The sequence below is a fragment of the Saimiri boliviensis genome, chromosome 8 (genome assembly GCF_048565385.1).
Source record: "Saimiri boliviensis isolate mSaiBol1 chromosome 8, mSaiBol1.pri, whole genome shotgun sequence".
NCBI classification, from domain to species: Eukaryota; Metazoa; Chordata; class Mammalia; order Primates; family Cebidae; genus Saimiri; species Saimiri boliviensis.
This window is the reverse complement of record NC_133456.1, coordinates 104,153,355-104,225,443: the sequence shown is the minus strand read 5'-3', so window position 1 is coordinate 104,225,443 and position 72,089 is coordinate 104,153,355. Positions and strand designations below refer to the sequence as shown.

The window sequence follows — 72,089 nt, the reverse complement described above, 5'->3', positions numbered from 1 at the left end:
TGTATTGGAAATTTTATCCCCAGTGCAACAGAATTCAGAACTGGGGCCTCGTGGGAGATATTTAGATCATGAGGCTTCCATCCTGACAAACGACTTAATACTGCCATTAAATGGGCTTGCTGGAGTAGGTTCTCTTTTCCTCACCCTTTCACCTTCCACCCTGAACAAATGGCACAAGGTACTTGTGCTTTCACCTTGAACTTCCCAGCCTATGGAACTGTGAAAACAAATTTCTGTTCTTTATAAATTACCCAATCTGTGGTATTCTGTTATAGCAGCACGAATGGACTAAGACAGTGTAATTCACCACATTAGCAGAATAAAGGAGCAAAACATTCAATGAATACCTGAAATACAGCTCTTGATGAAAGTGAATACTGGGACAGCATGGTGGCTCACGCCTGTAATCCCAACATTTTAGGAGGCTGAGGCAGCCAGATTACTTGAGCTCAGGAATTCAAGACTAGCCTGGCCAACATGGTGAAACCCCGTCTCTACTAAAATACAAAAACTTAATGGGCATGGTGTCGCGCATCTGTAGTCCAAGCTACTCAGGAGGCTAAGGAGGCGGAGGTTGCAGTGAGCCAAGATCATACCACTGCACCCCAGCCTGGGCAACAGAGCGAGACTCCATCTCATAAAAAATTTACAAAAGGTTCTTTCTGCAAATAATGTCAATTACAGTCATTCGCATGGACACTCAGCCATTTCGCTAATCACCGTGAAGCATATTAATAATAGTCCACATCACATATGTGTCACAGTAAGTGCTTTTAATTGGACAGTGAGTACTTTGTCTTTCTCTATTACAGTTCATAACTCATGTAGCCTAACTAGCCTATCTGCCCAGAGGTTGAAAAAAATCTAATGGAACATTAGTCCCATGAATCCCCCCGCCCCAGTAAAAATCTGAATGCTGGGAAGCTCTAAGCTTTCCACAGTTGGGAACAAAATCTCGTTATCTCCTTTTGTTTACAAGTCTCTCTCCATGATCATTCATGGTCACCGCTACTGTGCCTCCATCTGTTAGTATTCAGGCTAACGTTGAGAGGCAAGATGGAAAATTCCAGTGCTTCAACAAGCAATTATTTGGAATTGTTTCTTGATCATGAATCAAGAAGGCAGCCACATGAAGTTCCACTTTCTGAAGTGCCTACAGTGTTATCCACCAATTAAGGGGATTATAAATTATCCCTCACTGAGTCAGATGTCTGACAACCATAGGTTCCAGATTTCCCAAAGTTCTGATTTCAAATATTCTGTCTCCCAATGTTTCACTCAGAAAATAGGGTTTCTGACCTCAGGGTTTGTGAGTGCCCAGCTGCGTATTACCCAAGTATTGAGTCCTGAGACAATGAAGTTGTGTGCAGTGGTGGACAAAGTGCCCTGTAGTACTGTTAAATGTTAAGCTTTCTTTGAAGAGGAGAACAAGATGGTAGTGTCCATAGGCATGGCCCCGGACCACCCTGATGGCCGACATCATGGAAGTTGGTCACGCTCTGCAGTCAGGAGCCAAACCTTCACACACAGACTTGGCTAAATGGATTCAATTGCTGTTTCAGGATGTTTGCTCTTTCCAAACAAAGAAATGATTGGGAAATTATAGTTCCTTATGAGAATAATAGACAACCATTTTTTTTTAAGAGACAGGGTCTTGCTCTGTTGCCCAGGCTAGAGTGCAGTGGTACAATCACAGTTTACTGTAACCTGAGACTCCTGGGCTCAAGCAAACCTCCCACATAGCTGGGAGTACAGGTACACACAAATGCCTGGCTAATTTATTTTTATTTTGTGTAGAGACGGGGTCTTGGTATGTTGCACAGCTAGTCTTGGACACCCAGCCTCGATGGATCTTCCCGCCATTGTCTCGCAAACCACTGGGATTATAGGAGTAAGCCACCACACCCAACCAACAGGCAACTATCTATTTGTCTGTCTGTCTGTCTGTCTATTTATCTGTTTGAGACAGAGTTTTGCTATTGCCCAGGCTGGAGTGCAGTGGTGAGATCTTAGCTCACTGCAACCTCCGCCTCCTGGGCTCAACTGATTCTCCTGCCTCAGCCTCCCAAGCAGCTGGGATTACAGACGCCCACAACCACACCCAGATAATTTTTGTATATTTAGTAGAGATGGGGTTTCACCATGTTGAGCAAGCTGGTCTCAAATCCGCCCACCTCAGCCTCCCAAAGTGCTGGGACTAGAGGCAAGGCAACAACTTAAAATGATTTTATTAGTTTTCTATTGATGCTTTGACAAATTACCACAAATTTATGGTTTAAAACAATGCAAATGTATTATCTTCGATTCAGGAGGTCAGAAGTCCAAAAGAGATCTGTAGGGCTATATTCCTCCTGGAAACTCTAAAGAGACAGTCCGTCTCCTTGCGTTTCCAGTATTCACACGCAGCCCCAATTCCTCAGCCCTTGGTCTCTGCCTCACTCTGAGCTCGGCTTCCACGATCACATCTTGTCAGGTTCTCCCACCTCCCGTCAGGTTCTCCCACCTTCTTTTTTCTCTCAAAGAACCATTTTAATTAATTAATTGTGCTCTCAGATGATCCAAGGTAATCTTTGCATCTCAAGTGCTCCATTTAACCACATTTCAAAGTCTCTTTTGCTACGAGATGACATTCCTGGAGGTAAAAGGAAGTAGTTGATTATTCTGCTTACCTCAATGATCCTGACACTATGCGATCACACAGAAGAGCATTCCGGATGGGATATTAATTGAAGGAAAATACACAATTGAAATTATTACGTGGCATATAAAATGTACACATGGAACAGAAAATCATGGTGGCTGGTGGCTCATAGCTATAATCCCAGCATTTTGGGAGGCCGAGGTGGGCAGATCACCTGAGGTCAGGAATTTGAGACCAGCCTGGGCAACATGGCGAAACCCCGACTCTACTAAAAATACAAAAATTAGTTGGGCATGGTGGGCACCTGTAATGCCAGCTACTCAGAAAGGTGAGGCACAAGAATCGCTTGAACCCACTACCTAGAGGTTGCAGTGAGCCAAGATTGGGCCACTGTACTCCAGCTTAGGCAACAGAGCTAGACTCTGTCTCAAAAAAAAAAAAAAAAGTGAAATAAGTTCTGTAAAAATAGCAAGAACAGATGCATTTCTTTCCCCTATCCCTCCTCCTCTGGAGAAGATACCAATTTTTAATGGTATATTTTGGAGAAAAACAAGATTTGACGTTTATCATAACACACAAAGACAGTAATTAAAAATGGAAAAATGGTGCATGTTTTCTTTATCTCAAGAAATAATTAAAAGTCTTATTTCCCTTCCTAATTTGTAATGAAATGGGAAATAAACGAATAAAATCAAAGTCAAGATTGGTTCAGTCAAATGATAGAATAGCTATCACTTCAATTTTACCTTCACGATTCAATCAAAAATAAAGATAGCGTAGTTACAATATTAAAAGAGAAAGAAAAGGTAAAATATAAAGCTAGAAACCTGACTCTGTGCTGATTCTTTAGAAATTCAGTGTTTATAATCTAAATTTGTTATCAATTCTTATAACAGTTTTCTTGAACTATAATTCACATACCATAAAATTCAAGTTTATAAAAGTGTGCAAGCTGGGCGTTGCAGCTCATGCGTGTAATCCCAGCACTTTGAGAGGTCAAGATGGCCACCCATCTCACCTGAGGTCAGGAGTTCGAGAACAGCTTGGGCAACAGGTTGAAACCCCATCTCTACTAAAAATATAAAAATTAGCTCGGTGTGGTGGTGCATGCCTGTAATCCTGGCTACTAGGGAGGCTGAGTCAAGAGAATCATTTGAACCCAGGAGGTAGAAGTTGCAGTGAGCTGTACTCTACCACTACACTCCAGCCTGGGCAACAAAGCAAGACTCCATCTCAAAAAAGTATGCCATTCCTGATTCTGAGTAAACTTATAGGGTTGTTTAAGCACCACCACTGTCTAATTTTATGACGTTCCATCATCCCCCAAAAGACAATACCTATTAGCAGTTCCCCCCTCATTTTCTCCTTCCACCAAACCGCTGGCAACTACAAATCTTTCTGTTTCTATGAATTTATATATTCTGGACATTTTACATAAATGGAATCATACCATATGTGATCTTTTTCATTGGCTTAGCATATTTTCATGCTGCATTCATGTTGAGGCATGAATCTGTTTTATTTTTTAGGGCCTTGTAATATTCTAGTGTGTGCATATGTCTCCTTGTACTTATTCATTCACTTATTGATGGACATTTGGGGTATGTCTACTTTTTGGCTATTACGCATGATGCTGCTGTGAACATTTGTATCCAAGTTTCTGGGTGACATAGTTTACATTTCTGTAGGGTATATACCTAGAGATGGAATTGCAAGGTCATGTGGGAACTGTATGATTAACATTTTGAGTTGTTACGGCCATCACACTGGTTTTGGCCATCATACAGCCTTGTGTTCCAAACTGCTGCACCGTTTTACCACTCCACCACTGATAAACTGTAGGTATTTGTCCTTGCCAAATCGCATGTTGAATTGTAATACGCGATACTGGAGGTGGGGCCTGGTGGGAGGTGTTTGGGTCACGGGGGCAGATCCTTCCTGGCTTGGTGCTATCTTTGTGATAGTAAGTTATCGTGAGATATGGTCATTTAAAAGTATGTGGCGCCTCCCCACTCTTTTGCTCTTGCTTTTGCCAAGTGACATGCCTGGTCCCCTTTTCATTTTACGCCATAATTTTAAGCTTCCTGAGGCCTCCCCAGCAGCTGAGCAGATGCTAGCACCACGATTCCTGTAAAGCCTGTAGAACTGAGCCAATTAAACCTCTCTTTTCTTTATAAGCTACCGAGTCTAGTATATTTCTTTATAGCAAACCAGGAACGGCCTAATACAACAATCACTGTTTGAGGGCCCCAGTTTTTAGACACCCAACCTTGTCAACACTTGTTATTGTCCAGTTTTTAAAATTAGCCACCCTAGTGTGTACAAAATGGTGTCTCATGGCTTTGATTTGCATTCCTGTAATCATAATGAGGTTGAAATAGCTTTTCTGGAGATACCTCTATTCAACTATTTTCTAGTTATTTTTCTTTTTATTGTTGAGTTATAAGACTTCTTTATATATTTTGAATATAAGCCCTTTTTCAGCTCTATGATTTACACATATTTTTTCACTCTTTGCGTATGTTAATAATTGTTTAAAACCAAACACACTTTATATTTGCTTATTTGCGATTGCAACAATACCAGAGAAAGTTCCTCTGGGTGTAATTCCTTTCACACTAGTATTTTTCTCTCCATTTCTTTCCTTCTGTTTTAAAGTTCAGTGTTACCATTCTAAAATTGTTTAACCTGTGATTGTCAAAAAAAAATACTACGTTGACATTTAATGTATAGTCCATTTCTCTATAAACCACTTGTTCTTTTTTATCTTGCACTGCAGTTGTCATTGCCTTTTATCTATGAATAACCCAAAATAAAGGGTTTTCCAGTAAGTGCTCTCATCTCTAGTGTCTTACTCATAAAATCAAGGCTCATATTCCATCTTGTACCTCCAGGTAATCCCCACAGACTGCTTCTGTTAAAAATTAGAATAACTAGAGATGAACTTCCTATTCTATTTAAAAGCTGCTTTTTTTTTCTTTCCTGCTGTCAGGACTGGCTGCTGTGCTTTTCAAACATGACAGTCTTTTTAGGAGCCATAATCCTTAACTGTGTAAGTGATAATCTCCATTTAGGCTGTCTCAGAATTTTAATAACCCAGAAGTTTATATAAAAGGGAACATCAACCTAAGTAATTGTCCTGGAATAAAATAGACATAACTCTTCTGTGGTTCTGATTATCTTTCCTTTTAGAGGGTACTACCTTTGCTTTCTTTCTTTTCCTTCTTTTTCTGGCTGTGTTCATTCTTCTCTCCATCTTAAGAAAGCCATTGACGTGGCATCAACTCACACCGCCTTTCTTTTATCTTCTTCCTCATAGCTTTTTCTGTGAGAAGATAACCTTAACCTGACCTTAGTTTTTCATTCTCCTTTTAATATAATTTTCACTCTTTGGTCTTTCTTAAAACCTAAACTCTTAGCATTTAAGAGTTTACAGGCATGCAACACCATGCCAAGCTAATTTTTGTATTTTTAGTAGAGATGGGGTTTCGCCAAGTTGGCTAGGCTGGTCTTGAACTCCTGTCCTCAAGTGATCCACCCACCTCAGCCTCCCAACTGCTGGAATTACAGGCATGAGCCACCGCACCTGGCCTAAAAGTGAGTCTTAGAATTGATGAAATCTGTATTTTCAGAACACTTGGAAATTACTGACAAGCAAGAAGAACAATGTGCACTCCTACCTAACTTAGTACTTTGGTGTATTTCCTTTCAGTATTAAAACCATTTTTATTTGTATACTTATATCTTTTTCCAACACTCTTAGAAGGCATTTTGATAAAATGTTTTTCAGGGCAAAATACAGTCTTACTCTGAAATGGGAGTTCCATGTATCTTTTGGTGATCGAGGCAGCAATGGGATAGTATTATTTTATAAGGCCAGGAAAGAGTGTTTGTGCTGCAAAATCTGTGAATAGCTTAGGTTAATATCTCACCTTTTTTTTTTTTGAGATAAGTTCTCACTCTGTCACCCAGGCTGGCATGCAGTGGCATGATCACAGCTCACTGCAGCCTTGACCACTTCCTGGGCTCAAGCCATCCTACCACCTTAGCCGCCCAAGTAGCTGGGACAGTGAGTGTGCACCATCACACCAGCTAATTTTTCAATAATTTTTTGTAGAGACGGGGGCCTCACTATGTTGCCCAGGCTAGTCTCGAACTCCGGGGCTCAAGTATCCTCCCACCTCAGCCTCCCAAAGTGCTGTGGTTACAGGCATAAGCCAATGTGCCAGCCTCAAACTGTTATTAAAGATTTTGAGGACTATTTTTAGGGGGGGAAAAAAGCCTTGAAAGCTTATATAGTTGATTTCATTTTCCTTACTGTCTGCCTGAGTCTCATTCATTTAAAATTGTCTGGAAATTCAATTGTGGCTTATGAATTTGATTAGCTAAATGATCCATTAGATAATAAAGCAGATTATTGGACATCCACATAATGGAATACTGCATGTCTAGTAAATAGAACAGTATGAAATATGCTCATGTTAAGAAAGAAAGCAGGATACACAATTATAGGTTTGGTGTGATTTTAACTATATAAATAAAAATGTTTTTGATACTGAAAGAAATACAACAAAGTACTAATTTAGGTAAGAGTATACATTGTTCTCTCTGCATGTCCGTAATTTCCAAGAGTTCTGCAAATACAGATTTCATCGATTCTAACATGAACTTTTAGGCCAGGTGCCATAGTTCATGCCTGTAATCCCAGTACTTTGGGAGGCCAAGGCGAATTTATCACTTGAGAACAGGAGTTCCAGACCAGCTGGCCAACATGGTGAAGCACCGCCTCTACTAAAAATATGAAAATTAGCTGGGCATGGTGGCACATGCCTGTAATTCCAGCTACTTGGGAGGCTGAGACAGGAGAATTGCTTGAACCTGGGAGGTGGAGGCTGCAGTGAGCCGAGATTGTACACTGCACTCCAGCCTGGGCAACAAAGTGAGACTCTGACTCAGAATAAATAAATAAGTAAATAAGATGCATTTTTGCATATTTCAGTATCTCTGTGATTGAGATGTACCTTGCAGTTGTTCTCATTCATACAGCAACTGCAACACAGTTATCATTGTGTGTGGATGAACGTCAAAACTGCCAGACTCTGCATCTGTGCCAGCCACTTGGGAGGCTGTCCCAGAGTCAAGAATGGAGCACTCGTTTGAGAAATGCTGCATCAACAGCACCCTTATTGGCACAGAGGGCAAGATCTTTTGCAAAACACAAATCTTGATGATTTCATGTGGAAACTTATTTAGAGGAATTTGACTCCAATCAGAAGTTTTAGTAATACCATAACCAATTTGTTTTGCCTCTATTTCTTTGAGCATCTGTATGCTTCATGTATGCAAAGGAGTGATGTATAATTAATTTCTTTCACATCAGCAGAAATAAGCTTAAAAGAGGTTTTTTTGTCATTTAAAATGTCCTTGAAAAAAACTTTTTTTTTTTTTTTTTTTTGAGACAGAGTCTAGCAGCTCCGTCGCCCAGATTGGAGAGTGCAGTGGCACTATCTCGGCTCACTGCAATCTCTGCCTCCCGGGTTCAAGTGATTTTCCTGCCTCAGCCTCCCAAGTAGCTGGGATTACAGGTGCCTGTCACCACGCCCAACTAATTTTTGTATTTTTAGTAGAGATGGAGTTTCACTGTGTTGGCCAGGCTGGTCTCCAACTCCTGACCTCATGATCTGCCCACCTCAGCCTCCCAAAGTGCTGGGATTACAGGCATGAGCCACCATGCCCAGCTGAAAACTATTAAGTGATAACAAAGCATAGGGAAGTTATATACATATATATGTGTGCATATATACATACACGTGTGTGTGCACGCACGCGCACACATATATATGTAAAGAATATATATACATACATATGTATGTATGTATATTCTTTTGAGACAGGGTTTAACTCCCATCACTCAGGCTGGAGTGTAGTGATACAATCACAGCCCACTACAATCTCTGCCTCCTTAGCTCAAGCAATCCTCCCGCCTCAGCATTCCAAGAAGCTGGGACCACAGGTGTGCATGCCATGTGCCTGGCTAATTTTTGTATTTTTTGTAGACACAGGTTTTTTCCATGTTGCCCAGGCTGGTCTCAAACTCTGGGACTCAAGCAATCCTCCTGCCTCAGCCTTCCAAAGTGCTAACATTTACAGGCATAAGCCACCACCCCTGGCCATAGAAAAGTAATATATTTTGAAAACACATTTTCTTCCTTAGTCTTATGTAAACTAATAGTGCATACAATCTATGGCATCTTAGATTTGGCTGCATGTAACACACTTGGTTCCTGATCATGATCACTATATAAATATCAAATGTTGGCTGGGAACAGTGGCACATGCCTGTATACCTAGCACTTTGGGCAGCTGAGACAGATGAATCACTTGAGCCCAGGAGTTCGAACGAGCCTGGGCAACATGGCAAAACCCCATCCCTACAAAAAATTCAAAAAATAGCCAGGTGTGGTGGTGTGTGCCTGTAGTCCCAGGTACTTGGGAGGATCACTTGACCTCAGGAGGCTGAGGGTACAGTGAGTCGTGATTGTGCCACTGCACTCCAGCCTGGGCAACAGAGTGAAATTCTCTATGTGTATGTGTATGTATAATACATATAAATATGTATATATGTATACATGTATATAATTTATAAATATATAAATGTAATATATACACATATTTTGTATATACATAGTCTTATATATGTATATATGTGTATATAATGTAGTATCTACATGTAATTCTCTGTCTCAAAAGTTTTTTTTTTTTTTTTTTTGAGACAGTTTCGCTCTTGTTACCCAGGCTGGAGTGCAATGGCGCGATCTCGGCTCACCGCAACCTCCGCCTCCTGGGTTCAGGCAATTCTCCTGCCTCAGCCTCCTGAGTAGCTGGGATTACAGGCATGTGCCACCATGCCCAGCTAATTTTTTGTATTTTTTAGTAGAGGTGGGGTTTCACCATGTTGACCAGGATGGTCTCAATCTCTTGACCTCGTGATCCACCCGCCTCGGCCTCCCAAAGTGCTGGGATTACAGGCTTGAGCCACCGCGCCCGGCCTCAAAAATTCTTAATAGCCTTATTTATTCTTCAGCCTAGATCCAAGTCTCTTCAGAGTTGAGCCCTGTAAATTATTCAGCAGTGTCTGCCTACACTATGGGGACAGATCTGCATCTCAGCTAACACCCTCTCCAACCCCATCGCCCTCTTGCTGTTCCTCACCCTCCCTCTCCCGAGACAGTCCCATAGCCACACTCCTGCTCATGCCATTTCAATCTGGATTTTCATCCCATTGCGTTCCTATGCTTTTTTTTTTTTTTTCCAGGACAAAAATCAAAAGAAATGTTTTCTTAACTTTTTTTGCCCATCATTAGCATGTCGTTCCCCAAATGATTATCTGTTTCACACACTTGTGTCAGAAAACAAGGTTTAATTGGCTGCGAGCTCAGTAAGAAGACGCAGCTGATACATGTAACAAAATAAAAAGTGAGTTAGTTGCTACTCTTACAGCCCTCAGTTATAGAATAGTGCGGGCATCTCGGTGAAGAATGACATTATTACATTTTCCCAAGCGGCATTTCAGTAGGGGTCTGGTTCTTGGTATGAGATTGTCTGTCTGTGTCCTTAGCTATGTTGATGATCTTTACTAACAAGAGCTATAAGATGAATGGGACAGAAAAAGACCAGGGCTTATTTTGATAGAATGCAGTCTTCTCGTTTGTATAACCACGGGTACAACCCTCAAAAGAGTTAAATTTATAGTTATATGGGCCAGGTGCTGTGGCTCATGCTTGTAATCCTAGCACTTGAAGAGACTTAGGTGGGAGGACTGCATGAAGTTGGGAGTTCAAGACCAGCCTGGGCAACATAGCAAGACTATATCTCTACAAAAAATAATTGTTAATATTTTAAAAAGATCTGTAAGTATGTGGTTAAGAGGAGGAATTGGCATTTCACTCACTGGGCCACATAAGTACTGCTAGAGTAGAGAAAAAAGCCTGGTATGGCCAGGTAGAGAATAAATAAAGACTGAGAATCCACCATACCTACCATCACCACCACCACCGCCATCTCCATCTCGTCCTCCATCTCTGACTCACATTGACTTCCCCAGAGTTACAGATCCAGGGCTAAAAGAATTAAATGATGAAAATGGAGATTGCATGCTTTCTGGTGATACTTTCATTAAAGGACAGAGAAGAATGTGCATCAGAGAAATTCAGTCTAATGCCACCAGCTGCAGGCTGGCCAGAAATACAGGCAAAGCGCCAATGAGGTGACCGACAACTAAGAGATACTGGGAAGGAAGATTGAGCTCTTCAGTGGTGAGAGTTCCAAGCTGAGTCTGTAGGCAGTTAATGAGATCAGTGGGTATGACCAACAGAAGAGAGAAACCTCGCCACTGCGAAAGAAGGGTTTCTTATATAAGGGAATGACAAAGGGGACAGCCAGCTAGCTCCCTATTGGCAGTTACACAAGGACGTGTCTTTTATCCTTGTGATGGTTAATACTGAGAGTCAACTTGATTGGCTTGAACAGTACAAAGTATTGATCCTGGCTGAGTCTCATCTGTTGATGAGAGGCTTCTTTCTGGTGGGAACCCTGCAGAGTCCCAAGGGGGCACAGGGTATCACATGGCCAGGAGACTGAGCATGCTAACATGCTAGCTCTGGTCTTTTCTCCCTCTTTTTGTAAAGCCACCACCTCCCCTCCCATGATAATCCATTCATCTATGATGGATTAATCCCTTCATGAGGGCAGAGCCCTCATGATTAAAACAACCCTCAAAGGCCCTACCTTTCAATGATGCCTCATTGGGAATTAAATTTCAACATGAGGCCAGGCGCAGTGGCTCACACCTATAATCCCAACACTTTGGGAGGCCTAGGCGGGTGCATCACCTGAGGTCAGGAGTTTCAGACCAGCCTGGCCAACATGGTAAAATCCCGTCTCTACTAAAAATACAAAAATTGGCTGGGCATGGTGGTATGCGCCTGTAGTCCTAGCTACTTGGGAGGCTGCGGCAGGAGAATTGCTTGAACCTGGGAGGGGGGCGGGGATTGCAGTGAGCTGAGATGGTGCCACTGCACTCCAGTCTGGATGACGGAACCAGACTCCATCTCAACACACACAAAGAATAAATTTCAACACGAGTTTTGGAAAAGACAAATATTCAGTATTCAAGCCACAGCAACCTTTAGTCAAGAACCACACCAAATAAGGCAAATCCTTTTTTCAAATAACAGCTTTTCCACTCTTTGAAGAAAGTTGAAATAGGAATGCCAAGTCCTTTTTTCCTTTGTTCTTTGCACCATTCCTCAACTTGACTTATTGCCTTTACTGCAGAATTACAGAATAAATGCCAACTCATACTTAATGATTCACAAATTCTGCAGCATGGGGCCCTGTAGTCCATTTCAACAAGCCTTCTGAGTGATTCTGATACATACTATGACCTGCTGCTGTTTACAGAGTCCTGTATAGAAGCAAAAGTTTTCTGCACTTGTTCTTAATGGCTAGCATGGTATAAATGCAGTGTTGCTATTTGATAGCAAATATTACCTCCCTTTATTATGACATCAACGTTTTTTAAGGAAACTTAATTGTCAGCCATGTGGTTAGGGTGACATAAATGCCATCTCTAGCCTCAGAAATGGACCCTGATGAACAATCAAATTATTTCACCCACTCATCCACAGTAATTGGCTCAAGAGCAGATACACAAACTCATTGAATCCTGTGATGTTTGAGGGTTTCTGAAGACAGATGTTTTTTCCACTTCCACTGGTTTTAATGGAGGGGGGACATGTTTGAAATTTGACTTCTTTTAATTAAACTGAGGAGCCTGAAACCATTGCTGGTCCCTTTTTTAGGCCTATAAACAGCCCACCCTGCAGTAGACCAAAGAGGTGAGATGCAGATGACATTATTTGAGCACTGATGCAAGCCCCTCCTGAACCCTGCTCTACCTATAGAATGTACATGTGCAAGAGGGGCAACCAATTATCCTGGCTTGCCTGGGACTGAGGAGTTTCCAGTAAGATGAACTTTCACTGCTAAAACTTGCGAAGTCCCAGCCAAACTTGGATATACTGGTCCCCTTTGCTGCAAGAGATATATTTTGTATCTCTTTTTTTTTTATCTTTTAATTGCTATATCTTTATAGTTTATCATTGGGAATAAGATGTGAAATGCCACTTCGAGAAAAGAGCAGAGACTTTGTGATGTAGTTTTTCTCACTAGATTTTTGTCTCATTTTGTTTCATACAAGCCTTTAAGAAGGTGATGCAAACCTGGGCAACATAGAGAGACCCCAATTAAAAAGGAAAAAAAAGCCAGGTGTTGTGGTACAGGTCCTTATCCTAGCTACTCAGGAGGCTGAGGTGGGAGGATCACTTGAGCCTGAGAGTTGGAGGCTGCAGTGAGCTGTGATCACTACATTACACCCCAACCTGGGCAACACAGCAGGACTCTGTAACAGTTTCCACTTTCTGCTGCGAATTTGCTACATGGCTTTTAAACAGACAAAACCATCTGTTAATCCAAATTCATTTGTCAAAATAAGGAATGAGTAGGAAGACATTTAAATTTAAAGCACATCATTAACGAAACAGTTTCCTGGAAAAGTATTGGGCAAGTTCAGGTCCCTAGGAATTAACAAACTAAGAATGAACAAATTTAATAGTAATACTTTTGATTTGCATAATGTCTTTTTTTTTTTTTTTTTTTTTTTTTTTGAGACAGAGTCTCACTCTCTCACCCAGGCTGGAGTGCAGTGGCACAGTCTTGGCTCACTGCAACCTTTGCTTCCTGGGTTCAAGCAATTCTCCAGCCTCAGCTTCCCAAGTAGCTGAGATTACAGGCATGTGCAACCACACCGGCTAACTTTTGTGTGTGTGTGTATTTTTAGTAGAAACGGAGTTTCACCATGTTGGTCAGGCTGGTCTCTAACTCCTGGCCTCAAGTGATCTACCTCCCTCAGTCACCCAAAGTGCTGGGATTACAGGCATGAACCACCACACCTGGCCTTAATTTGCATAATGTCTGTAAAACTCATGAAGAAATGTTTGTGACGCCCATAGAAGTAGTAGAAGAGGTACCACTTGTAAAATTAAAGTTTAAGGATGATAGTTCTAATTTTTATTCTGTTCATCCATGCGACTTAACCTTTATCCACATTTGTAACCTTAGATGTTAAATAGAAATAATGTTCACGACCTATTGCATTCGGTCACAATGAAGCAAAAACTATGTATTGTAAATCACAAAATGAATACAAATTACTCTCTGCAGTCAGCCAGTCTGCATTACCTATCCTCACACCTGAGGTTTATTAACATTACCTTGGAGGAGTCTTTTGGTACCTTAAAAAAATGACAATATAACTCAAAAGTGTGAAGTTGCAAAACTCATTATTTTAAGAGCATGATACTAATATAGTAGCACAAAATAAACCCTTACCTTTCCTTTTCTGTGACACAGCTGTCATCTGGGCTTTGACCATGGCTGTTAATTTAGTCTATGACTACTTAAATTCCAGCTGAGCCAAAGAAACTGTAGTTCATTAAAGTCCATTTCTCAATTCAAACAACTGCCAACCACACAAGCTGTCCCTGCAATTAAGGAAATGTAAAGTGATCCCCCACGGAGAGGAATGAAATCAAGTCAGAAGTTAGACCAGCAAATCATTTCCTCCTTACAGCTTCCCAGAAAAGCTTTGGCAGGGGACATGACCAGACCATGAACTATGATAAATAGATGAAGGCTTGTTTGTATCATGCCTCTATATATTCAGCACCCGAAAGGACATTTTCCCTCAACTCTGCTAGGTTCTGGATTCCATCCAGATTTCATACACTGCCAATACCTCCGCTGCAAGTTTTACATGATCAAGAAACCTGAAGAGTTTTAGGAAGGGTCACAACATTGGGAATGTCAAGTCTACACTGCTTTACTTATGAATTTCCTTCATTATAAATTCAAATACACTTCAGGCAGCTATAATTCCACTTTTCAATGCATACTCATAACTGAGGTATAAATTTATTTGCACTCAAAGTAATTCCTTTTTTTGTCTTTCAGCTTAAAAAAATATGAATGCTATACACAATTATTGTAGTGTTTATTCAAAAAGTCATTTATCCTATGTCTTCCTAAGAAGCAAAATTATTGTATTAAACACCACACTGCTACCTTCCTGACAGCATTTTTACGTGCACTTAATTTTAATACCTCTCTAGGTTGTTTGCTTGACTCGTTTTAGGGAAAATCTGAGAAACTGAATTTAGTTCACTGCCATTGATGACTCATTTTGCAACCTTGTTTAAATTAGATACTAACACTCAAATACAACATTATGCTCCAACAAGTTTAACAATTCGGAAGCTGTTTGGAATTTGTGAAATCAGTACACAGATACAGAATCATTATTGCATTGCCATATGAAATTTAATAGGAGGGCGTTGTTTTGGACTGAGCTCCTGCACTAAGCCCCAGCAAAACAGAGCAAACCAGAATGGAGTCAGTCGTGCTAAGTACCACATGGTCTAATTGAACTTTAAAATGGGCTGTTTTTCCTGTTTCCGCAGAACAGGAAAACTCACAGCAGACAGTCAAAAGGAGCATCCAGAATAGACATGATGAGAAAGTTCTCTCTGTCTGAACCCTAGCAGGAGAGTAACTTGGAAATGACCAGTCTGCTTACTGTTCCCTGTTTCTGCTTTTTCAGTTCTGTTATGCCTATAAAGCCTACCTCCTTTGCTCAGCCCAGTGGAGGGTCTTTTCTATTTCATAGATGAGACGCTACCTAATTCATGAATTGATTGTTAATAAAAACCGATTTGATATTTTAACAAAATGTGTTGAAATGTTGTTCTTCAACAACGTGAATCCCAAACAGTTTACCAGCTCACAGAATTACTAGCTCTGTCTCAATCCCCCACAATCTCTCTGTTTCCATTTGTCCGTCCTCACCTCCTCATCTTCCTGCCACAGTCACACAGACACACATGCTCAGCTACTATTTGAGAGACTGAAATCAACTGAATAAGGAAATTGAATGCAAACTTAACTGGTTGATTCTGTTTTTCCTCATACACATTGTTCCCTCATCTCTGTAATACCTTTCAGGTTCCTACTGGGCAGAATTGATGCAAAAAATAAACATGTAGATCAATGGCATAAAATACAGAGCCCCATATACATCCCTCTGTATCTGGATTTCTGTGGTTTCAAATTATAAAGAGACCTCACAAAGCAAAATATAATCAGCTTGCATATGCCAAAGCATGTGTGTCCACTGCAGAGCGAGTGTGGGAAGCTCGTAACTATAAGGAACAAGAGAGGAAGAAAATTTGCAGGAGAAACAGTAGACAAAAGATAAATGTCCCTATCAGATAAACAGCTCTTTGAAATTTAAAGCATCAAGAATTCCATAGATGCAAACACTGTGGGGGTGGCGGGGGGCACGATCATCTTAATAATCACTGTCAGTGCAATTCCTTTTTTTTTTTTTTCTTTGAGACAGAGTCTTATTCTGTCACCCAGGCTGGAGTGCAATAGTGCAATCTTAGCTCACTGCAACCTGCCGCTCCCAGGCTCAAGCAATTCTCCTGCCTCAGCCTCCTGAGTAGCTGGGATTAGAGGTGCTGACCACATGTCCAGCAAATTTTTGTGTTTTTAGTAGAGATAGGGTTTCACCATATTTGCCAGGCTGGTCTCAAACTCCTGACCTCAAGTGACCAACCTGCCTCAGCCTCCCAAAGTCCTGGGATTACAGGTGTGAGCCACCGCGTCTGGCCATGTTAATGCAATTCTAAAGGTCCATTCTGTACCTTCCTGGGCACCAGCATTCTGTACAATTTGTTTTGGCTGTGCAGCTACATTTTTGCCAGTGGAACATCCATGAATACCACTTTCACATTTAGCCTATAAAAACTGCCTGCATGCAAATCTGTGTGTCTCTTCTGCTGTGCTAGGGTGATAAAGACAGGCATGTCGACCTTGAAAGGCATATGTTAAAGACAGCGTAGCCGTAAGATAGAAGGATCCTAGGTCCCTAGATCCCCTGCATGGAGGTGGGTTATGCACCCTCTTGACTTTATGTTAACCTGCTGAAACTTCTGGATACATTGGTTAAAGCAGGTAGCTTTACTACCCACTTTTAGTTTGAGGATTTCCTTTTTGTTTTTGTTTTTGTTTTAGATGGAGACTCGCTCTGTTGGCCAGGCTGGAGTGCAGTGGCAAGATCTCCGCTCACTGCATCACTGCTACCTCTGCCTCCCAGCTTCAGGCGATTCTCCTGCCTCAGCCTCCCCAGTAGCTGAGATTACGGGCACCCGCCACCACACCCAGCTAATTTTTGTATTTTTAGTAGAGACTGGATTTCACCATGTAAGCCAGGCTGGTCTCAAATTCCTGACTTCAAGTGATCCACCCACCTCAGCCTCCCAAAGTGCTGGGATTACAGGCATGAGCCACCACACCTGCCCTACTTTTGAGGATTTCAAATTAGTTTTAGCAAGAAATTACTAGGAAACAAGTTGGAATTCAACAGGAAAAAAAATTCAAGTTAAAATGTTGTAGCCCCTATACAGAGAACCCTGATTCCATTCTTTCTCTCTCAATATAAACTCTTCTGTTCTCTTACCTGTCATGTCCCTTTTTTCCGATTGGACTTAATTTTTTCATCTAAGAAAAAAACTTCATAGTTTTGGTTTGAAATTACCATATCAATAAACACTGAAAATACCTACCCAATATCATAAAGAAAAATATTATTGATTGACTACTGTATACAGCCAATAACAGCAGGTTTGTGTTATAGAACCCTAGGATCTATACAGTGGGACCCACAAACTATATCGATAAGTGTTGTGTCAGCTGTTATTTAAAAATAAACTTGGAGTTAGGGGATATAGAATGCAGTGGAAGGAACAGGGTTGCTTCCTCACAGGGTAGTCAGGGAAGGCCTCTGTGACAAAGTGACACTGAGCAGAAACTCACAGGGAAGCAGTGCCAAGTGCATTGGCCTTGAGGCAGGTGCATGGTTGGCATTTTCTAGGGACAGCAAGGTGTCAAATGTGGCTGGAGTAAAATAGCAAAGGACAATAAGGTAGAAGGTGATTGTGACAGCAGAGGAGAAGAAGCAGGTTACGGAGGGCTTAGTAGGCTGCATAGTTAGGATGCTGACTTACTCTGATAGTAAAAGTAGAAGTGGGGAATTCGTGGAAAGTTTTGAGAAAAGGAGTGACATGATTCCACTTTATTTATTTTTATTTTTTTTGAGGCGGAGTTTCGCTCTTGTTAACCCAGGCTGGAGTGCAATGGCGCAATCTCGGCTCACTGCAACCTCCGCCTCCTGGGTTCAGGCAATTCTCCTGCCTCAGCCTCCTGAGTAGCTGGGATTACAGGCACGCACCACCATGCTCAGCTAATTTTTTGTATTTTTAGTAGAGACGGGGTTTCACCATGTTGACCAGGATGGTCTCGATCTCTTGACCTTGTGATCCACCGCCTCGGCCTCCCAAAGTGCTGGGATTACAGGCGTGAGCCACCGTGCCCGGCCCACTTTATTTATTTTTTATTAATTTATTTACTTTGAGATAGAGTTTTGGTCTGTTGCCCAGGCTGGAGTGCAATGACGCGATCTTGGCTCACTGCAGCCTCACAGCCCAAGATCACACCGAAGAAAAGAAAGTCTGAGTTTATGGCCATAGGATGTATTCATATGCCAAACTTTAGGTTTTTTGTTTTTGATTTTTTTTTGAGACAGAGTCTCCCTCTGTCACCAGGCTGGAGTGTAGTGGTGCGATCTAGGCTCACTGAAACCTCCACTTCCCAAGTTGAAGCAGTTCTCCTGCCTCAGCCTTCCAAGTTGCTGGGATTATAGGCATGTGCCTCCATTACCATCTAATTTTTATATTTTTAATGTTCACCGTGTGGCGAGGCTGGTCTCGAACTCCCAACCTCAAGTGATCCGCTTACCTCGGCTCCCAAAGTGCTAGATGCACTTTCTTGATGGATCTTTACAAGGGCAAAAAGGAGACAGACTCACTCCTTCAAGCCCTTTTATAAGGACACCAATCCTATCCAAACACCTTCCAAAGGCCCTACCTCTTGATACTATCACCTTGGGCTTTATGTTCCAACACAGGAGTTTTGAAGGGACTCATACATGCAAACCACAGCATTTTCCCCATCAAACTCCTTCTGAACCCTATGCCTTTGGTCAGGCTGCAGTTGCCTCTTCCCAGGACAGAAAAAAAGATAAAAACTTATTTAAAAACTATTTATCTTTTATGTAAGTAAAATCTACATAATCCCTCAAGACTCAGCTCCAGCCTGCCCTCCTTTGCAAAGTCTCTCTCGAGTTAATTGGCTCTTTTCTGTACTTCAGTAGCATATTCACAAACCACTTGACATGTACATTTTTAATTGCAAGTTGATTTGTCCTTTAAAAAAAAAAAAAGACTCTAAGCCTCTTGAGAGCAGGAACAACCTCTCATGTCTTCATCCCCAGAGCAGTGCTGGCATGTGGATACTTCCTTAATGAAGTTGTTACATGGCTGAGTGAATTCTGTAGCTTAAAAGCCCTTTTGAAAAATGATGCCAGAATCACTCTTTCACCAAACCCCACATCTCAGAAGGTTTTGTTTTGCTAGAAAGTAGTTGAGTAGCACGGAACTAAGATATTGTAGAGATTAGATTTGTTTAGGTACTTTTTTTGTGTGCCAGTTACAATTTATAAATAGTTTATCAGAAATTCTCATTGGGTGCTATGTTACAAACAAGTGTTAACAATGGAAGCTTCTAGTACATACTTGTGGAATTCAGCCTTCTGTTGACAGGATTCATTCATTCATTCATTTAATAAATATCTCAGTATCTTGGGAGGCTGTGGGCCGATCACTTGAGGTCAGAAGTTTGAGACCAGCCCGGCCAACATGATGAAACCCTGTCTCTACTAAAAATAAAAAACTTAGCTGGGCATGGTGGCAGGCGTCTATAATACCAGCTACCGGGAGGCTGAGGCAGGAGAATCGCTTTAACCTGGGAGGCAAAGCTTGCAGTGAGCTGAGATGGTGCCACCACTCCAGCCTGGGTGACTGTGGCTCAAAAAAAAAAAAAAAAAAAATTCAGTACCTATTCTGTGCCAAGCTGCTTTCAGCATTAGTGATGAAACAATGAAAGAAAGAGAGAAGAAAGACCGATAGGCCTGCCCTCACTGAGTTTATGATCTATACAGGGGGACCCACAAATTTATATGGATATGTGTTGTGTCAACTGTTATTTAAAAATAAACTTGGAGTTAGCGGATATAGAATGCAGTGGAAGGAACAGGGTTGCTTCCTCACAGGGTAGTCAGGGAAGGCCTCTGTGACAAAGTGACACTGAGCAGAAACTCACCGGGAAGCAGTGCCAAGTGTATTGGCCTTGAGGCAGGTGCATGGTTGGCATTTTCTAGGGGCAGCAAGATGTCAAATGTGGCTGGAGTAAAATAGCAAAGGACAATAAGGTAGAAGGTGATTGTGACAGCAGAGGAGAAGAAGCAGGTTACGGAGGGCTTAGTAGGCTGCATAGTTAGGATGCTGACTTATTCTGATAGTAAAAGTAGAAGTAGGGAATTAGTGGAAAGTTTTGAGAAAAGGAATAACATGATTTCACCTTATTTATTTATTTTTAGTTATTTATTTTGAGGCGGAGTTTTGCTCTGTTGCCCAGGCTGGAGTGCAGTGTTACAATCTTGGCTCCCTGCAACCTCCGCCTCCCTGGTTCAAGCGATTCTCCTGCCTCAGCTTCCCAAGTAGCTGGGATTACAAGCACCAATTTCACTTTAGTTTCATAAAATAACTGCTATGTTAAGAGTCGTCTATAGGGACCCAGGGATTAATTGAGGAAAGCAGTTAGGAGGCAACTTCAATGATACAGGCAAAAGAAAATGATGGCCGAGCCCAGGACAGTGTTAGCCGTGGAAGGGTGAAATGTCTGCATCTGGGTATACTTTGGTTTTTGTTTTATTTTGTTTTTTAAACTGAGTGTTGCTCTATCACCCAGGCTGGAGTGCAGTGGCTCAATCTTGGCTCACTGCAATCTCTTGAACCCTTTGCCTCCTGGGTTCAAGAGATTCTTCTGCCCCAGTCTTTTAAGTAGCTGGAACTACAAGCGTGTGCCGCCATGCCTGGCTAATAGTTGCATTTTCAGTAAAGACGCGGTTTCACCATGTTGACTAGGCTGGTCTCAAAACTCCTGACCTCAAGTGATCCACCCGCCTCGGCCTCCGAAAGTGCTGGGATTACAGGCCTGAGCCACACGCCTGGTCATGCATCTGGATATGTTTTGAAGGTCAAACCAGCAAACAGAAATATGAGAGAAAATACCACATCAACAATGACCGCAAGGTCAGGGGAACAACAAAATAGATTTGCCGATTACTGATATGTGGGAGTTTATTAACGTGTATCTTTGGGGGAAATGCGATGCTTTATTTTTGTTTAGTGTTAGGTTATGAAATTATAGCTATAACTTATATGCTTAAGAATTCTGAGGACTATTTTAGGGTGCTCCTTTTCTTCTTCCAATTCCTCCCAGTAACCAGACTCTGAAGCTTATTTTTCAAGAATGTCTCAAACAGCTCATCCACCTTTGTCTTTTTAGTCATGCTCCTTCTGTTTAGGCTCTCAGGACTTCTTGCCTGGAGTCAGGCACCAGCCTCCTAAACTGGTTTCCAGGCTTCAGTCTTTGACCCTTCCTGTCTTTCCCACACTTGACTAAAGGACAGACAGGATTGTCACTACCATGTTAAAAAAATCTTTGCTGGCCTTTTCCTGCCTGCTAAACAAAGACCATGCCTCTCCGAGAGACAAGAATCCACATGGCCCCACATGTGCCCCTTGTTTTTTGTTTGTTTGTTTTGTTTTTGTTTTTATTTTTGAGACAGGGTCTTACTCCATCACACAGGCTGGAATGCAGTGGCACGATCTCGGCTCACTGCAACCTCCACCTCCCAGGTTCAAGCAACTCTCCTGCCTCAGCCTCTTGTGTAGCTGGGATTACAGGTATGCACCACCATGCCCAGCTAGTTTTTGCATTTTTAGTAGGGACAGGGTTTCTCCATGTTGGCCAGGCTGGTCTTGAACTCCTGACCTCAAGTGATTTACCCGCTTCAGCCTCCCAAAGTGCTGGGGTTACAGATGTAAGCTACCGTGCCTGGCCCGCCTTGTTTTTATCTTACATGCTCCTTGCCCGTCTTGGCACCATCTGTTCCTCCCAGCCCTGCCCCAACCCCCATCCTCATTTCTAATTGTTCATGTCAAAATGTTACCAACCCTTTTACAGTCATCTCTCCAATGAAGGCTGTAAGCTTCACCCAGTAAGAATAATCCTTTCCTCCCCTACGTAGTCACAACACTTTGGGCCACTATTTAACATTGTGTATTAGTTAGTTAGTTTTATGTTTCTGCATCTCCTTTTGGGTGACTTACTGTATGAGAATATAGAAGGACAGGCGTGGTGGCTCATACCTGTAATCTCAACAGTTTGTGAGGCTTAGGCAGGAGGATTGCTGGAGGCCAGGAGTTGGAGACCAGCATGGGAAACAGTGATATAATTTTTGTTTTAATTAATTTAAAAAATTTGGCAGGGGATGGTGGCTCATGCCTGTAATCCCAGCACTTTGGGAGGCCGAAGTGTGCGGAACATGAGGTCAGGAGATTGAGACCATACTAGCTAACACAGTGAAACCCCATCTCTACTAAAAATACGAAAAAAATTAGCCAGGTATGGTGGCACACACCTGTAGTCCCAGCTACTCAGGAGGCTGAGGCAGGAGAATTGCTTGAACCTGGGAGGCGAAGGTTGCAGTGAGCCGAGATCAGGCCACTGCCCTCCAGCCTGGGCAACAAAGCAAGACTCCATCTCAAGAAAAAATTTTGTTTTAAATAGCTGGTGTGTGGTGGCATATACCTGTAGTCCCAGCTACTTTGGAGGCTAAGGTGGGAGGATCACTTGAGCCCAGGTGTTTGAGGCTGCAGTGAGCCATGATTGCACCACTGCACGCCAGCCTTGGTGACAGAATAAAACTCTGTCTCCAAAAAAACACAAAATACTGGGCAGGGCACAGTGGCTTACACCTGTAATCCCAGCACTTTGGGGGATTGAGGCAGCAGGATCAGTTGAGCCCAGGAGTTCAAGACCAGCCTGGGTGACAAACCAAGACCTCTGTGTCTACAGATAATTAAAAATTAAATTCAAGGGTATATACCCAAAAGAATGTGAATCATTCTGTTACAAAGATACATGCACACATGTGTTCATTGCAGCACTATTCACAATAGCAAAGACATGGAATCAACTTAAATGTCCATCAGTGATAGACTGGATAAAGAAAATGTGGCACATTTACACCATGGAATACTATGCAGCCATAAAAAATGGGATCATGTCCTTTGCAGGGACATGGATGGAGCTGAAAGCTATTATCCTCAGCAGACTAACACAGGAACAGAAAACCAAATACCGCATGTTCTCACTTACAAGTGGGAGCTGAACAATAAGAACACATGGACACAGGGAGGGGAATAACACACGCTGGGGCCTGTCAAAGGGTGGAATGAGGGGAGGAGAGCATTAGGAAAAATAGTTAATGTGTGTGAGGCTTAATATCTAGGTGATGGGTTGACAGGTGCAGTAAACCACCATGGCACATGTTTACATATGTAATCAACCTGTACATCCTGTGCATGTGTCCCACAACTAAAAATAAAAATTAAATTTAACATAAAAATTTGAGAAAACAGATCTCCACAGGGTTCAGTAGAGTTGTTCTCCTAATAGGTTCTCAATAAATATTTGTTGTGGATTTTAATCGCCAGATGCTGCTGCAATTAGAATGGTCTTAACTTTGAGAAAAGGTTTTGCAGGATTTGGGGTTGGCCCTCACATAAACAGTAAACATGTACACATTCATTTTTCAACTGCATTTTCCCTTTTAATACATTATTATCATAGTCTGTTTGAAACAATACTACCAAAACAATGTATTTTAAAGGTATATTCAAATACTACCTATAAATATAAGCTTCTCTAGAGTAATATTTAGAAAACATGTAAAATAAATTAGATGTTTTGTTCCTCTGAGGCCAAGCAGGTTTTCATTTTCTTGCGCAAATAAAAAATATTGATTTTTCCTTTTAGGAAAAAAACAATCTTTAAAATACACTAGGCAGACTGCGTATGTGCTGCAGAAGCCAGATGTCTCAGGGCACTGAAATAGAAAAATTAGGCTGAACTTCATAATGTAAGAATATCTTAAGGGAAAATTGACAAATACAGTGATTTGGAAACTTGAGGCCAGCTAGTTACATTCTGCTCACTGTCGGGGCACCTCCAGGATTTGCTTCACTGCTTAGGTTGATGTTACTGGTCTCAGTGTCTTTTTCTTACTAGATTGTTGTTTCTAAAGCTACACTTTACTCCTGTGTATTAAAATTATTGGTATAGGGTTGGGTGCAGTGGTTCACACTTGTAAGCCCAGCAATTTGGGAGGCTGAGGCAGGAGGATCGTTTGAGCTCAGGAGTTGGAGACCGGCCTGGGCAACATGGCAAGACCCTGTCTCTATAAAAGTAAACTAAAATAATTGGAATAAATACATTTTTCTGTACTAGAGTATACATTTCTTGAGGGTGATGTTCCGTAAAATTCTTGGCGTAAATGGGTTTTTCTCACTAGATTTTAAGTTCCTGAAGGGCAGGCACTGTGCTTTCTTTATACTCTCCATGGCCCTTACCATAGTGCTTTCCACTCAGCATTCAGTCAAGCAATCTTCAGTTCATCTCACCCTTGGAATACCACGCCTTTCCACTTCTCTTCCTTTGCTAAAGGACATTAAAACACCCAGGTCACTATCCATGATTTAGAACCTTACAGAGATCCAAAATAATAATAAACAGCCCAGGTGTAAGCTTCCCGAACCTTACTCCTCCAGTCTATCCTACCTGCACAGGTGTTTCTGGACTACTGAGTATGGTTGTGCAGGATGTGCACTGCACAACTCTAGGGATTCGCATTCACACTGTGGTCATGGGAATGGTGCTCACAACTCCACAACTGTATTCAGCAGCCCTGGGGCTGCTCCATGGTGGTAAATATCCAAGGTCCTTTATTTTAATTGCTCCACTATTCCCAGGGAGTTCCAAGATCCATCATGTCCCAAGGTGGATCGCTGACATGACATCCATATCCCAAGGGCATGCTTACTGGAAGTTGCATGTCAGTTCCACTCACATACCGTTGACTAGAAACTTACTCACACAGCCATGCCTCGCCAGGAGAGAGACTGCAAAAGGTATTTATTCGCGGTACCGAGTTAAAACTGAAGGGTTCAATTACTAGAAAAGTGGAGAACTGATTTGGGGGGACAACTAGAATTCTCTATTACAAGCCAGAATGCCACCTTTCATTTCCCTTGGGACACAGCCTCTCTGAAACCAGCCAATCTGAAGAAGCCCAAGCCAGTGAAAGGCTATACAAATCCAGATGCGAGCCTAGCTGAGCTCCCAGATGGCTCCCAGCACCTAACAACAGGCACATGTGAGAGTCACCTTGGATGTTTTATCCCAACTTAGAGTCTGCAGGCAAGTGCAGCTTCAGCTGACATCACCTGGACAGGGAAAAACAACAACAAAAACAGAACTACCTTGCTGAGCCAAGTCAATGGCAAGAGGATGGTGAGAGACAAGTGAAATGACTTGTTTTCAGCCACTAAGTTTTGGGGTGGTTTCTTAACTCAGTAATACACAATAAAATTGCTTCTCACTCCCATGCCAACTCACTGCATGCCTTCGTGATCTGCCAGTGTCACTCCAAAGCATCTGTCCTGGCGAGGCTTATCATTTAACTAAATCATTGGTAAACATAGTAGCATCTTCTCTTTCTTGCCTTGCTGCACTTCCTGTTGTGTTTGGTTACTGACCACTCCCTCTTTAAAAATATATAGAGAGAATTTTTTCACAGGGGTCAACAACTAGAAAGATTAATATAGTGCTATCAGTGAGAAGTCTCCTCTCTGTATTTTTCCCTACAACTGGCATGTCCCACTCCCATCCCCGCCCACAGTAGGTAAAACTATCCTTATTTTCTTAGGTCTTTCCAGAGATTCTGTATGTACATATACACATATATGTATATGCATACATTATATGTGTGTATGTACATGTGTGTGTGTATATGCATACATATAGATTGCTTTCCGTTGACTTGTTAAATTTAGAGATGAAGTCTTGCTATATTGCCCAAGCGAGTCTCAAACTCTTGGGCTCAAGTGATCCTCCCACTTGGGCTTCTCCAAGTGCTGGGCTTTCATTTGTGAGCCACAACTCCCAGCCTCCCCTTTATACATTTTATAAACAAAATATGTATCTTATGTACATTATTCTGCCTCTTTGCTTTTTTTCCCCACTAACAATATATCTTGGAAAGGCCAGGTGTGGTGGTTCACACCTGTAATCCCAGCATTTTGGGAGGCCAAGGCAGGTGGATCACGTGAGGTCAGGAGTTCCAGACCAGCCTGGCCAACATGGCAAAACCCCATCTCCACTAAAAATACAAAAAATAGCCAAGTGTGGTGGCTCATGCCTATAATCCCAGCTACTCGGGAAGCTGAGGAATGAGGATAATGGAGGTTGCAGTGAGCCGAGATCATGCCACAGCACTCCAGCCTGGGTGACAGAGCAAGACTCAATCTCAAAACAATATATTTTGGAGATTTTTATATGTAGAAAATGCACATTAAAAACCACATTTTTAAAAAATACACTTTTACCAGTTCCACTGCTGTATGTTCCAGTAAAAGATTTCAGTTTTAAATTCATAAATGGTCAAATATGCCTTTTTTTTTTTTTTTTTTTTTTTTGAGATGGAGTTTCGCTCTTGTTACCCAGGCTGGAGTGCAATGGCGCGATCTCGGCTCACCGCAACCTCCGCCTCCTGGGTTCAGGCAATTCTCCTGTCTCAGCCTCCTGAGTAGCTGGGATTACAGGCACGCGCCACCATGCCCAGCTAATTTTTTGTATCTTTAGTAGAGACGGGGTTTCACCATGTTGACCAGGATGGTCTCGATCTCTTGACCTCGTGATCCACCCGCCTCGGCCTCCCAAAGTGCTGGGATTACAGGCTTGAGCCACCGCGCCGGGCCAAATATGCCTTTTTTTAAAACTGCAGCAAACCACAGACAAGTAAATAAATGTGCCATTTTTAATTGAGGGTGGCCCTTACCAAGAAGAAAAAATAATCAGCATGGAGATCATAAATAGATTTAACTTATTTCACTTCCACCAAACAAACTCTTCAATTTTAGAGTGAAAGTAGGCACATGCTCATATGTGAAGAGACAGGGAGACTGATATAGTTTGGCTTTGTCCCCAACCAAATTTCATCGAGAATTGTAATCTGAATTGTGATCCCAGCGTGTCGGGGGAGGAACCTGGTGGGAGGCGATTGAATCCTGGGGATTGTGGTGGTGTTTTTCCCCATGCTATTCCCGTGATAGAGAGTGAGTTCTCATGAGATATGATGCTTTTATAAGTGACAGTTTCCCCTGCTTGGCTGTCTCCTGTCACCTTGTGAAGAAGTTAGCTGTTTCCCCTTCACCTTCTGCCATGATTATAACTTTTCTGAGGCCTCCATAGAAATACAGAACTGTGAGTCAATTAAACTTCTTTCCTTTATAAACTACCCAATCTTGGGTATTTCTTTATAGCAGTGTGAGAATGGACTAATACAGAGACAAAAAGAAAAAAGAAAAGAGTGGGGCTGAAAGCACACAAATCCCCACATGTGTGGCAAGCCAGAGACTCCTTTCCCTGGCCTTATAATAGGGATGGTTTATATATCTTGAAATGGAAAGTGTTCCTGACATGTACCATAGGCAGCATTTCATTTTGGTGAGAGAAAGAAAGGTCTATTTAACAAATTCTGCTAGCATGCTCTGAAATCCATGCAGACAAAAATACAATTAGATTTCTATCCTACACCATGAACAATCAAAATTTCCAATGAAAAGAAAGTTAGACAAGCCATAAAAAGATAAAATAGAAGAAAATGTACTTAAGATTTGGAGGTGCCTAAGTCTTCTAAGCAAAACATAAAATCATGGGAAAGACTGGAATTTTGTACACAAAAATTTGAATGTGCTGTAAGACAAAAGCCATCAAACAAAGCCAAACACACGCACTTGATGGAAATATGACAAAAAATGCACATACATATCTATGCACTTAGAAATAATTTTTGGCCGGGCGCGGTGGCTCAAGCCTGTAATCCCAGCACTTTGGGAGGCCGAGGCGGGTGGATCACGAGGTCGAGAGATCGAGACCATCCTGGTCAACATGGTGAAACCCCATCTCTACTAAAAAAAATACAAAAAACTAGCTGGGCGTGGTGGCACATGCCTGTAATCCCAGCTACTTAGGAGGCTGAGGCAGGAGAATTGCCTGAGCCCAGGAGGTGGAGGTTGCCGTGAGCCGATATCACGCCATTGCACTTCAGCCTGGGTAACAAGAGCGAAACTCCGTCTCAAAAAAAAAAAAGAAATAATTTTTGAAAAGACTCATCATCTAAGAGAAAACTGTGCAAACAACATGGAAGAGCAATTCACATGAGAAATACCAATAGTGAGACCTAAAGCCATAAAAACCCTGGAAGGAAACCTAGGCAACACCATTCAGGACATAGGCATGGGCAAAGACTTCACGACTAAAACACCTAAAACAAAGGCAACAAAAGCCAAAATCAACAAATGGGATCTAGTTAAACTAAAGAGCTTCTGCACAGCAAAAGAAACTAGCATCAGAGTAAAGAGGCAGCCTACAGAATGGGAGACAATTTTTGCAATCTATCCATCTGACAAAGGGCTAATATCCAGAATCTACAAGGAACTTAAATAAATTTACAAGAAAAAAAAATCCCATCAAAAAGTGGGCGAAGGATATGAACAGACTCTTCTCAAAAGAAGACAGTTATGTGACCAAGAAACATGAGAAAAAAGCTCCTCACCTCTGGTCATTAGAGAAATGCAAAGCAAAACCACAATGAGATACCATTTCATGCCAGTTAGAATGGCGATCATTAAAAAGTCAGGAAACGAGATACTGGAGAGGATGTGGAGAAATAGGAACACTTTTACACTGTTGGTGGGATTGTAAATTAGTTCAGCCATTGTGGAAGACTGTGGTGATTCTGCAAGGATCTAGAATCAGAAATACCGTTTGACCCAGCAGTCCCATTACTGGGTATATACCCAAAGGATTATAAATCATTCTGTAAAGACACATGTACACATATGTTTATTGCAGCACTGTTCACAATAGCAAAGACTTGGAACCAACCCAAATGCCCATCAGTGATAGACTAGATAAAGAAAATGTGGCATATACACACCATGGAATATTATGCAGCCTTAAAAAAGGATGAGTTCATGTCCTTTGCAGAGACATGGATGAATCTGGAAACCATCATTCTCAGCAAACTGACACAGAAAACCAAACACCGCATGTTCTCACTCATAAATGGGTGTTGAATAGTGAGAACACATGGACCCAGGGAGGGTAACATCACACACTAGGGCCCGTTGAGGGGTGGAGGGCTAGGGGAGGGATAGCATTAGGAGAAATATCTAATGTAGATGACGGGTTGATAGGTGTAGCAAACCACCATGGTGCGTGTATACCTATGTAACATCCTGCACGTTCTGCACATGTATCCCAGAATTTAAAGTATGATTTTAAAAAATACAAATAATACCAATAAGCACATGAACCTATTTTCATGTGCTTATTGGTATTATTTGTATTTTTAATAAGTAAATGCAAATTGGGAAAATATGAAAAGATTTGCACTAGTGTGAGAATATGAGGAAATGTGCTCTCATAGTTGGCTGCTGGAATTAAATTGATACAGCTTTTTGGCGAGAAGTACAACTAGCAGCATCTACCAGAATCTAAAATGTGTGTTCCCCTTAATCTATCAGAATCTCTCATATGTGCATTCATCTGCACAAAGATACAACATATTTAGGCCTGTTACTTAACCTGATTCTTCCTTGTGAAATGTTTATTGAAGTAGTATATGCCTCATTTCATTGTTATTTTCAAATGAGATAAATAATGCATGGCCTTGTACACAATAAATTTCCATGAATAGGTCGAAATCAAATCTTGATGTCACTATTATCCTCACTTTATTATGACATGGTTGTTCTGTGTACCTATACAGTTAGAAACTCTAAACAAAATGTCCATCAATAGAGAATACGTATTATGAAAAAGCACGTAACACACCCACGCAAATCTCCAAGATGCTGTTCGAGCAAAATTGCAAAATCATAAAATACATAAAATTTCCATGTATTTATCCGTGTGTGTGTGTGTGTGTGTAAAGGGAAAGAATGAGTGTTTTATAAAGGTTTAAAAGGACAGCAAAGTTTTATCAATGCCCCAAGTATTGGGCAAAGGGAATAACTGAAGGGGAACTAACATTGTTTTGTCCTGTGTTACTCTGTATTGTTTGAATTCTGTCCTTTCTGAACAACCTGTAGAGGCGGCAGTGTTTCCATTAAAACCAGTGAACTTGCCTCCTTCAAAACCACAGCAGCAGAGCCATTTGACTTCGTCAACTCTAAGCAACTTGGTCATCTGTTTTTTTCAGATTAGAAATGATAGAAGATAATTTATAATCCATATTTTGCATACCATTGAGGATGAAAGAGATTTACATTTTATTTTTTAAAAAGCCGTCTTAGGATAATGAGTTTTAAGTTTTTTGAAAAATCATCTTATTCCTAACAATGGCAGATTAATGAAGCATTTCTGAACAAAATTATTTCATCATATTCTGATTAAGGAACTCCTCATTTGAGAAAGCTATAACATTTTTATATTCTTCCATTAATACTATACATAAAAACTATTAATATGCCGACACAATGGAATTCTCTAAAAGATCTTCTGTTGCGGAGATAGTAGCTGCACCACCCCCCCATCTGCCCTGGGGCATGTCAGAAGAGCAAAATCCCTCTCTGCCTGCCCTAAATGCACTGTCAGGGGGTCAGGAAATATCTCACCAGTGTCTGGCTTATTTGAAATACTCACTGTCAAAAACCATGACCAGCAGGATACCATATATATCCTAAAGGAGACTAAGCCACAGGAAACTCCTGTTTATTATGCTACTACTAAATGAAACTGTAGCCTTCTACTTCTAATTCAAGATAAGGAAAACAGCTAAACATAGGCAATCTTTCAAACTGATAAAAGCAGAAAAAAACTACAGGAAAAGAAAATGTTACCATAACTATTCTCCATACGTGATTTTGCCCAAGAAACAAATGAGGTGTGACTTCAGAAATTTCACCTGGTACAACCGTTAAAAAACCATGAAAAGTAGCTATGCCATTAGTAACAACTAACATTTATTGAGTATTTATATTGGCCAACCACTGTGCTACAAATTTATAGATATTAGTTCATTTGCTCTTCAGATAACTGCTTATTCCATTTTACAGATAAGGACTTTGAGGCTTAAGAAAGTTGAGTAATTTTTCCCAAATCGAAGGCAAGGTTAACTCCCAGGCCTTAGTCCTTAACCATGACACATGTCACCATTCCACCACTGAATGTGACTAATGAGAATCTGTGAAGACCTGTCATGAGAATCTAATAATAATACCCTAAGGTATTGTGTATAACTTTTGTTAATATTTGCCAAGAAATAAATAAATAGTAAGTCCATTTTACCCCTAAGAAAATATTGATAGCTTTAAACAAATCCATTTCATTTACTACAGGATTATAATTGTTACTAAAACAGCTCAGCCTTAATTCCTAAAACCTTAAAATATATGTGATAAAGGTTTCTTTTTCTCTCTTAATGTTTATCCAACTTAAAATACAATTTTTAGTAAGAAAACGAAGTTTACAAGCATCTAAAGTTAATTCACAGAAATATTTTTAAATGCTTTTTCAAAAACAAAGCAAATATTAACTCCATAAGCTTGTTAAATAATTTGGAATTTTCCAGGGCCTCATAACTAAATGAACATTTTTGCCTCATAACTATAAACATACAACTTGTAAAATAACGGAACATTTCGTAAAACAAGTTTTTTTGTTTGTTTTTTTGTTCTTTTTTTGAGACGGAGTCTCGCTCTGTAGCCCAGGCTAGAGTGCAGTGGTGTGATTTCAGCTCACTGCAACCTCCGCCTCCTGGGTTCAAGCACTTCCCTTGCCTCAGCCTTCTCAGTAGCTGGGATTATAGACACGCCACCACGCCCAGCTAATTGGTCAGGCTGGTCTCGAACTCCTGACCTCATGATCCGCCTGCCTCAGCCTCCCAAACTGCCGGGATTACAGGCATTAGCCACCGCACCAAGCTAAAATAATGCTTTCTAAAATATCTTTTTACTAGCCTTTTTACCTTTTCACACCTAACTTTGCTACCTTTCATTGTTATTTCATACAACTTACTAACAGACAGTATTTTCTTTCTTTGTTATCAGTGCAAACTAACAGACAGTATTAACTCTAAAAGGTCTATTATGAAATTTTGAAATTTCAGTTTTCATAAGATATAATACTTTTTTTTTCTTTTAGAGACAGGGTCTCGCTCTGTCACCCAGGCCAGAGTGTAGTGGGTAATACATTTTTAATGCTATAAAGTTTCTGTATAAAATTCTTACATGTGTTGATTTTGGAATTGAAACACAAAGGTAATACCAGATTTTGGAGCAAATGTTTATGCACCCAAGTTACAAATAAAGTTGTAAATTTGAAGAAAATGAATATTCGATCCTAAAAATCTGCATACTCCAAGCTAAACAGTTTTAAATTCATTTTTTCTTCTCGAGTACTCTTAATGTAAATTAACCTTTCCATTTCCTCAGTTCTTAAGATTAATCTCTGTTGTAAAGGTTTTAATAAAGTTCAGCGAAAGTTTAACTCAATAAAATCAGCTTCTGAACACATTAATTTAGCCACAAACCTATTTTAGTCAACTTATGATTAAATTAAAAATCATTCAGGCAAATTATAATTATTTTCTGTCATGCATATTTCTCAAAAATAGACACATATGCATTTTCCACAATCTTGAGTATGATCCTCCCTAAGAAAGGGGATGTGTATGTGTGTGCGTGTGTATGGGCGGCGGGGAGGGCTTATTAACAAAAAAATAAGACACCAGAAGTTCTATTTAAGTAACAACACTACTATAAAAAAAATTTTTTTTTAGACCAGGTGTGGTGGCTCACACGTCTTTTAGCATGCTTTCTAGTTGTAATGATATCTTTTATATCATGTCATCAAATTCAATACAACAGAAAAACCTGACTGGATTTTACTGTTGTTCCTTATTCCAGGCTACACACCTAAGTCAGATACATTATATGGCTATAAAATAATATTTGCCAAAAATATCTTCCTGTCAGACTATGCAAATACCATTTTTCATTTTTATAAACTTAAAACTACAGCATTTGTTTTGATAAAAAGAAAACACTGAGGATTGACTAATTTTTATTTTCTTTCAGTTCTATTGGGTACATTGAATATGGCATTTGTTAGAAGTTATTCTGCACCTCTTTACCCCTTCTTGATATTTCTTTCTTCTCATTTTTCTTTTCTTTTCTTTTTTGAGACACAGTTTCGCTCTTGCCCAGGCTGGAGTACAGTGCTGTGATTTCGGCTCACTGCAACCGCCACTTGCCAGGTTCAAGTGAGTCTCCTGCCTTAGCCTCCCAAATAGCTGGGAGTACAGGCATCCGCCACCACATCCAGCTAGTTTTTGTATTTTTAGTAGAAATGGAGTTTCACCATGTTGGCCAGGCTGGTCTTCAACTCCTGACCTCAAGTGATCCGCCCACCTTGGCCTCCTAAAGTGCTGGGATTACAAGCATGAGCCACCGCACCTGGCCTTTCTCTAGTGCAGTGTTTCTCAAAGGCTGATGGGACAACTAAGCTGCTTACACCAGAAGTGTCTAGCACCTTGCTAAAAAATTCAGATTTCTTGGCCTCACCGCTGCTAATGCAAAATCTCTAAAGAAAGAATTCTGAAGTTCTCAGATGACTCATAAATGATTTGATCTGAAAGCCATTTTTCTAAAGTTATTATCTTCAGAGTTAAACCACAAAATGTTAACTGAATTTAAGAATAATTGTTAATTTTCAAATTGTACAAGCTGCATTTAAATATGTAAGGCACGGTAAGTCAAGAAATAAAATGTATTTTTACAGCAATCTCAATTTTGCATTATATATAATCTTAGCAAAGCAGGAGAAGATGGTAAGAATATAAAGTAATGTGGAACAGAATGCTGCAGTTAAGAACTTTTGAGCAAAATGAAAGTAAATTAATCACAGCATTCTCTAAGGTTTAATCTAGGGTCATAAACGTCAATATAAAGACTGGATTAATAATATTCCTAGAAATTGCATATGTATAAAGAATTTGGTGCTTTTAAGCACTTAAAAATCTTCACGTATGCAATCACAGGCATATTAATCTGGTTTTAAAAATCCAGGCTGGACTCAGTGGCTCATGCCTATAATCCCAGCACTTTGGGAGGCCAAGGTGGGTAGATCACTTGAGGTCAGGAGCTCGAGACCAGCCTGACCAACATAGTGAAACCCCGTCTCTACAAAACTACAAAATTAGCCAGGCATGGAGGCGCATGCATGTAATCCCAGCTACTTGGTAGGCTGAGACAGGAGGATTGCTTGAATTGGGAGGCAGAGGCTGTAGTGAGCCAAAATCACATCACTGGACTCCAGCCTGGGCAACAAGAGCAAAACTCTGTCTCAACTAAATAAATAAATAAGTAAAACTCAATGCCATGTTTCACAAACTACTATGAATTAGAACTCTTTATTATCAAAATACCTATGTGCAACCAAAACATTAAGAAACAAAAGCCCTGAGACATCAAAGTTAACATCACGAGAAAATGGAACAAATATTTCTGCCCAAAGGTATATAATTAAATCTAATCATGAGGAAACATCAAACAAACTAAATGGAGGGGCTGTCTATAAAACAACAATCCTGTGCTGTGGCAAATGTCCATGTCAGGAAAGATAAAGAAAAACTAAGGAACCACTACAGACTAAAAGAGATGATAACCAAATGTAATTCCTGAACTTGGATTGGATCTTAACCCAGAATATACATGTGCCGCATACATACATGCCGATGAGACTGGAATAAGGTCTACCAATTAGATAAAGGTATTGTATTGTTAAACTAAGGCCTGAGAAGCACTCTGTACTTCTATATTTGAGACCTTGTGGACGAACTGTAACCTAACTTGATAGGCAGACAAGATTGGTAACCTAACTAAAAGTATGCCCCTGTAGCAATAGCTGAGGCATGGCCGATCCCAGGGGACATACTTCAACCACTCACAGACTGCTAGGTGTTCAAAACTGTGTTCAAATAAGACAGATGGAAATGTGTAACCAATCCAGCTGTTTCTGTGCCTCACTGCCGATTTCTGTATGTCACTTCCCTTTTTTTGTCTATAAATTCGTTCTGACCACAGGGCATCCCTGGAGTCTTTATGAATCTGCTGATTCTGGGGGCTGCCCAATTCACGAATCACTCCTTGCTCAATTAAACTCATTTAAATTTAATTCGGCTGAAGTTTTTCTAATAGCAGTATCAATGCTGATTTCCTGATTTAAGCTATGGTACAGTGGCAAGGTGGGAGGATGTCCTTGTTCCTGAGAAATATGCACTGACGAAATTAGGGGTTAATGCAGGGGTCCCCAAACTGCGGCCCCCTGAAGCCGTTTATCCGGCCCCCACCGCACTTCAGGAAGGGGCACCTCTTTCATTGGTGGTCAGTGCAAGGAGTACTGTATGTGGTGGCCCTGCAAAGTGCGGCATCGCTTACGTACAGTACTACTTCTGGTGACACAGGACGCACCCGTCACAGTGCCACAAGCGTGTCATATGACGCACATCTGGTCTGTGGCTGTGGCGCCCCACATCACCGGAAACTGTGTGAAATAACAGCAGAAGTAGGAAGAAAGGCAAAGCACTATAACCATTACTACACAGTACAATGGCCCCCATACTCCCCCAAATGTACAACAACATAATGGCCCCTATAACCTCCCTTTGCCCAAAAGTCTCCCCCCACATTACTGCACACCCTGTTTCCCCTATTATAAGACCCTGTCTTATATTAATTTCACCCGCAAAAGACGGGGGCTGTCTTATTTTTAGGAGGTGTCTTATAATAGGGGAAACATGCAGCAGTGGGCTTCCCACAGAAGAGGCCCACCGCTGCTGCAGATGTCCAGGATGCTGTATGCAGTGTCACAGGCTGATCACCGCCATCCCTGTATACAGCACTGGAGGCGGTGCTGGGCCTGTGACACTGTATACCGCTGTCTGGGATAGTGGAGGCAGCCGCGCTGGCTGTGAAGGATGTCACACCTTGCATAGTCTGGCCCTCCAACGGTCTGAGGGACAATGAACTGGCCCCCTGTGTAAAAAGTTTGGGGACTCCTGGGTTAATGTTTCAACTTATTCTCAAATGGTTCACAAAATATTATGAAGAGAGAAAACTACAGCAGCTAGGACAAAATGTTAACAACTGGGGAATTCAGGTGAAGGGTTTAGAGGTGCTTTTTCTACTATTGTTAACAACTTTCCTGTAACTTTAAAATTATTTTAAAATAAAAAATGACCTATATATATATATTAATTTTACTTATTTGAGATGAAGTTTCACTCTTGTTGCCCAGGCTGGAGGGCAATGATGTGATCTCAGCTCACCACAACCTCCACCTGCTCTCCTGCCACAGCTTCCTGAGTAGCTGGGATTACAGGCATGTGCCACTATGCCCAACTAATTTTGTATTTTTAGTAAAGACGGGATTTCTCCATGTTGGTCAGGCTGGTCTTGAACTCCCGACCTCAGGTAATCCGCCTGACTCAGCCTCCCAAAGGGCTGAGATTACAGGCGTGAGCCACCACGCCTGGTAACCCATATATTTTAAAAGCTATAACAGAACATTAAAAAAAAAAAAAAAAAAACTAAAATGTTTACAATATATTTTTAAGCTTCATATCTCAAGGAGATATCTGTGTCTATTTAAATATTTTGTGAGTTTAGACTAAAACTATAAACAAATTGAATTTTAAGTTCTACTCAATGCCCTCCTACTAGAAATTACAAAACTGTATTGCTTATTTTTTATTCTATCAATTTTATGTTTAATCCAAATCTAAATTTATGTGAAAGGAAAGTACCTCTGTGCTTCCCATAGGCATATGAAAAGTATTTTAAATGTCGTCTTTTACAGTTATTTTTTCCTTCAAAGATCTCTTAATGATCTATTGTATCAGTCTCATCTATAAATAATATTAACTTTGTTATGAAGTCGTTTTAAGCCAGAATTCTGTCTATTTAGTGGTACCCTAATATGCTTATACATATTTAATTAACAAAGACCAACACACTGTATTTTGTTAAAGTACAGACAGTTATTTTGCAATACGATTTACTAACCAATCTAACCCAGTAATTTTGCCAACGCTTTACTGTGTAGGGGAGAAAAAGGTAAGATATGAGGAAGATGTTAATTCCCTACAACAGGACCTGACAAACAGTAGGCCTGAGATACATATTTGTGGGGAGGAAAAGGGATTATTGCAAAATCAGGTCATTTGAATATATCACTAGAAACTATGAGATAGCAGCATAATAATTAGATGCTTAAACATCTAAAGATAAGAAAATAATGCTTCTGAAAATCAACAGATGTCAAGCAACAAAAACTCTTGATTTTCCTATGTTTTTGGCATGCTTCTTTAAAAGGCTAAAACTATCAAGGATGTTGCTGTATCATATCAAATTAACATCTTGAAAAACATTTTCTAAAACTTGCATGTTGTGTAATCTAGCAAGCTATAAAGCTATGAAAATGGAAAACAATATAAAGGAATTGTCACCAAGTATAAATGAAAGTTACTAGTATCAAAATTTCTTGATCTGTGTTTCAAATGCCAAAGTCTACAGGACTGCATTCTAAAGTTCTATCTGATACAAGCCCTGACTTGCCTATTGAAAGCCCTGAGTTGCCTATTGAAAGTTACAGTGATTTATGGAGAAGCTCAAAAGAAGATGCAGTCACAGAAAACAGTAAAAACCAAATTCTAAGTCCGCCCGCCCCCAATCATCTGAATGGACTTCCTCCTCAGCTAGGGCTCTTTTGACCTGAGAGACTGGTTCGGGCTATGACAGGAAGTAGGAGTGAGACATGCTTGATTATACACCTCCAGCGTTAACATCAACACAGACTTTAAGTCTGTTACAAAACGTTTTACAACTATTCTCTCTGAAGCCTGCGACCGGGAAGCTTCGTGTAAATGATAAAACTTTGGTCCCCGCAACCTTTTTTTTTTTCTGGAATGGTGGTTCACTCTGTTGCCCAGGCTAGAGTGCAGTGGTGCATTCTCAGCTCGTTGAAACCTCTGCCTCCTAAATTCAAGAAATTCTCCCACCTCAGCCTCCCAAGTAGCTGGGATTACAGGGTATGCCACCATTCCTGGATAACTTGCATTTTTAATAGAGATGGGGTTTCACTGTGTTGGCCAATCTGGTCTCAAACTCCTGAGTCTCCACAACCTCTTATCACAACCCAGATATTCCTTTCTGTTGATCCCAGGTCTTTGGATAAACTCGACCAATTGTCAATCAGAAAAAATTTTAAAATCTACTGACAGATAAACTCAGGTTCTTCCTCAAATAAAGCATACCCTGTCTCCCTGTTCTTTGAATTTTAAAAGGCCTAACCCACTGGTTCCCTAACCTGCAAGGGTGTGTCTAGACATGCCCAGGCATGTCTTAGCTTATAGCATATACTCCTTTCCTTACTTAGACGTGTTATAGCTTTCCTAGCTCTTTAGCAAGCGACTTCCTCCCTCCCTTTGCTCTCCATTGTCTTTACCAATTTAGGATAGTTTTAAGCTCTTAGCTAATTGGGGTTTAGCTTAGACTGTGAGGTCCGGGTCCAACCAATGGAGACTGGACACATGGTCGAAGCCTCATGCATTAGGGATAAAAAGTCCCCCTTTCCTTTTTTCATGGTGCTCTTGTGGCGAGCAGTTTCAAAGGTGGCACCCATCTGTGTAAGTATAATTGCCTTGCTGAGAACTTCTTTGAGTGCTTGTTTTCTTTGCAACTTCAAACTTTTACTTCTAACATCTACCTTGTAAGCTGGAATCTCCAACCTCCAAAGTTGTCCTCCCTTTCTAGACCAAACCAATGTATTTCTTAAGTATTTGACTGATGTCTCATGCCTCCCTAAAATGTGTAAAACCAACCTGCACCCCAGCCACCTTGGGTACATGTTCTCAGGACCTCCTGAGGGCTGTGTCATGGGCCATGGTCATTTATATTTGGCTCAGAATAAATCTCTTCAAATATTTTACAGGGTTTGACTCTTTTTTGTCAACCAAAGTGTAAGGGAATTTCAAATATTTTTTCCTCTTAAAATCAAACTACTGCTTAGCGCTTTATTTTCTAAACAAATAACCATTTAGAATTGGTTGAATATTGAAGACAAACAAAATCTAAAGTTTAAGTGTACTTTGCGTATATTAAAGGATCACAAAATAGTTGAATGAGTTTTCATTTTTATTAAAGTTATTCACAATTCCTACTTCAAGATATTCCACAACATAAGAAAAGGAATATTATAGCTACTTGTAGGCAGTGACAGTTGAATTAATGCAAATTTTTGAAATATGATTTAAATATTTTTCACAAGACACGCATTTAATAAAATAAATATGTGAATTTCTTATACTATGTTACCAAAGGTAAAGACTCCCTGATAGTTTCTTCCATATAAAAATCCAAGATGAAACCGATCAAGTAGAGTAAGAGCAGAATGAATATTAGGACTTTTGAGAACTAGTAACCTAATCCATATTGCTCAGTGAAACATTAAGCTGCAGAGGAAACATTACAATGTAATGTAATAAAAGAAATAGCACCTTTGAAAAACCAAGTTATAAAGTAAACGTTTGCAACAATATTCTAAACTACAAATCTCTATGTGAAAAATATCTGTAAAGGAGGTTACCACCACAAAATCAAGTGATTTTTAAAAGTGTAATGTTACATGTTGATTGTTAAATGGAAACAATACAGAACATTTAAAGCCAAAATTAGAACTAGATATCTATTGGAAAAAAAAAAAAGTTCCTTTTCTTTTGAAGTCACATATTTAATATTTTCTCAAAAACTGGGTAGTAAATCAACATTTCTGAATAAAAGAGGGACATTTTTTAAAGTCCCTACTTAAAAATTAAGGCATTAAAGTAACTCTAGTGCAGGCATCCCCAAACTACAGCCTGAGGGCCACATGTGGCCCCCTGAGGCCATTTATCCGGCCCCCCACCGCACTTCAGGAAGGGGCACCTCTTTCATTGGTGGTCAGTGAGAGGAGCACAGTATGTGGCGGCCCTCCAACGGTCTGAGGGACAGTGAACTGGCCCCCTGTGTAAAAAGTTTGGGGACACCTGCTCTAGTGTATCTTTTTTATTAAATACAAGGACAGGAACTTTATTACAAGACATTTTGCTGTTCAGTGGAATTCAGAATGAGGTAAGTCTGTTTTTAGATCATACCCCAAAATGTTTAGTTACCTAAGTACAAGTGGATTATCCTAACAGTTGTTACAAGATAATTCCACAGTATTTAGAAGATTTTCTCAACCAAAGTTCTGAGTACAGCCTCATCATCATCATCATGATCATCACCATCATCACGATTTTTCAGAGGCAGGGTCTGGCTCTGTCACCCAGGCTTACGTGCAGGTATACCATTATAGCTCACTATAACCTGGAATTCCTGGGCTCAAGTGATCCTCCCACCTCAGTGTCCCAAGTAGTTGGAACTACAGTCATGTGTCACCATGCCTGGTTAATTTTTTTTTTTTGTATGTATCTTTTTTTTAAGAGATGGGGTCTTGCTGTGTTGCTGGTCTTGAACTCCTGAGCTCAAATGGTCATCCTACCTCAGCCTTCTAAGGTGCTGGGATTACAGGTGTGAGCCACCACTCCTAGTCTGAATACAACATTGTAATCAAATGTCCTGTTGTTTTTTTAACAGTGGGGCAAATACTTATGCTCTTCCTAACCTCTTAAAATCTTCACAGTTGAAAAGCTTGTCTTTAAGTGGCTAAAAATAGATTTTTTTTAGCAGTATAAATAATTTCAACTGCCTAGCAGTACTTCCAAGGAATATTTTCCAACTGTGACATCTACTTGAGTATGTGTGTGTTTTTACGCTGCTATTTTATCTACATCAAAAGTCTTATTTTAGCAAATTATATCCACGCTTCCAAAAATTGTTATTAATCATAACGCTGCCTTGTTTCCTGAAAAAATAGATTGTGGGTTCAAAAACACCAATACATTATTAACAAGTTGTTAACAAATTTGCATTTACTTTCATTTATAAATATCACATAAATATCACTGGCAGGTATAATAGTAAATCATTAAACTAATTTCTAAATATTGATTTAAAAAGCTTTGAGCATGTTTAAAAAAAAAATTAGTACAAGGTTTTTTTTTTCTCCCAGGTAATACACCTAATTATTTTCTTAGTAATCAACACCTACCCAAGAGTTATTGATATTTGCACAGTTCTTGTAAAAAATACATCTGGCATAAGAGGAACACAAATATTGGCAAATACCACGTCTCAAGTTATATTTTAAGAAACCATACAATCCATGATATTTCACAAAGTTGTTTATTCTTGTTATTAAAACTTGGACTCAAGTAATCCTGGTTATTCTGGAAAAAGCACCTTGTTTGCAGGGATCATTTAATCATCCTTTTCTACAATCACCTCTCCATGAAGCACCTTTCTTCTTTGACGTAACATATGAAAATAGAGTTGTGGAAACACTTCGTTGAAAAAGAAAACAAAGAAAATGCTTTAAAATCATTTATACTTGAAACCTGTTAAATATGACAATGTTAGAGAGTAAATACATTCCATACCACTGCTGTTCCCTGGATACTTACAGAGCTCAGGAGTGTAACAGTGCAAATGGGTAGGGTACAGTGGCTCATGCCTGTAATCCCAGCACTTTGGGAGGCCGAGGTGGGCGCATCACCTCAGGTTGGGAGGTCAAGTCCAGCCTGACTAACATGGAGAAACCCCATCTCTACTGAAAATACGAAAAATCAGCTGGGCATGGTGGTGCATGCCTATAATCCCAGCTACTTGGGAGGCTGAGGCAGGAGAATCACTTGAACCTGGGAGGCGGAGGTTGCGGTCAGCCAAGATCGCACCGTTGCACTCCAGTCTGGGCAACAAGAGCGAAACTGTGACTCAAATGAGAAAAGAGTGCAAATGGAGGCTACATACCACATGCCTAAATATTATAATGCTGTAACTGTTGGGGTTTTGTTTTTATTTTTGCTTTTTTTTTCTGAGACAGAGTCTTGCTCTACTGCCGAGGCTAGAGTGCAGTGGCATGATGTCAGCTCACTATAACCTCTGCTTCTGGTTTCAAGCGATTCTCCTGCCTCAACCTCCCGAGTAGCTGGAATTACAGGCACATGCTACCACGCCCGGCTAATTTTTGTATTTTTAGTAGAGATGGAGTTTCACCATGTTGGTCAGGCTGGTCTTGAACTCCTGGCCTCAAATGATCTGCCTGCCTTGGCCTCCCAAAGTGCTGGGTTTACAGGCATGAGCCACTGCACCTGGCCTACTTTTGCTTGCTTTTTAACAAACTTAAATACCTTTTTAAAAAATACCTTCATAATGACATGGAAGACCATGTTTGAATTTAGAATTCTGAACTCTCTGGAATGCTGTGCCAGAACATTCCAGCACAGGAAAAACTGGTCCACCCAACTTTCTCTTCTCCATTCTCTTGGCTATATCCTGTACTGCAAGGGGTCTCCTGCACCTGTGTGTAGAGACCCTGGTGCATACATCTAAGCTTCATCCATACTGCTCACAAATAACTACCCCCCAGCTATCCTGTTTACTCAGGGGTGCATATACTGTTACATGGTTAACCCTCAGGACAATGGATCAAGGAAGAAGCCTAGTTAGGGCCCAGATGCATGCTCATTGCCATCTGGATAGCAAATTCCATGGTCTCAGGGGTGGCCGGGTGCGGTGGCTCATGTCTACAATCCCAGCACTTTGGGAGGCCAAGGCGGGCAGATCACGAGGTCAGGAGATTGAGACCACCCTGGCTAACGCAGTGAAACCCCGTCTCTACTAAAAATACAAAAAAATTAGCCAGGCATGGTGGCATGCGCCTGTAGTCCCAGCTACTCAGGAGGCTGAGGCAGGAGAATTGCTTGAACTTGGGAGGTGGAGGTTGCAGTGAGCCAAGATCACACCACTGCAGTCCAGCCTGGGGGACAGAGCAAGACTCTATCTCAAAAAAAAAAAAAAAAAAAAAGGCAGTGGGGTGGTGTGTGGAGTGACAGTGAGGGACTACAACAAGGTCCCTTAAATGGGGCCTAAAGCAGAAGCTCTTCCTGGCTGGGTATAAGGATATTTAGTCTATTACATAATAAACACATGAATATATATGTTATTAGGTCAGTTGGACAAATTGTCATCTGCTCAGTCAAATTTGAAGAATAGTTTGAACCAGTGTTTCAAATCACAGTATAAATGTTGGTGGATAAACAAATTAATATCAGCTATAAACAATACCAGTGTAAAAACATTTCTGAATATAATGATGAGAATAATCAAACCAATGAACCCTATCACAAAACAAGCTTTGAATATCCTGCTTAGGCAACTTTGGGTAAAAATTTCTTTGTAGAACTTAGTTCAAACAGAGCCAAAATGCACAACAGGTTTTTTTATTTAGGTACTTCCTAACTTCAGGAAGGTAACCATTATATAATATATACCTAGGGGCCTAAATTTATTCAGGTCATAATTACTTAAACTCACTGACCAATTTTTTTAAATACTTTCATAAAATTCTGAGTAGTTGAACAGAAGGTATGGGCTTGAGTTCAAACCCTGGCTTTATTCACCACATTTACCGGCTAGTGATTTTTTTTTTTTTTTTTTTTTTTTTTTTTGAGATGGAGTCTCACTCTTGTCACTGAGGCTGGAGTGCAGTGGCACAATCTCGGCTCACTGCAACCTCTGCCTCCTTGGTTTAAGTGATTCTCCTGCATCAGCCTCCCAAGTAGCTGGCACTACAGGTGCCTACTACCACGTCTGGCTAATTTTTGTATTTGTAGTAGAGATAGGGTTTCACTATGTTGGCCAGGCTGGTCTCGAAATCCTGACCTCAAGTGATCCACCCACCTTGGCCTCCCAAAGTGCTGGGATTACAGGTGTGATCCACCATGCCTGGCCGCCAGCCAGTGATTTTTAAGCAACTCACTTAACCTCTTTCATTTTAATGTAAATGAGAAATTATACTGCTACTTTTGAGTACTAAGTACTCAAAAAGTACTTTTAATTAGCAAATGATTTAATAAGCAAAGAAAAATTAATTGATCTACTACTAACATCAAGAATGCAGCGGGAGAGGGAATTAAAAAAAAAAAAAAAAAAAAGAATGAAGTGAAAAACATGTCCCAGGCCGAGTGATCTTCTGGCCAGTGGGACTCAGCAGCTGGCAGCATGGTGAACTGGGAAGCTGCTACTAGTACAGTCCAGAGTCTACATCTTTCAGGACACCTGTAAAAGGTGCTTCAGTTCCTCTGTTTCCATGGAAATGCCTCAAAGGCCATGAGGAAGAGAATAACCAACTGCTTGAACCTGTAACTGTCAGACACCTAAGCAAGCTCTGGTTCTGCTCAAGGCATGCTACCATTAGCCACTGGGAAAAGTGAGGGATGTGATCTAGGAGAGTAGGCTTCCCCTCCTTAGCTCTCTTGAACTGGCCCGGGTAGAAAATCAGATACAGAATCGGGTTGAAATGGTAGAAGATGAGGGGAAAACACATCTTTCACCACTAAGTAAATTCCAATTTGGGGAAAGATGCAAGTTAAAGCACTGGCTGGAGGCGGTCACTCACACCTGTAATCCCAGCACTTTGGGAGGCCGAGGTGGGCTGATCCCTTGAGGTCAGGTGTTTGAGACCAGCCTGGCCAATATGGTGAAACCTCATCTCTACTAAAAATACAAGAATTAGGTGAGCATTGTGGCAGGTGCCTTTACGTAATCCCATGAACCCAGGAGGCGAAGACTGCAGTAAGCCGAGATCACACCACTGCACTCCAGCCTGGGCAAAAGAACAAGACTCGGTCTCAAAAAAAACAAAAAAAGTTGGATACCTCAAGAGGCTAGCCAAGTTTTATGTTCATCCCCTTTAGATGAAATAGTTTAGCGCCGGGCGCGGTGGCTCAAGCCTGTAATCCCAGCACTTTGGGAGGCCGAGGCGGGTGGATCACGAGGTCAAGAGATCGAGACCATCCTGGTCAACACGATGAAACCCCGTCTCTACTAAAAACACAAAAAATTAGCTGGGCATGGTGGCGCGTGCCTGTAATCCCAGCTACTCAGGAGGCTGAGGCAGGAGAATTGCCTGAACCCAGGAGGCGGAGGTTGCGGTGAGCCGAGATCGCGCCATTGCACTCCAGCCTGGGTAACAAGAGCGAAACTCCGTCTCAAAAAAAAAAAAAAAAAAGAAATAGTTTATATCACATCAGTGTAGATTTTAGAGCTATCAATATTTGACCTAAAAATACATCACTGTTAGCGTGTTTTTTTTTTGACAGTTTTGCTCTTTTGGCCCGGGTTGGAATGTAATGGTGTCATCTCAGCTCACTGCAGCCTTTGACTCTTGGGTTCAAGTGATTCTTCTGCGTCAGCACCCACTACGATGCCCAGCTAGTTTTTGTATTTTTAGTAGAGATGGAGTTTTGCCATGTTGGTCAGGCTGGTCTCGAACTCCTGACCTCAGGTGATCCACCCAAAGTGGATCACCTCCCAAAGTGCTGGGATGACAGGAGTGAGCCACTGAGCCCGGCCTCGCTATTGGCACTTAAATGGAGTAAAGCCTCACCAATTCATTGTAACTACTGAAAGGTGATGAGAAATTAGTGAAGAGGCTGAGTTATTCAAAATCCTTTAAGAAAAGTGGCTTTATTGTTTTCAGGTACACAGAGCAACAGAAATAAGACTCAAACCTACTCCTAGATGATTTATCCAAGTATATGCTTAATGAATAGATAGAAATGATCTGAAATTTTCTTGGATAGATTGTTTATACTCATACAATTCTAAATGCTTGTAAAAAGCATTTAAACATGATTTATTTTTATCTTTCTTTAAAAAACATCATACTAAGCTGATGTTTAAATGATTTTGAGACAGCAATCATCCACGCATTAACTTACTTGCCTTATTTATTTATTTTGAGACGGGAGTCTCACTCTGTTGCCCAGGCTGCAGTTCAGTGGCACGATCTCAGCTCACTACAACCTCTGCCTCCCGGCTTCAAGTGATTCTCCTACTTCAGCCTCCTGAGTAGCTGGGCTTACAGGCTTGTGCCACCACGCCTGGCTAATTTTTGTGTTTTTAGTAGAGACGGTGTTTCACCATGTTGTTTAGGCTGGTCTCGAACTCCTGACCTCAAGTGCTCTGCCCATCTCAGCCTCCCAAAGTGCCAGAATTACGGGTGTGAGCCACCGCGCCTGGCCTACTTGCCTTTATTCTCATAGCTAGTGAAATGTCTTCTGCCTCACTCTCCCTTCAGTTTTCCCAAATTGTCAGTAAATACGGGATTAAACTGAACTTTTAATGTATTTGTAAGCAATTATTTCTAATTATTTCCCCTTGCTTATTATGCTGTCCTTCCAAAAATTTCCACATTCTATGTCAAATCAAAGTACTAACAAGTATATACTTACAAGGTATATATGAGGCCATAGTTATAAGAAGAAAATAATAGTAGTCAAAAGAGACATTGTATTTGTTAGGAAGTCTTATTGAAAACATTCCTGTTTTCTTCACATACGGCAAGGCGGCATATATTGTAAGAAGTTCACCAGCAACTCCAACAGGATATAAGATGATAAAAAAATTGTATCTGGAGAAAGAAAAACCTCAGAGAATTATTTTTCTTCAGTAGTTATTAGACTTTCCATTGCAGATCTATTGCTACTACTAAATTAAAACTTCAAAATTTTCTTTTCCTTACAATAACCTCACATAAAGTTAATATTTCTACTTTAATTATTTGCTTATTAATTATCACCTTTCTTTCCTAATAACAGTTTCCTCTTTAAAAGGCAAGGTCTTTGTAATAAAATAGTATCAACTAATTTTAGAGTACCAAAATAATTTTATACATTACAAAATGTATATGTAGTTTTATTTGTTTTTATTTTGCAACTGATTTCGCTCTTGTCACCAAGGCTGGAGTGCAGTGGCGCAATCTCGGTTTACTGCAACCTCTACCTTCTGCGTTCAAGCAATTCTCATGCCTCAGTCTCCCAAGTAGCTGGGATTACAGGTGTGCACCACCATGCCCAACTCATTTTTGTATTTTTAGTAGAGATGGAGTTTGACCATGTTGGCCAGGCTAGTCTTGAACTCCTGACTTCAGGTGATCCACCTGCCTCAGCCTCCCAAAGTGCTGGGATTACAGACGTGAGCCACCACACCTGGCCTCTGTAGTTTAAAAAAATGTAGTGTAATGGTAACTTCTTTGGTTCATAGAATCACAAATGACTGCTTTTGTCCCTGGCAACTAATAATTTACTGATCAAATGCTGCATTTAAAAAGACCAGTGATTATCCTAAATTTTATATCTAAACCTTGAAATTACCAAGGTAGTTATTTTTAAGAGGCATTTGGAAAAGTCTTTGTGGTTACTAATGAGAAGTAATTATTGCAGAAAACTGACAATATCACCTAAAGCATGAGCAGCTACTAATAAGTATATTGCTTAAAACTGCTCCCATAACAAAACAAGTTGACAGGTTACTTCCTGAATTCCCACATTAAAGGAGTAGTTAGCTTGTTTAAAATAGAGCTCAGAAAGTTCAGCTCTAAATCCAAAGTTACCATGTGTTCATTCGGTCTGTGGCAAGGTCTGCAACACACAGGAAGCCAGGCATCATGTATACCTTTAATTAGGAAACACTCTGTGCTCTATTGGCTGGTCTCCAGTAAGAGGGGCCTAAAGGATCCAAGATGACAACATTTCTTCATTAAAGAAAATCATGGCCGGGTGCGGTGGCTCATGCCTGTAATCTCAGCACTTTGGAAGGCCAAGGGGGCTGGATCACGAGGTCAGAAGTTCAAGACCAGCCTAGCCAAGATGGTGAAACCCCATCTCTTGTAAAAATAACAAAATTAGCCAGATGAGGTGGCAGGTGCCTATAATCCCAGCTACTCAGGAGGCTGAGGCCGGAGAATCGCTTGAATCCAGAGGTTGGAGGTTGCAGTGAGCTGAGATTCCACCATTGCACTCCAATCTGGGTAACAGTGAGACTCCATCTCAAAAAAAAGAAAAAGAAAAAAGAAAATCATTTTTCTCCAAGTTGTTCACAATGTAACAGTTACTACAGAAAATTAAGATCAAAAGGCCAGAGTGCAAGACCAGCCTGGACAACAGTGAGACTCTGTCTCTACTAAAAAAAAAAAAAAAAAATTAGCCGACCACAGTGGTGCATGCCTGTAGCCCCAGCTACTCAGGAGGCTGAGGCAGGATGATTGCTTGAGCCCAGGAGGTCAAGGGGGCTGTTAACCACTGTACTCCAGCCTGGGTGACACCACGAGACCCTGTCTCAAAAAAAAAAAAAATTTAATTTAAAAAAGAAAAATGTTTTTAATTTAAAACCAAAGGTCAACATTTTGATGGAAAAAGAAATCAAATTAATCTGTATTTTATTTAATCACTTTGCTGGCATTAAGAAATACCTATGAAGAAAAGTCAAAGTTGTCAGTATTGAAGAAGGTTGGAGACAAATTAAAAATCACCTTATTCCTGTATGTCAGGGATATGCGAAGATAAAAGATGGGGAGGAGGGCAGAATTATTTGCCAAAACAGATGAGCTGTTCAAGAAAGAAGAATGAGGCCGGGCGCGGTGGCTCAAGCCTGTAATCCCAGCACTTTGGGAGGCCAAGGCAGGTGGATCACGAGGTCAACAGATCGAGACCATCCTGTCAACATGGTGAAACCCCGTCTCTACTAAAAATACAAAACATTAGCTGGACATGGTGCCTGTAATCCCAGCTACTCAGGAAGTTGAGGCAGGAGAATTGCCTGAACCCAGGAGGCGGAGGTTGCGGTGAGCCGAGATCGCGCCATTGCACTCCAGCCTGGGTAACAAGAGTGAAACTCCGTCTCAAAAAGAAAAAAAATAAAAAAGAAAGAAAGAAGAATGATTCCTTCATTGTATCTGTTTATCCGTTCCTGGTCTTGCTTTCTTACTAGTCTGGTGTAGTTTTTTGTGTATTACTTAAATCAATCCTTTCCTATAACTCAGTTTTTTAAATCACATAACTGGACATTTTATATACCTGTCTCAATAAAACATCCAAACTGATTAAGTTGTAATTTTTACTTTATGTGGCTTTCAAATGATTTTTTTGGCAGAATTGTTCTTTAACAGAAGAAAAAACTACCACTCCTACAATAAGCTAGTTGAAAGTCTTAAAGGCAGTGAAAATTTCTAATGAAATAGGAACAAATTATATAATTTATTTGACTTTACTTGCACTTCAAATACAATTGCATGTCACTAACTAAGTTCTGAAGGCAGTGTGGGAGATTTAACTATGGATAGAACAGATTCAAAAAAAAAGATATAATGCGTCTTTGAAGGTTCCCAATTACTATCTAAAATTGTTTTGAAGGGAGTGCATTTTCTAAATCAAAATGGAAATCAATATGAAAAACATAACTTACTATACAATTACCTATTCTGAGGACTTTTCCAAGAACACTTGTAACACATAAATAGACTCAAAGTATATTCAAACTGTAATAGGCCAAACTACTTATAAATAAGACGCCATTTCTAAAGTGAAGTTTTATTTCAGAACAACAGCTTCAACATCTGAACATAAATACAAATATTATTTTACGTTATTTAATGGGATCTGGAAATATATTTAGATGGCTGGGATTTTTTTGAGACCTTTTTGACATGAAATTTAATTATTTATGATTAGTATCCACTGATGATACATTATGCAAAACATGATTTCAAAGCTGAAACATTGTATAACTTGTTTAACAGTAAGGCAATAGAAAAAAACACTTTCTTTTTTTGAGACAGAGTCTCACTCTGTATCCCAGGCTGGAGTGCAGTGGCATGATCTCAGCTCACTGCAACCTCTGCTTCCTGGTTCAAGCAATTTTCCTGCCTCAGCCTCCCAAGTAGCTGAGATTACAGGCACGTGCGACTAATTTCTGTATTTTTTAGTAGAGATGGAGTTTCACCATGTTGGCCAGGCTGGTCTCAAATTCCTGACCCCAAGTGATCCGCCCGCCTCAGCTGCCCGAAATGTTGGGATTACAGGCATGAGCCACCACACCAAGCCTGCAATGGATAAGCAGTTTCTAAAAAGGAAACTTCAACATACGATGGCAGAGTTTTTAACTTTTCCAGACACTCAAGACATGCAAATGCATTGCAAAAGGCAGACACAAAGCCATCAAGAGTAACGTGCCTGACCTCGGGAAAATGTGCAGTGTACATTCCACTATCTTCTTCAGACAAATTTTGTAAATTCAGCGCATGAAAAGAGACTTTATCATGAGTTAGTATTTTCAAAGGTGCCAGAGGTCCAGAACATTGTCATGCAAAATGGTATTCATGTGTCTAGGATTACAGTCCAGCTACATTCAAAACTTCCAACCTTTTAAAAAGCCCAGTCACTAAAGCTAAATACATTTTCATGTACAGTAAGATTAAAACCAAACAAATCCATATAAATGGTAGTGCAGCCTTCTTATGACAGAAAGGATACTTAAGCTCAAATTATAATTTTAAAGTATTTCATCATATGCAAAGTGGTAAGGAGCAAGTGCCTAAAAAAGAACTAGAGAACATTAAAAAGTCTAAATGAATAGGTAACACAGCCAGGTGCGGTGGCTGACACCTGCAATCCTAGCATTTAGGGAGGCTGAGTTGGGTGAATCACTGGAGCTCAGGAGTTCGAGACCAGCCTGGGCAACATGGTGAAACCCCATCTCTACAAAAAATACAAAAATTAGCCAAGTGTGGTGGCCTGTGCCTGTACTCCCAGCTACTTGGGAGGCTGAGGCAGAAGAATTGCTTGAGCCCAGGCAGTGGATACTGAAGTGAGTCAAGATCATGCCACTGCACTCCAGCCAGGGTGACAGAATGAGACCCTGTCTCAAAAAAACAAAACCAAACAAACAAAAAAAAAACAAAACACAATTCACAGTGATTATCCTTGGGTAGAGAGAATAAAAGTAATTTAAAAGTAGTTTTCCTTCTTTTAGGTTTATGTATTCTCACTTATTAGATTCAAACATGTGTAATACATGAGATTAAAAAGGAGCAATCGACCAGGCATGGTGGTTCACACCTATAATTCCAGCATTTATCACCACCTGACATATCACATATATATTAGTTTATGTTTGTCTTCGTCCTAAGAGAATTTGTTTATACCTGCATCTCAGGCATGCAGTAGGCACATACGATTTGTCATTGTTATTGCTATTATAAATACAATATAAAGAACAGAATGAACAAATCTGTACTGATTCGTGATTTGTTCTCCACAAAGCAGTTTTGCTTTTTTTTTTTTTTTTTTTTGAGACGCCCGGCACGCAGTTTTGCTTTTATAATAACTTTCTAAAATATCACTTGCTCAAAGAATTCCAACTTCAAAAGGAACAGATATCTTTTGCTTTAAAAACTGTTGCTTTAAAAAATTTATATTTGAAGCCCTTCAAATACAAACTTTGTCCACGTTCCAAATAATACAATTTTAAATAAGTGTGACTTTTAAAAATATCTTTGCAACTTAAAGCCAGTCGTATTGTATAAATGACATACACTATGACTGCTAGACTGACTATTAAAATAATTTACATTGGCTGGGCGCAGTGGCTCAAGCCTGTAATCCCAGCACTTTGGGAGGCCGAGGCGGGTGGATCACGAGGTCGAGAGATCGAGACCATCCTGGTCAACAAGGTGAAACCCTGTCTCTACTAAAAATACAAAAAATTAGCTGGGCATGGTGGCGCGTGCCTGTAATCCCAGCTACTCAGGAGGCTGAGGCAGGAGAATTGCCTGAACCCAGGAGGCGGAGGTTGCAGTGAGCCGAGATTGTGCCATTGCACTCCAGCCTGGGTAACAAGAGAAACTCCGTCTCAAAAAAAAATAAATAATAATAATAATAATAATAATAATAATTTACATCACAGACAAAAAACAGTATTTTTGGCACTGCTTATTTAAGCTAATTCCAAAAATGTATATTGTGCATTCCAAAAAAAATGAATGACCAATTCTGACATTAAGGATACAACAGTAATTTGTCTTGTATTGATTTCACTCAAAGTATATATTAATATGATTCTTCTCTGATTGTTAAGCTTTTAGAATACAAATCATAACTTGTATAATTATTAGTTATACCAGCTAATATCTAAAGCAACAGCATTCTAGCATCGTGGGGCTGAAACACAAATTTTAATTCTCTGGTGTTAGCTCCGCACACAAAATCAGCATGCACAGGACAGTGAGAAACTAAACTGCAAGACATCGCCACCTGGCCCATTTAATGAAGTATGGCAAGTGATCAAGAAGGCTGAATGTGTAGAAGGAATAGCGAGTGATCTCTGTCACTGTCCACGCGACCAGAAAAAGCACCACACTCTCCTCATTCTGGATCTGCAGAATTACAGAGAAATCCACAGTGTCGTTCAACCTCGAACTTCTTTTTCAATGAAGGTACTTTCTTTACTTATGTATTGCCTTTTATTTAGAATGGAATGCTAGGGTTAGACAAATGCAATACGGAAAACTTAATGCAGTCACCATTAATGTAATTAATTATGAACGTGGAACTTAAATATGTCCTGTGCACAGGAATAGTTGACTATTGACTGGTTTTCTTCCCTCGTCCTTCACTTCAGGCAATAACGCTATCACCTGAGGACAAAAGTTACCCTGATGAAGCCTAAATGAGAACAATCTGACCTTCCCACTTCTATTAATCATTGAATCACACCTGTTCTACTGTAAGACTGACACTTGAATTGCTCACTCATGTTTACCCCTTTTACCACTATTTTAATTTAGAGTTTTATCATCTCTCATTTGGACTACTGTAACTGTCTTCTAAATGGTCTTTCCTCTCTATATTCTTCTCGTGAATGCAAGTTTTCTTTTAAGTAATAAGTCAAAGAAGCAAATCAGTAAAAAACAAATTGGAATCAGCTAAGTGCTATGATTGAAAAGTTTCACCGGTCCCACACTACTTAACAGGATAAAAGGATGAGCCCTAATACCTGGGCACCATATTCAAAGCTCTTTACAATCCTTGCTTGGAAATCTCTCTAAACTTCATCGACAGTTACTCAACCCTCCTACCTACTTCTCTGTCTGGTGACACTGGATTTTGTTATTTCCAGAATGTGCTCTGAACTTGTGCAATTTTACACATGCTATTTCCTCTCATTAGAACGTTGCTCTCTTATTCCATAACAAATCGTTTCTCATCTTTTAAGATTCAACTAAAACATCTCACCCTCTAGAAAACTGTCCCCAACCCTCTTGTCTCACCCTGAGCAGTTATTTGCTCACCACCACCCCCCCGCCTTTTTTTTTTGAGACAGAGTCTTGCTCTTCACCCAGGCTGGCATGCAGTGGCGCGATCTTGGCTCACTGCAACCTCCACCTCCCAGGTCGAGATTCTCGTGCCTCAGGCTCCCTAGTAGCTGGGATTACACACCTAGCTAATTTTTATATTTTTAGTAGAGACAGGGTTTCACCGTATTGGCCAAGCTGGTCTCGAACTCCTGATCTCAAGTAATCCACCTGCCTTGGCCTCCCAAAGTGCTGGGATTACAGGCATAAGCCACCATGCCCGGCCCACCACCCTCCCTCTACGGCACTTTGTTCATACCTGTATTACAGCATTGGCCATTCTGTACTAAAAGTTGTCTAGCTCACTCTTTTACATGTCAGCCCTCAACATCTATATCACTCCTTAAGAGGAGCCTTCTTCCACTTCCTATGTCAGATTAAGTCCCTAGGTATAGGTAGGGCAAAGCATATCTGGCTCTTGCTTCAAAACAGATAACACATAATTAAATATTTGTTTAGCTTCCCTCCCAACTATAGGCTCCATCAGGTGAGAAGCATGTTTGTATTATCATCAGCCATATCCCAGCACACTGTCGGGCACAGACAAGGTACACAATTAGCATCTGTGTATGATTCGACGTCAGGTGTCCCCCACTTCCAAACAGCCAGTACCCTTGACAGCTGGGATTGCCTTCTTGTTTTCCTTTTTTCTTTTTTCTTTCTTTTTTTTTTTTTTAGACAGAGTCTTGCTCTGTCACCCAGGCTGGAGTGCAGTGATGTGATCTGGGCTCCTTGCAACCTCCACCTCCTGGGTTCAAGTTATTCTCCTGCCTCAAGCTCTCCAGTAGCTGGGACTACGGGTGCATACCACCGCACCTAGCTAATTTTTGTATTTTTAGTAGAGACAAGGTTTCACCATGTTGGCCAGGCTGGTCTCAAACTCCTGACCTCAAGTGATCTGCCTGGCTCAGCCTCCCAAAGTGCTGGGTTACAGGTGTGAGCCACTGTGCCCAGCCCACCTTATCCATTTCTTTAAATTTAGAAATTTGCACAGCACCAGGTGTACAGAATGCATTCAATAATATTTGTTGAATTAATTAAGGAGTGCTGAATAGGTACCAGTGGGAAACTACTGTCAGTGAAAAATAGGAACACTGAGGCAGAGATTCTCTGGAGGATAAACAGGGCAGATGGGTCCTGTTTTCTTTTTGGAACTTGCCATTCTCAAGCCTCCCTTTACCTCCTTCTCTCTAGTGTCAAGTTAAGGTTTCTTTCTTCTTCATTCTTCAGACTCCCTGTGCTCCTGAGCTCACATTCCCTCACTGCCTGGAGGAGTTTCTCTTCTAGTCTGTTAATGCTGCCTTTCTGCTTTTAAACTAGTAGGCAAAGTTAATTCATAGTTTACCTCTCCCACACTGCTGTCTGCACTATCTGCATGGCAGTTGCTGGTTAGGGAACAGGTAAATCATGCAACTCCAGTGAAAGATACTAGTCAAGAGGGCTAAAGTATAAAGGGCAGGAGGTCAGTGAGCTGTCCCCACACAGACAGGAGGCCGGTGAAGCTAAGAGGAGCAGAGAAGACCTCAGGTGTCAGTGCCCAAGCACCTGAGATAAGAAAGGCATCTAAGAAATGGAAAGGAGGCCAGAGATCTGTCCTCAAGTAAACAGGAGGCTCTAAAGGCTGTAGAGAAGGTCAGAAGAATTGACATGAGAAATGCTTCTGTCACGAGTTTTTGTTTGTTATATTTTTAGATAGAGACAGGGTTTCACTATGTTGGCCAGGCTGGTCTCAAACTCTTGACCTCGGGTGATTTACCCACCTTGGCCTCCCAAAGTGATGGGATTACAGGCATGAGCCACCTCACCCAGCCCTGTTACGGGTTTAAAATGCCCAATATCTTGACATAGCAGCATAGTGTCTATCTCATCTAAAAGGTTTGAATCATTAATCAGATTTAGTATTAGGTCAGTCTCTTGTCATGCTTTAATAAAAATTGTTTATTTTTCCTTAAGTTCATTAGCACTTTTTTGAAAATTACTTTTAACTGGTAATCAAAATTGCATATATTTATGGTGTATAACATGATGTTTTGAAACCTGTACACATTGTGAAATTGCTAAATCAAGCTAACGAACCTACGTATTATCGTATGTACTTATGGTAAGACCACTATTCTCTTAGCAGTGTTCGCATATACAATACATTGCTATTAACTATAGTCACTACGTTGCATAATAGATCCCTTGAACTTAATTCCTCCTAACTAAAATTTTTATCCTTTGACCCCCTCTTTTAGTCTTTTCCATTTGTTCAGATCTACAGAACTGCATTTGCTTTTTATGTCTGTTGCTATCATACTTAATGCTAAATGAGAAATCTTTTTTTTTTTTTTTTCTGAGCTGGAGTCTCACTCTGTTGCCCAGACTGGAGTGCAGTGGCAACATCTCAGCTCACTGCAACCTCCACTTCCCGGGTTCAGGCGATTCTCATGCCTCAGCCTCCCTAGTAGCTGGGATTACAGGCACTTGCCACCACACTCAGCTAATTTTTGTATTTTTAGTAGGGATGGGGTTTCACCATGTTGGCCAGTCTGTTCTCAAACTCCTGACCTCAGGTGATCCACCCACCTTGGCCTCCCAAAGTGCTGGGATTACAGGCATGAGCCACTGTGCCTGGCTAAAAATGATAAATTTTATACTGACAACTTAAATTACATACTCAAAGAGGACAACTTGGATTGAAACAAAAAAACTTCTATAGAAAATAACAGTTTCTGCCAGTTATTTGACAGATTCTGAATACTAATTTCAAAAACTGGAAAATATCAAAGGAGAATCTATTACAGATAGAAGATGCCAATATTTGGTTTTGCTTGTATTTGGAAGTCATTCTGCTGAGGCACTAAATCAATGCACAATACTTAAAATTCAAACCCAACTCCTTTTTGTACAATGGTTCCACTTCCTGAAATGTATAAATGTCCATGTTTTAGATTCCTGTTAATGGAAAGCTTTCCTCCAGGCTCAAGTAGACAACATGTTTGCATCACTTACTGGTTTTATACTGTGAGTAATGAGCCACACCATAAAGATTCTTGAACTCACTTGGACCCCAGTCACAAGCACAGAAGTAGGTACAATTCCTTAAAAAGAAAAACAAGTCAACTATTGCCCTAAAGGCAATTTATAATAGCAGTATAAAATTAAAGAAAAAACTCACCAATTAAACAGTGAATTATCTGTAAGCAAATAAAAAAATCATTATGTCAGTAATACAAAACATTAAGCAAACCGCTATCAACACTGGTATTAAGCAAATCCATAGGTGGTATGTAACCAACGAAATCATATTGAAATGCACAACAAAAAAATGTTCACATAAATATCACAGTAATAGAAACACAGCATGATGGAAAACTTACCTCAAGCAAGGCAAATGTCTGGAAAAATTTAAGGGTCTTCTGAATACTTTTATATAAACCTCTGTGTGTTCCTTTTTCCATATAAAAGCGTACCATGGCAATAGCTAGAACCAACCACCTAGAAAAAACAAAAGTACTTTCAAACTAACACTGATTTATGTGTTTACAGCAGCATTATTCAAAATAGTGCAAAGGTGAAAGCAAGCCAAGTGTCCGTCAGTGACTGAATGGATACATGAAATGGGGTCTATACAGACAATGGAATATTAGCCTTTAAGGGGAAAGAAATTCTGGTAGGCCGGGCGCGGTGGCTCAAGCCTGTAATCCCAGCACTTTGGGAGGCCAAGGCAGGTGGATCACGAGGTCAAGAGATCGAGACCATCCTGGTCAACATGGTGAAACCCCGTCTCTACTAAAAAAATTAGCTGGGCATGGTGGCACACACCTGTAGTCCCAGCTACTCAGGAGGCTGAGGCAGGAGAATTGCTTAAACCCAGGAGGTGGAGGTTGCAGTGAGCCGAGATCGTGCCATTGCACTCCAGCCTGGGTAACGAGCGAAACTCTGTCTCAAAAAAAAAAAAGAAATTCTGGCTGGGCACCCTGGCTCACACCTGTAATCCTAGCACTTTGCGAGGTTGCGGTGGAGGGATCACAAGGTCAGGAGTTTGAGACCAGCCTGACCAACACAGTGAAACTGCGTCTCTACTAAAATAAAAAAAACTAGCCAGGTGTTGTGATGCACATCTGTAATATCAGCTACTCAGGAGGCTGAGGCAGGAGAATCACTTGAACCTGGGTGGTGGAGGTTGCAGTAAGCCGAGGTCACACTTGCACTCCAGCCTGGGTGGCAGAGTAAGACTCCATCTCAAAAACAAAAACAAAAAAGGAAAGAAATTCTGACACACCATGCAGCATGGATAAACCTTGAAGACCTTAGGTGATGTGAAATAAGCTAGGTAAAAAGGACTAATGCTGTATGATCTTTTCTTTCTTTAAAAAAAATTTTTTTTTGCATAATGTGTTGCTGTCATCTTTAACAAATAAGAAGTATTGATTGATTGAGACAAGGTCTTACACTGTCACCCAGGCTGGAGTGCAGCGGCACAATCTTGGCTCACTGCTGCCTTGACATCCAAGGCTCTAGTGATCCTCCCATCTCAGCCTTCCCTGTAGCTGGGACTACAGGCATGCACCATCACATCCAACGAATTTTTGTGTCTTTTCTGTAGATACGGAGTTTCGCCGTGTTGCCTAGGCTGGTTTCAAACTCCTGGACTCAAGTGATCCATCCACCTCAGCCTCCCAAAGTGCTAAGTTTATTTGGTGTGAGCCACCATGCCCAGCCTGTATGATTTAGTTGATATGAGGTATATCTAGGGTAGTCAAATTCACAGAGACAGAAAGTTGGATAGTGGTGGCTAGAGGCTGGGGACAGAGAGGGCAGTGAGGAGTTAGTGTTCACTTGGGTGCAGAGTTTCAGTTTTGCAAGATGAAAGTTACAGAGACAGAAGGAAGTAATTGTTACACAAAAATGTGAATGTACTTGATGTCACTGAACTGTACACTTTAAAAAGTTTAAGATGGGCCAGGCGCAGTGGCTCCTGGCTATAATCCCAGCACTTTGGGAGGCTGAAGCGGGCAGCTCGCCTGAGGCCAGGAGTTCAAGACCAGTCTGGCCAACACAGTGAAATCCTGTCTCTATTAAAAATACAAAAATTAGCTGGGCGTGGTGGCACATGCCTGCAGTCGCAGCTACTTGAGAGACAGGAGAATCACTCCAACCCAGGAGGCGGAGAGCCAAGATCACACCACTGCACTCCAGCCTGGGTGACAAAATGACACTCCATCTTGAAAAAATAAATAAAATAAAAAATACATATGTAATAAAATAATAAAAAGGCTGAAATGGTAAATGTTATGGGAGTTTTACTACAATTTTTAAAAAACAACTAAACTTTCTGAAATTTTAGAGTAATTTATATAGTAATACGTATGTTCTATTATATAGTAATACGTATGTTCTATTATACTCTCAGTTCATTATTGTTTTTAAAAATTCCACAGAAGAAAAATGACAAAATGACTTTTTTTGTTTTTCATTTTTTTAAAGACAGTATCTTACTCTATTGCCCATGCTGGAGTGCAGTGGCATAATCATAGCTCACTGCAGCCTCAAACTTCTGGGCTCAGGCAATCCTCTAGCTTTAATTTATCCTTTAATTTTTTGTAGAGACCAAGGCTTACTGTTGCCCAGGCTGTTCTTGAATTTCTGGTTTCAAGTGATCCTCCTGCCTCAGCCTCCCAAAGTGCTGGGATTATAGGTGTAAACCACCACACCTGACCACAAATGGTATTTTTACATTGACTCTCTAAGAGAAGGCAAAGAACATAGATAAGACCAACTACATAGAAAACAATGTCCAGGATATATTTGGCTTCAGCAAATAAACTGACAAACTGAAGAAATTAGATTTATGTACAAAAACAAGAATATCAAAAAGCATCTAATAATTACTATAGCGGTATCTTGGAGTAAAAAGCTGTCAAAGTTCTGTGTGTGTATAAACATGTATTTTACACAAGTGCATAGTATATAATTACATGTACACACAATAAGTATGTATAAGTAGAAATCTTTATAAGAGTCATCAATTAGGCCAGGCGCGGTAGCTCACACCTGTAATCTTAGCACTTTGGGAGACAGAGGCGGGTGGTGGTTCACCTGAGGTCAGGAGTTTGAGACCAGCCTGGCCAACATGATAACACCCCATCTCTACCAAATGTACAAAAATTAGCCAGGTGTGGTGGTGGGCACCTGTAGTCCCAGCTACTTGGGAGGCTGAGGCAGGAGAATCATTTGAACCCAGGAGGCCGAGGTTGCAGTGAGCTGAGATGGTACCATTGCATTCCAGCCTAGGTGACAGAACAAGACACTGTCTTTAAAAAAAAGAAGAAGAAAAAGCAGCCTGGGAAACATGGCAAGATCCTGTGTGTACAACAACAACAAAAATGTAGAGGCATGGTGGCACGTGCCTGTGTTTCCAGCTACTTGGAAGGCTGAGGTGGGAGGATCACTTGAGCACAGGGGTCTGGTTGCAGTAAGCCATGTTTGTGCCACTGTAGTCCGGCCTGTGCAACAGAGACCCGTATTTCGTCTCAAAAAAAAAGAGGTAAGAAAAAAATACTATATGCCATAGCTTTTAAACTTACATTTGCCTATTAAATATAGCTTATACACAATTATAGGCATACCCATTTTTAGACTGCATTCTAGCTCGGGCAGTAAAGCAACACCCCCGTTCTCTCTCCCTCTTCCTCTTCCTCTTTCTTCCTCTCCTTTATTCTTTTTTTTAATTTTATTATTCTTTATTCTTTTTTTAAATAAAAATTAAAAAACTAAATACAGCTTATGTTCTGTGAATTAATGGTACTTTAAATATAAGCTAGAGTTGTAGAGACCAGCTTTTTCATTCTACTTGTTACTCTTCCTAAAGTGACCAAAATACTTTTTCTCCCGTTTCCCTTGCAATTACAAAAGCACGTTTAAGAAACTTGCCTCATCTGCAGCTTTTTAAAAGCTCTAAAAACTTACCCTGGGAAATGAGGAGCTAACCTAGTCTTTTACATAGTCTCCAAAGAGTCTAGTAAGTGGATGTATAAAACAAAATTATCATGCAGTTTTAACTTTTTTAACCAAACAGTACTCAAAGAGTGGACAACTGGCTTGAAAAGATTCCTGCAAAGAATCTACTAACTGAATATGATGAAAACACATGCTCAAGAGAATAATAAGACGGCAGAATGACACTTCTATTCCTAGAACATAATAAGGTAAAAGCAATGACTTGCTTATCAGATTGGTAAGAAGTCAAGTAAATATTTGCAGCGACCACAAGGACCCTTGAAATGCAGACATATTCATGATAATAACAATGACAATAGGAAGTGTACTGTCAGAGTGCTTTCTATGTCCCAGACACTGTTTTCAACTTGTAACATATTAACCTCAAATCCCCACAATAACCCTATGAGGCAAGGGTCTTCTATTATCCTATTTCACTACTGAGACAATAGACAGAGGGCCACAAAGCCACCACTAAGCTCAGGGTATATGCTCTTAAGCCACTATGCTCTATCGGTCTGGCTCAAAGTGTATATACTACGCCCTAAGATACTAGCTAATCATAGCAATTCATATTTACATTATAAATATATTTTTAAAGTTACATGGAGAGTCTACGCTCAAATATTTTAACTGATGGTAGCATACTATTCAAAAAGTTTGAAAGCTATCTTCCAGAGACATTCAGTTACTTACCCCGAGTCTTCGAATAAGTTAATGAGGAACCTCTGCAGTCTCTAGACCCCCTAGTCCTGACCTCTTTCCGTTCTGCTCTAGCTTCACTGTGGCTGTAACCTGATGGATTCATCTCGTGTTGAGAGCCAACCTTGAATTCAGTGCTGGACTGATCCTACAGCACTATTTTTGAATCATCCTTTATGTACTTTCCATAACTAAAGTGTTTTAACTTCATTATCTTCACTTCCGAGTCCCCATATTTCTTCTACTAAGAAAACAAAAAGTTTTATTTTCATGCACATTTTCTATACTTGCCTTTTTTAGGTAAACCCAAATCAGATGTCCACAAAAGATAAGTCTGAGATGGAATTATTAATGTACCAATCAAAGGAGTCATTTGAATGGGAGGGACTTTTTTACATTTTTAAACAGCATTGTGTAAAAATCCATGCATTAATATTATAACAAGTTCTACTGTTGTTCCATAGGTGGCAGTATTGTACCACCTAGTATAGTATGAGCATGCCACTCACTAAACTGTAGGAAATAAAAGAAATTGTCATGCTCAGGGGTTTGAAAGGACCATCTCGAACCATCTATTCTAACCTCTTGTCTGTTTTTCTATAAATAAGGCCAGGAGTCAACTGAATCAGGGATCACTTCCTAAACCCTCTATCACAAGGGGTAACAATCAAAGTCACTTAAGGGCCCTATATTGAACTACTTCTGAACTTTATTCATCTACCAGTTTAGTAACCATAATAAAACAAAATATTTCAAAAGCAATTGGAATTTCTGCAATTAGAATGTGGGGGTGTGTGTGTGTGTGTGTGTGTGTGTGTGTGTGTATTTTGAGACAGATTCTCACTCTGTCCCCAAGGCTTGAGTGCAGTGGTGTGCCCTTGGCTCATGGCAGCCTTGAGCTCCCGGGCTTCAGCAGTCTTCCCACCTCAGCCTCCCAAGTAGTTGGGACCACAGGAGTGTACCACCACACCTGGCTCATTATTGTTCTTGCTGTTGTGGGGTTTTCTTTGGTAGAGGTGCGGTCTCCCCATGTTGCCCAGGCTAATCTTGAACTCCTGGACTCAAGCCATCTGCCTGCCTCAGCCTCCCAAACTAATGGGATTACAGGTGTAAGTCACTGCAGCTGGCCAGACTCTTTTGTGATGCTAGCAGTTACTCATGATACTGCTTAGATTCATTATCTCAATAGTTATTGAAAAACAATATTATAACTTGCTATTTTTGTTTACCTGTTTTAGCCATTCGGAGGCTTGTACCAAAGATAGTCAACTTTCATATACACTCCATACTTTCTTTTTTGTTTGTTTTTGTTTTTGAGATGGAGTCTCGATCTCTTGCCCAATCTGATGTGATCTTAGCTCACTGCAACCTAAACCTCCCAGGTTCAAGTGATTCTCATGCCTCAACCTCCCAAGTGGTTGGGATTATAGGTGCCCGCCACCACACCCAGCTAATTGTTGTATATTTAGGAGAGACAGAGTTTCACCATTTTGGTCAGGCTGGTCTTGAACTCCTAACCTTAAGTGATCTGCCTGCCTTGCTCAGCCTCCGAAAGTGCTGAGATTACAGGTGTGAGCCACCACATGTGGCCCATACTTTTATATATTGCTCATTGACACCTCTAAGCTGCCCTTTCTAGATAAAAGTTAATACTTTTGTTTAGCAGCCAACATGTGAGTACTTGAACTGATTGTATACTGGCACTCATGCCAATAACGAGTCAAGCTGAAAAATTCATAAAAGAAAAAAAAGGCTGAGAAACTGAGTTTCACAAAGATTAAGACACCTGCTCTTTGAAAGGCACTGTTAAAAGAATAAAAAGCCAAAACTGGAAGAAAATATTTGCAAATCACATATCTGCTAAAGAACTTGTATCCAGATTGTATAAAGAAATTTCAAAACTCTACAATAGGAAATCAAACAACCCATTAAAGAAAAAAAATGGGCAAAAGATTTGAACAGACACTACCCAAGAAGATACATGACTGGCAAGTGAAGCACATGAAAAGATACTCAGTGTTATTAGTTACTAGGGAAACAAAATCAAAATCCCAAAGAGAGAACACAGTATGCTTATCAAAATGTTTAAAATTACAGTGAATGACCACACCAAGGGTTGGTGAGGATGTGCACCAATGGTAAGTCCCATTCATTGCCAGTGGGAAGATAAAAGCACACAACCACTTCAGAAATCAGTTTGGAGGTTTCATAAGAAATTACACTTTGGGAGGCCAAGGTGGGTGAATCACTTGAGGTCAGGAGTTTGAGACCAGACTGGCCAACATGGTGAAACCTCATTTCTACTAAAAATACAAAAAAATTGGCCAGGCGTGGTGGCTCACACCTGTAATCCCCGCACTTTGGGAGTCCAAGATGGTTGGATCACGAGGTCAAAAGATGGAAACCCTCCTAGCCAACATGGTAAAACCCTGTCTCTATTAAAAATACAAAAATTGGCTTGGAATGGTGGCGTGCACCTATAGTCGTAGTTACTTGGGAGGCAGGAGAATCACGTGACCCCAGGAGGCGGAGGCTGCAGTGAGCAGAGATCGCTTCACTGCACTCCAGCCTGGTGACAGAGGAAGACTCCATCTCAAAAAAAATATTAACTGGGCGTGGTGGTGCACGCGTGTATTCCAGGCCCCGTGGGAAGCTGACTAAAGAGAATCACCTAAACCTGGGGGGCAGAGGTTGCAGTGAGCTGAGATAGCACCACTGCACTCCAGCGTGGGTGGCACAGTAAGACTCCACTCAAAAAAAAAAAAAGAAATTAAACACTTGACTATGCTATGACCCAGCCCCTCCACTTTCAGGTATTTACCCAAGTAAAACAAAAGCATGTGTTCATATACACACATGTAGATGTATGTTCACAGCTTGATTTGTAACAGCAAAAACTGAAGAGAACCCAAATGTTCATCAACAAATGAATGAATGAAGAACTTGTGGTAGATCCATTCACTGGATCTGTCCTCTAATAAAATAGATTCTACTCAGCAGTAAAAGATATGGCTCTTACTTAACATTCTAGGAAATGAACCCTGGTTTTCTTGTTGTATTAAATCATAGTAAGTATATTGTGAAAATATCTTACTTTCTCTTTCTGCAAGAAGTGCAATTTTAGGCCAGGCACAGTGGCTAACACTTGTACTTTCAGGAATTTGGGAGGCCAAAGTGGGTGAAATGCTTGGGCCCAGGAGTTTAAGACCAGCCTGGGCAACATGGCAAGACCTTGTCTCTACAAAAAATTTAAAAATTAGCCAGGTGTGGTGGCACATGCCTGTAGTCCTAGCTGCTCGGGAGGCTGAGGGAGGAGGATCACCTGAGCCTGGGAGGCTGAGGTTACAGCAGGCTGAGCTCACACCACTGCACTCCAGAGCCAGACTCTGGCTCAAAAAAAAAAAAAATTTAAATATGCCACTAGGAAGAAAAATGAACATTTGTAAACATCCACTGAGGATCAAGCATCCTGCTAAGAACTTCATATTCATTATCTCTTTATTCCTCTTTATTCCTTGTTAAATCTAGCTAAGTAGTTGTGCTTTTCTCAATCAAGAGAATACACCAGGCTTGTATATCATTTCTAGAATTTATATCACCTGAAATGTCTACTATGTATGCAAATCTTACTGTCTTCAAATTTCAACACCTCTAGAAAGCCTGCGAAGAGTTAGTTACAGAGATTATTCCGTTTCAGTGTCCCTTGCCCCATAAAAACAGCAGGGAAACTTCTCAATAGAGGCAGAGAGAGACAAGTTTAGAATAAGCCGTGATTCGCTGGGGAAGGGTCAGAGGGACAGGAAAGAGAGAGAAAGCATTTAATTCTGCTCCACGTAAGGCAGGAGACCTGGAGAACTTCAAAGAGGGTCAATTTGATTAGAAGTCCTGGGAATAATAGGAGAACATTATTTTTTTGAAAAAGTGAAAAGCTGGCCGGGCGCGGTGGCTCAAGCCTGTAATCCCAGCACTTTGGGAGGCCGAGGCGGGTGGATCACGAGGTCAAGAGATCAAGACCATCCTGGTCAACAAGGTGAAACCCCGTCTCTACTAAAGATACAAAAAGTTAGCTGGGCATGGTGGTGCGTGCCTGTAATCCCAGCTATTCAGGAGGCTGAGACAGGAGAATTGCCTGAACCCAGGAGGCGGAGGTTGCGGTGAGCCGAGATCGCGCCATTGCACTCAAGCCTGGGTAACAAGAGCGAAACTCTGTCTCAAAAAAAAAAAAAAAAAAAAAAAAAAAAAAAAGTGAAAAGCCTGAGCACAGAGGCAGAGTCCTGTGAAAATACATGGTCCTGGCCGGGCGCGGTGGATCACAATATCAAGAGATCGAGACCATTCTGGTCAACATAGTGAAACCCCGTCTCTACTAAAAATACAAAAATTAGCTGGGCATGGTGGCGCATGCCTGTAGTCCCAGCTACTCGGGAGGCTGAGGCAGGAGAATTGCTTGAACCCAGGAGGCAGAGGTTGCGGTGAGCCGAGGTCGTGCCACTGCACTCCAGCCTGGGTAACAAGAGCAAAACTCCGTCTCAAAAAAAAAAAAAAGAAAAGAAAATACATGGTGCTTTGAGAGAAGAGTGAGTCAGAGATACCGAATGCAAGATGACTGGGAAGGGGAAATCAGGAGCAGACTGCAAAAAGCCTTGAGTGGCAGACAGCCTGAATCCCTTAGATCAGGACAGAGGCAGCAGGGAGTGGCCAAAGCCTTTAAACTGGAGCTATGCATTGATGTCCAATTTCTGAAATCTAAGTTGGCTTTCAAGATGGAGAGTCAACTGAAAAGAGAAGGGGCAGATACCCATTTAACGCAATGCAGATATTTCAAAATGTTTACTGGCTGGGCACGGTGGCTCACACCTGTAATCCCAGCACTTTTGGAAACCAACATGGGAGGATCACTTGAGAACAGCCTGGGCAATATGGTAAAACCCTGTCTTTACAAAAATTATTATTATTTTATTTTTTGGGAGTGAGACAGCGTCTTGCTCTGTTACCCAGACTGGAGTGTAGTGGCACCTCTCTCAGCCTCCTGGGTTCAAACAAGTCTCCTGCCTCAGCCTTCCAAGTAGCTGAGATTACAGGCGTGTGCCACCACGCCCAGCTAATTTTTGTACTTTTAATAAAGACAGTTTTGCCACGTTGGCCAGGCTGGTCTCAAACTCCTGACCTCAAGCAATCCACCCACCTCGGCCTCCCAGAGTGCTGGGATTACAGGCGTGAGCCACTGTGCCCGGCCTACTCTACAAAAAAAAAATTTTTTTTTTTAATTAGTTGGGCATGGTGGTTTGCGCCTGTAGTCCCAGCTACTCAGGAGGCTGAGGCGAGAGGATCCCCCTCAGCTCAGAGTTTGGGGCTACAGTAAGCACCACTGCACTCCAGCCTGGGTAACAGAGCAAGACCTTGCCTTAGAGAAAAAAAAAAAAAAAAAGGAAAGGTTTATTCTGTTTATTTATCTATAGACAGAGTTTCATTCTTGTTGCCCAGGCTGGAGTGTAATGCCATGATCTTGGCTCACTGCAACCTCTGCCTCCCAGGTTCAAGTGATTCTCCTGCCTCAGTCTCCGGAGTAGCTGGGATCACAGGTGCCCACCACCACACCCAGCTAATTTTGTATTTTTTTAGGAGAGACAGGGTTTCACCATGTTGGTCAGTCTGGTCTTGAATTCCTGACCTCAGGTGATCCACCCACCTCGGGCTCCCAAAGTGCTGGGATTACAGGCGTAAGCCGCGGCACCTGACAAGGAAGTTTATTAAGTAGTCTATCACAGAGAGAGAATCATTTCAGCTCCGAATGCGTTTAAATTCAGCATCATTTGGTGATTACTGAATTGTACTGCAGTTGTAAATACATTAGTTTTCTCTCTTTCCAAGATTATAATTTAGGAAAAAGGAAAGATTAAGTAGCAGGACAGTAGAGTCAGAGTCTGGGTTGAAACCCATGTCTGACACTTGCTGGCTGTGATCTTGGGCAAATGTCCGTGCTTCACTTTCCTAATCTATGTAATGTCTATCATGTGCCCCTCACAGGACTTTAAAGGACTAAAAATATACCTGAAATAACCAACACAGTCCCCTGCATGGTACATCCTCAGTAAATATTTGTATGAAGTGTATTTGGTACTCAGTATCATAGGCTGAGCATGTAATAGAAACTCAATCCCCCTAGGTAAAGATTTATTAAATCTTTGTCAATCATATTTTTCTATAAACCCTGAAGAAATTTTAAAATATTAGGCCAGGTGTGGTAATTCCAGCACTTGAAGAGACCAAAGTGGGAAGACGGCTTGAGGCCAGGAGTTTGAGACCAGCCTGGCCAATGCAGTGAGACCCCATCTCTATTTTTAAAAAATTAAAATAAAATATTAGGCCCGGCGCTGTGGCTCATGCCTGTAATCCCAAGCACTTGGGGAGGCCGAGGTGGGCATATCATCTTAAGTCAGGAGTTCAAGACCAGCCTGGCCAACATGGTGATACCCTGCCTCTACCAAAAATACAAAAATTAGCAGGGCATGGTGGCCGACGCCTGTAGTGTCAGCTACTCCGGAGGCCGAGACAGGAGAATCACTTGAACTCGGGAGGTGGAGGTTGCAGTGGGCGCAGATCGCGCCACTGTAGTCCAGCCTGGGCGACAGAGACTCCGTCTAAAAAATATAATAAAATTATATTAAACTTTTCCTCGCATTTACGTAAGTTAATACTTCGAATGATAATGGGAAAATAACTTTTTTAAAAGACAGTGCAATTTAGAAATGGAAAAGCAGTTTCCCAACAGATTTTGAGAAGCAGCTGACACAGAAGTCACTTTGACAGCTCTGCAAAGAGCGACAGTCATTGTGTAACCTAAACTTGCAAAGTCACACTTCAAAGCCAGAAATCAAAGTCCAGGATATCAGCCACGGAGCCTGAGGCCATAAAGATGCTGGGCAGGAGGAGCTCCAGGCTTGGATAAAGGGGGTGATTATTTCAAAATCGTCCCAAGTGACAAGCTCTAGGGCGTGCTATGCTTTAAAAAAAAATAATAGTAATAATAAGTCGCCGTGAAATTAACAGGGGAGAAAACTCTGTCCAGCGATCGCAGCAGGAGGCTCCGCGCTCTCCAGACCACCGGGTGGCCGGGCCGGGCGCTCCTTCAACAGCAGCCGAGGCAGCAGCGCCCCGGCCGCAGGCCCCTCCCTCGCGGTCCGGCCCCACATTCCTGCCTGGGTCTATACTTAACCTCCGGCCCGCGCCCCGCAGTGCACCGTATTAGGCAATGCCCGGCGCGCAGGGCCCGGCCCCCCCGCCCGCTCCATTCAACCCCGGCGGTGGCCGTGGCGACAGCTCCCCTCCCCCACGGCCGCCACCCCGGCCCGCTCCCCCTGAGCCTGGAACCTCCGCGGACTGCGGCGCGGGGAGGGCCCCAGGGCGCACCGCGGCGCGCGTACCCCGCAGTCATGGCGATGTTGTAGAAGGTGAGCCAGGTGGTGGCCAACAAGCCCAGGCGCCTCCGCTTGCCGGGGGCCTCCCGGTCCTCGCCGGCTTCCGAGGCGCCGCCGTTGGTGCCGTCCTCGTCACTGGACGCCATGGTGGCCCCGCACCCGGGGGACGTCGGAGTGAGCGGCAGGAGCGTGGGAGGGGGCCCTGCCCAGCGCGCAGCCTGAGCGCCGCTGCCCGCTTCCGCCGACTCAGTCAGGCGCCCCATGTGCCGCGCGCTGGGGCACAGCCACCGACAACCCGGCCGACCGCGAGGGGGAGGAGCGGACGCCCCCGGCCACGGCATGCCCGCCCCGCCCCTGCCCTTGGCCCCGCCCCTTGGGAGCGCGCCACGTGGGGGCCAGAACCCACGGCCCCGGCACTGGGGATCCGGGACCCGCGAGCCCAGCTTTCGAGGCGGCGCTGTCGTTCCCGCTCCCGTGGAAAGTGCACCCTCCTTCCTCGCTAGCTGCGTGAGAGGGCCTCTTCCTAGAGAGGCGCCCAGACGCCTGGGCGAGTGTTCCCTGCGGGTGCATCTAGTGGGGACGCAGGGAATGCACCTGAACTTGGCGTGGCTCTGCCTCGCTTGGCCTTTTGTAAGGCAGTTTGTCGATGCGCAGTCAGGGAGCGGGATCTTCTAGCCAAACATTCATTCTTTTTCTCCTCTTGTCTCTTTTTTTCTTTCTTTTCTTTTCCTTTTTTTTTTCTTTTTATGAAGAGCTCTATGAGAACAGAACAAATGGTAAAACTGAGTATTAGGGCTATATAAATCACAATAAAAAAAGGCCAAAGTTGGTTCAAGAAGTGACCAAAAAAACTTAACAAATTAAAGATTTGTTAGTTTTAAGTCCAGTGCAGAGATTTATTTCCACGTCTTTTCCTTTTCTTTTTAGAGACAAGGTCTCTTTCTCCTAGGCTGGAGGGCAGTGACTCGATCACAGCTCACTGCAATTTCCTGGGCTCCAGCGATCCTCCCACCTACGCCTCCCAAAGTGCCGGGAATACAAGCGAGAGCCTCGGCGCTGGGCCAAACTTTCATTCATTCTTAAAAGCTTCTGGGGAAGAAACGCCCATTTGGCCCTGTTTCCCTTTTACCAGCCAGTCCAACAGGTAGAAGGGGATTACAGTGAGAAGACCATCCCACTTGTGTGATTTCTTTCTCCTTTTAAATTAAGACAGAGTCTGGAGTGCAGTGGCGCGATCTCGGCTCACTGCAACCTCTGCTTCCCGAGTTCAAGAGATTCACTTGCCTCAGCCTCCTGAGTGGCTGGAACTACAGTCATGCACAACCACGCCCGGCTAATTTTTGTATTTTTAGTAGAAACGGTTTCACCATGTTTGCCAGGCTGGTCTCGAACTTCTGGCTTTAAGTGATCACCCGCCTGGGCTACCTAAAGTACTGGGATTACAGGCGTGAGCCACCACACCTGGCCCCACGTGTGTGTGTGTGTGTGTGTGTGTGTGTGTGTGTGTGTGTATTTATTTACCAAGTCCACTGATTGAAAGGGTAATGATGTCAATTCAGCGCAGAAGGTTGGATGTCTTAGGGGAGCTGGAGAAAAAAAGGACATGACAAGCCAAGGGCAGCAAACAAGAAACGTTTGTACAGATACGGACCACCTAGCCACTGGGCCAGCAGAACTCTTTCCAGGCAAGGAAGATAGAATCCCACTGTTTTCTACTTTCTCTCCTGTCAATGCTCATGCTTTCCTATCTTAACACTACTCTGTTCCCGTAAAGCATGCAGTTAAGAAGGCAGGTACTGGAGTCGGTTACTGAAATCCAAACCCCAAATTCCTGACTCCTCCAATCTTATTAACTGTATGGACTTGGGCAACTAACCTCTCCATGCCTTAGTTTTCTTAGTGGAAATGAGTTTTTTTTTAAGTGAGTTGAAATCGGCCATTCCACTATAGCCTGGGGAAAGAGCAGTAAATACTGAAATGCAGAATGACTTAGTAACATCGTAAGTGTATGTCTAACTTTTAAAGAAACCACACTGTTTTCTAATTTTTTAAAGAGATTTAAAAATTTTTTTGCGGTGAGCCGAGATCGCGCCGTTGCACTCCAGCCTGGGTAATAAGAGTGAAACTCTGTCTCAAAAAAAAAAAAAAAAAAAAAAAAAAAATCAGCAACAGACTGGGTGTGGTGGCTCACACCTATAATCCCAGCACTTTGGGAGGCCAAGGAGGCCTTTAGGTCAGGAGTTCAAGGTCTGGATAATCCATTCAAGGAAGTTCACTTAGTCCAACTTAATGAAACCTGTATCCCTTGTGTACTGGTGGAAACACTGGGGCACATACTGAGGTTGTACTTCCGGATGACACCATACTGTTTTGAGCAAGAACCCTGGCCAATTTCACAGGTGGCTCTAGTACAGCTGCTGGGGACCCATCTTGCCCTGAGGAGTAAGAAGTGAAAGGAAGGAGCTAGCACACACATGCGCTTTTCAAATTTTTCCAGTTTTTCTAAGTGGTTGCACCATTTTACATTTCCATCATCCATGCAGGAGAGTTTCAGATGCTCCACATCCTAGCCAACATTTGGTTTAGTCAGTCTTCGAAATTTTAGACATTCTAATAGAAGTATTATTTCATTGTGGTTTTAATGTTCACTTCCCTAATGACTAATTATGCTGTTGCTTTACATGTGCTTGTCATTTGTATATTTTCCTTGCTATAGTTACTGTTCAAATCTGTTGCCCAATTTTTTTTTTTCTTTGAAGACAGGGTCTTGCTCTGTCACCCAGGCTGGAGTGCAGTGGCCCGATCTCAGGTCACTGCAACTTCCACCTCCCAGGTTCAAGCGATTCTTGTGTCTCAGCCTCCCAAGTAGCTGAGATTACAGGTGCAAGCCACCATGCCCAGCAAATTTTTGTAGTTTTTAGTAGAGATGGGGTTTTGCCATGTTGGCCAGGCTGGTCTTGAACTCCTGACCTCAAGGCCTCCTTGACCTCCCAAAGTGCTGGGATTATAGGTGTAAGCCACCACACCCAGACTGTTGCTGAATTTTGTGGTGAATTAATTGCTTTCTTTAATTACTAGATTTTGCGACTACTGTATTTTCTAAATAAAAATCCTTTATCAGAGATATGATTTGCAAATAGTTCTTCCCAGCACATGGGAGAATTTTTATTTATTTTTTTCGAGACAGAGTCTCGCCGTGTTGCCCAGGTCAGTCTTGAACTCCTTCATTCAAGCAACCCTCCTACTAAAGTGCTGTGATTACAGGCACGAGCCAGTAGGATGATTTTCTTGACAGTACCTTTCAAAGAGCAGACGTTATTAATTTTCATGAAGTCTGTTTATCAATTTTCTTTTTCTTCGAAGGACTGAGTTTTCAGTGTTGTATCTAGGAAATTATTGCCTAATCCAAGGTAACAAAGATTTTGTCATATTTTCTTCTGGAAATTTAATATTTGAGGTTT

General features: G+C 41.3%; 1 protein-coding gene across 2 annotated transcripts; it reads right to left on the bottom strand.

Moving 5' to 3' along the window:
* Positions 1 to 41,438: 41,438 nt before the first annotated feature.
* HACD1 (3-hydroxyacyl-CoA dehydratase 1) lies at positions 41,439 to 68,970 on the bottom strand. Of its 2 annotated transcripts, XM_039478993.2 has the most exons (7): positions 68,635 to 68,970; positions 56,887 to 57,004; positions 56,685 to 56,703; positions 56,519 to 56,607; positions 52,425 to 52,546; positions 46,569 to 46,747; positions 41,439 to 41,615 (listed from the first exon to the last, which is right to left on the bottom strand). In XM_039478993.2, the coding sequence occupies exons 1-7, from the start codon at positions 68,967 to 68,969 to the stop codon at positions 41,533 to 41,535; spliced, it is 945 nt and encodes a 314-aa protein (XP_039334927.2). In that variant the 5' UTR covers position 68,970; the 3' UTR covers positions 41,439 to 41,532. The 2 variants fall into 2 exon arrangements, with proteins under 2 accessions (XP_039334927.2, XP_074261077.1); XM_074404976.1 differs by lacking the exons at positions 56,519 to 56,607; positions 56,685 to 56,703.
* Positions 68,971 to 72,089: the final 3,119 nt, after the last annotated feature.

What these genes read in the sequence shown, in the direction of transcription:
- HACD1 (XM_039478993.2), bottom strand. Translation starts at nt 68,969, where the DNA reads ATGCCGTGGCCGGGGGCGTCCGCTCCTCCCCCTCGCGGTCGGCCGGGT. An exon ending in TTACTCACAGTATAAAACCA is followed by an intron (nt 52,547 to 56,518) that starts GTAAGTGATGCA and finishes GTAATTCTGCAG; the next exon opens with ATCCAGAATGAGGAGAGTGT. An exon ending in TACTTCATTAAATGGGCCAG is followed by an intron (nt 46,748 to 52,424) that starts GTGGCGATGTCT and finishes TTCTTTCTCCAG; the next exon opens with ATACAATTTTTTTATCATCT.